The sequence below is a fragment of the Megalops cyprinoides genome, chromosome 6 (genome assembly GCF_013368585.1).
Source record: "Megalops cyprinoides isolate fMegCyp1 chromosome 6, fMegCyp1.pri, whole genome shotgun sequence".
Taxonomy (NCBI): Eukaryota; Metazoa; Chordata; class Actinopteri; order Elopiformes; family Megalopidae; genus Megalops; species Megalops cyprinoides.
The window spans coordinates 6368630-6440718 of record NC_050588.1 but is presented as its reverse complement, the minus strand read 5'-3'; the positions used below and the strand labels follow the sequence as shown (position 1 = coordinate 6440718).

The 72089-nt window shown below is 41.5% G+C and overlaps 2 protein-coding genes across 2 annotated transcripts; both read right to left on the bottom strand.

Annotated features, from left to right (window-relative positions):
• Positions 1-17011: 17011 nt before the first annotated feature.
• Positions 17012-23470, bottom strand: tspy (testis specific protein Y-linked). Its single transcript, XM_036530289.1, has 7 exons — positions 22068-23470; positions 21374-21451; positions 20739-20841; positions 19281-19441; positions 18580-18656; positions 18213-18340; positions 17012-17830 (listed from the first exon to the last, which is right to left on the bottom strand). The coding sequence occupies exons 1-7, from the start codon at positions 23115-23117 to the stop codon at positions 17631-17633; spliced, it is 1797 nt and encodes a 598-aa protein (XP_036386182.1). The 5' UTR covers positions 23118-23470; the 3' UTR covers positions 17012-17630.
• Positions 23471-26579: 3109 nt separating this feature from the next.
• Positions 26580-50555, bottom strand: foxp3a (forkhead box P3a). The gene is made up of 13 exons (XM_036530695.1): positions 50488-50555; positions 36311-36471; positions 35375-35452; positions 33601-33691; positions 32593-32806; positions 31601-31705; positions 31408-31495; positions 30213-30287; positions 28526-28673; positions 27983-28059; positions 27798-27899; positions 27163-27284; positions 26580-26667 (listed from the first exon to the last, which is right to left on the bottom strand). Exons 2-13 carry the CDS (start codon positions 36467-36469, stop codon positions 26580-26582), a joined length of 1347 nt encoding a protein of 448 aa, XP_036386588.1. The 5' UTR covers positions 36470-36471; positions 50488-50555.
• Positions 50556-72089: the final 21534 nt, after the last annotated feature.

The window sequence follows — 72089 nt, the reverse complement described above, 5'->3', positions numbered from 1 at the left end:
GTTTAAAAAAAAGGGGAACCGAACGTGTGATTAACGTTACGTAAGACGTTTGTTTATAGGTGTGAGGGCGAGCCCCGGGCCAGCACGCCCATGCTGGGGGTGAGTTCGCAGCCTGCGGGGTGTGCCGCGGTGCTCTGCTCGGCCTGTGGTCTGGCACGGCCTTTGCCCTAGCTGAGCCGTGGGAGCTTTCCCTGTTCCCGTCCGAAGGGATGACTCACGTCCGTGCCGTCCTCCACCAGGCCCACGCTCGCCGCTGCGGCGGACGGCACCAGGTTAGCTTCCTGTGTTTTATGACATCCGCGCACATCAGCGACCATACTGCTACAGTGCACTGTATGTGTGTGTGTTTGTGTGTGTGAGTGCGCACGTGTGTGTGCATTGACGTCTGCAAACTGAGTCACTTCTATAAACTGTTGTATCTACAGTTTATGTCTGATGACACCCCTACATCCTGTATGTCACAACTGCTCTTTTCTTACATATGTCAGGGTTGATTGGAATCCATGCAATAGCTGAATGAATATGCTGAAGGATTTGCCATGGAAAGGAACAACTCCCCTCCCCCACCCCCCACCCCCTGCAGGGTTGTGACTTCCTGACCAGGCCATATTCAAACTTGAGTATAAACCCTGCAGACTGATAATGCATTGGGCTGTTCCGGTGTAGATTTTAAACAGATCTATATGTCATGCATTCTGATAGTAATCAGAACACAAGTATACTTCCTCTTTCTTTCAGCTGGTCATCACGATCCCCCCCCATCTGTGAAGTTCATGGTTTACATCTGGGGAAATAAATGCCTGTGAGCTTTGGGATGTCAAAACTGACACGTGTTTATTTGTACATGCCAGTCACTGTTCTCTCCTTGTACGCTGGGCTTTGTCTCACTTGAATTGGTCCAGTTTAACGGCAGGTCCTGGAGGAGGGTATAAATAAACTCCACGTGTATCCGACGTGAAGCAGCACAATCCCTGTTGGCTCATTGATGCTCAGCTAACCAGAGTGATGGTTTCTCCATATTGCCAGAGCCAACAGTGTAGATTTTATTTTAAAGCCGGGCCTCAAAAATGTGTGAACACAAGAGCGTTGAATGTGGAATCGTTATCTATTTGTCCAGCATTATCCTCAGTTTTGTACTCTTGCTTAGTAAAGGACCAACTGAACTGCAGCAACAGATTTAATGAGTTTTCAGCAGAACAAACTTTGGCCCAGAAATGTTCCTGGCTTACAGTACTGGGTACTGCCAAACGGAAAATGTCTTTATGTTCCCATTTCCAGTACAGCGTGTTGCATTGTCTTTAAAGCATTATTCAGGATTGGGCAGGATTTAATAAGCTAAAGTTTCTGGCCAGGGACTAAATGATATTTTAAAAACTCCTGTTCCATCTCTAATATAACAGTAACATGACAGGATAAATAAACTTCCAAAACAGAACAGGGATACTACGATGTAGACTTCAAAAACACGTGTGCAGTGAGGAGATGTATAGAGAGCTCTCTGAATTATGTCACCTATTGTATGCAATACAATGTGGAGTGTTTCCTGTGCTGTTCCGTGGCAAGTATAGATGCAACAACGCTGTCAAATTCTTACCTTATCTGTGTTTTTTCTTCTTGTAGGATTGACTAATTCTCCAACTGACTGTGTAAGACTGGTTAAAAAAAAAAAACAAGTATAATAATAATATTATAAATACAAAGGCTCATTAAATCAGTGACAGTAATTCTGTGAGCCTGACACTTCCGTTGGCATTAGCACAAACGGGATTATATCACCGTGCTTGCAGTTCAGGGCTGTGTCGGACAGGTTTCCTTCTTGAGGAAATGAACAGTTTCCCATACATCCGACGGGAAGCGGGAATCGGGTGGCGGCAGTACAGGGGGTGTGGTTGCCGTGCGGCGATCAGCACTGCTGCCAACTGCCGCCACTGCCTTTGGCCTATCACTTAAGGCTGAGACTGTTCACAAGCACTGACTGAGGACCAAGTTCCCCAGGTACAATTCTGGCCTTGACCCTTGTAAGATAAGCAGAAAAACTGGATCAGCGCTCACTAACCGTTACAGAACAGGCCCTGTGTACCAGCCAAGGCTGGGCGCAGGCAGGGAGCACCCCGAATCTGGGCTGTCCTCGTGTTAACTAGGGACACATCACTCCAGCTTCTCAGAGGCACGCTGCAAGGAGAATGCTGGAGTATGATGTCTGCTGCCCATGAGACGTCATGCCTGCAGCTCCACCCCGCCCCTGATCTGAAGGACGAGAGCGATTCATGTGCCAAAAGTGGACTTTGAGGTACAGGATGATGCATTTGTGCGAAGTAATGCAGGATAGCCATCAATAATCAATACGTCATCACCATAGCTAATCCAAGTTCCAAACAAAGGTCCGGGAGGAGAATTTTCCAAACCTGTACAAACTCCATGACAAATAAAAGTCACACTTCCTATTTCCCGCTTCCTTTTCACGTCATTTCTTCACAGCATCCCTCCTCCACCCCACCTCTCCCTCTCTCTTCCCTGTTTATGATGTCAAAATGGGAGGTCAACAGCCTCGGCTGCTGGCCAGGTACAATCCCTTTGCTGGGCTCACAGCCAAATGTAACACTGTAACCACATCAATCGCAACCCCCAACGCTTTGATTCCATGGAGATTCATTACTACTAAACTAACATTATCATTTTGTGTGACTAATATTCCAAATGACCTTCTTTAAGTATAGGAGTGTGAGTAAGTAGTCTTTATTAGGAGTAATAAAGTTCTTCTTTACTAGATGCACTTCTTAAGTCACTCGTAAGGATAATAACATCTGCTAAATGACAATAACGTAATGTAAGTGTGAATGTCAGTTAATGTACAGAAGGGTGCACGTGTATTCAAGGATACATATGCTATGGATTAGTATTACAAGACACGTTAGAGCATAGGTGCTGGTAGATTTATACAGTCGAAGAGAATCGAAGAGGATATTGGCCGTGATTATGTCGACACGTTGCAGTGGGTGCTCATGTAAAGATGACCATGCATTCGCAAGTGAAGGAGCCCTCAAAATGGGGCATTGTGTTAAACAGAGTGCCACGTCTTCACAGCCATTGCCTTTCACCCCATTGCCGCCAGCAAAGAAAAACATAAATGCTATTTGCTTTCTCTGCCATAAAATCATAATGTGCAGCCCAGGGAGCGGCCAGCCGTTTAAGTGGAATTCCTTCAAAGTCAGGGAGAAAAAAAGGAAAAAGAGCAGCGAAACTACGGTAATGATAGTGAAAAAGCTCCAGGGACGGAACGCCACATCTGTCTGGAGAGATAAATCTGTCATCGCTGGGAGTAAGTGCTGGAGAAACTCCGGATAGATGAGTTCGGTAGTGCCCCGGCTCATCAAAAATGGATGCCCCATCGCGTGATGTCGGGACAGTGCGAGTCCCCGCCGTCGCATTTCTGGAAAAAAAAAGAAGAAGCAGAAAAAGAATGTGCAGAAGTGCACCTTTGCTATCCTGCGATCACTGACTGAAGTCTTTTTACCCCTCTCTTTCGCATTCTGTGGCAGCGGTAAGATGAGTGAGGCAAATACCTGAGGACAGAGGCCTATTGATGTGTAGATGCTTAGTAAGCGTTCATCCCTTCATCAGTGGCAAAAGGACACAGCTCCCCCCTCCACCCCCGGTAGCTCTTTGGACACCATGTCCTCGGCTGCTGCACACTCCGTAGTGGAACACGGGGGAAATTATGAGCAATGTCGGTCGTCGCGGGGCCAGCGCGCGACTCGAGGCCTTTCTCTGTGCAGCCAGCCCTTTATCATTTCAACATCGTAAAGTGTAAGGAAACATCTGGTCTCTCTTTCGAAAATGAATACAGTACATAAACCAAAGCTCTGGTCAGGGTTTGGAATGGGATTGGCTTACATGCTATCACACATATGGTGGCCGGCATTGTGCTGTACATTAGAATTGAATAAATTTCTTTACTTGGATTAACATGGATTAATACTGCAGAAGGGTAATCGTAATGAAAGTGCATCTCTCTTTATCTTATCAAAAGCACTAGGTGGATTTGTGGCCCATTTGTGTGTCCATATATGTGTTAAAGTGTCTATTTCTTTCTTTAATGTGCTTTGGATTCTTTGAGGAAGTCAAATACGTTTATTGAGGTGCAGTCCTACTGTAGGACCACAGACATTATATTGTGAACAGATCGTGAACAGATATCCAGGGCCTGCTTTCCTTGCATCCCCTGTTGAGGTGGTTGCAGTTGAAAACAGGAAGTTCTACTGTCTGTCTTCCTATGCTAGCTAGGGATGCTCTCTTTTGGCCATTCCCTTTCGAGAATGCTCATGATGAGCAAGGAACTCAGAACACTTGAAGATTCAGCAATGGCAGACACAGAGACTTCAGTGTGGCATGCACTATGCTGACTATCTGCTCCATACATAGAAAATCTGTGGCAGGACTGTTCAGGGCATTTATATGTGGAAAAGCAATCTTATTTGCCTTGGTTTTAACCATTCTTCACTTTTATTTATTTTTTTTCCCATCCTCCCTTTTTTAGCCTCAGACCCTTATCTTCTCATGAAAAACTTTTATAGATTTACAGAGTTTTAGGTTCCTTGGTAAAACTGTAACTAATTTACAGCAGTGTTAGAAAATATTTGACCTCAATTCAATCAATTCAGACCTTATCTACTGTTATATATATATGTGTGTGTGTCTGTGTGTGTCTGTGTATTTGTGTCTGTGTCACGTTTCACCCATTCTCCTATGTTAAATTGCGCATATCATCATGCACTGATGTGACACTATGAATAAGGTGCCCGAATCCTTGTCCTACAGCAGGGAAGCTGAAAAACTGACTGTGATGTGTTAAGACACAGTGCTTTCAAGTAGAAGACAAGATTGGCCTCTGATGATTTAGACACTGTATGAAGTCTAATCCAAAACCTCAGAATGATCTATTTCTCTCTATGTCACACACTCACACACATGCACACACACACACACACACACACACACACACACACACACACACAGACACACACCAGGTAAGAAACTCATATGAGTTTCTCTCTCTCATACACACTCACACGGACACTCATCATGTCTATTTCATTTGCGTTCTTCCACAAGCGTCAGCCCCTGGGTGAAATGTGTCTGTTGAAAAGATCTCTGTCAGGGGAAATCCTTCTGCCCCCTAATCGCGTCTGAGCATGCTCCCGGGGGAATTTATCTTCCTCAGGTGAGTTGTTTATTACGGTAGCTACATGGCAAAAAATGATGTAGTATGCAATCAATATTTAGCCGTGTTCTCAGTGAAAGATTTATCATATTTACTGACTGAAAATTTGACCTTTCTGCAGTCTTGACCCAATGCTTTGTAATCATTTACCCAAATACATCTTCTGAGGGCCTGTGAAAACTTGTATAAAGGTGGCGTCCTTTATAAATCAGGTTGTATCTAAAACTTTCCTATGGCAGCTACCATGGAGTGTACCTGTACCCTAAATCTGCCAAGAGATTCTGCAATCAGGATTACATTTGTGCAAACAAGACCCTACCAAGGACCTGGTGCAATGCTTAGAAATGTGGGAGGGTGATAGGTCACTTAACTGACATGTACCCATTGGCATTATAAGGGACAACAAATAAGTAACACTGAATATAAAAACATTCTGAACATACAGGTACTATGTCCCAACTACACCACAATTACTGTCAGTCTTACTTCAGTCTTTATAGCATAGCTCCAGGATATTATATAACCAAAACAAGTGTAAAACAAACATCATATTCATTTAATGTTGGAAATGATGCTTCCCATAATTACTGAAATCTAATCAAATCAGTCAGAATCAGAGAGATTATCGGAGGGAATATGCTCATGACTTTCACATTAGCATTACCAGCCCAGAGTGGGGACAAGTTGTGCCATTGCCCCACAATGCAATGTGCTTTCGCCATACACAACCTCAGCCTGACCCAGCACCAGCTAATCATAGAGGATAACAACAATGCTTAACAGAGCAAATGGTCCATTTCATGCAAGATCCTACCAGGTAGCTACTGCCTTCAAGGGGATGGGTGTGCTTCCGATTTAATAATTTACTAGTGATGTTATCACTAGTGTTGACCAAGTCTAGTCAGGAGAATTTTATCTGGAGAGGGTCAAAGCCATGGTGTCTTTCCCCAAGCCGTCTTTGAACCCACTTGAAACTAGTCTATCTAATCAGCCGTTTCCGACAGGTCAGAAAAGTTACAGTCTCAGGCTACACACCTGTCATCTGTATCGAGGTGATCTCAACTTTGTGTGAACCAGGTATTCAATTTTAAAGTCATGAAAACTTGCTTGGTGTCATTTTTCCCCAAAGGAAAACAGTTGAGGAAACATTTCCTTCTCATTTTCTGTTTCACAGGGTACATTTTGCAGGTTGACCACAAAAGGTCAAGTGGGCCTTGTCGATAAGACCCAGTTTGAGAGACAAAAATGATTTTTCACATTTTTCTCATAATGCAAAATAAAAAAAAAAACAGGCCTGGTGTCTCCTTTAGAACAAGGCAAGTTCAAGATGGCATTAATGCTTAATGAAAAAGACTGCCTGTGCTGTAAAAATAGGTTCCCCCCCCTCTTCCAAAGCGTTGAGCCTGCCCGAGTGAATTTCATTTGATTCCCAACAAATCTTCATCAAATAGTAATGCAAATGTCCATCCTGGTGTGGGCAGAGCCACACGCAAAGGAAAAGCTTTCGGTCATGTCAACAGCAAGTTCATTCTTCCTCTCGGGCGGTGGACACTCACTGTTTGCTCAACAGCACAAAGGGGCTCTGTGGTGCGATCTGCGTTTGCACCACTGTTATTGCATGTTTTTGGTGTTGGTTCACGGTAACTGCTTTCTGTCCAAGTGAATCCATGAGGAAAAAAGGGAGGCAAGGAGGGAGGGGGGGTGGGGGCTGATTAAGAATGTGTGGGTGTAAACGTTGCAATAGCCAAACGTGATGAGGTCATCCCTGCCCCTGAAAGTGCACAGAGGCCTCGGCAGGCCTCCCTCAGGGCGGTTTGTAAAGGGGCTCATCCATCTGCTCTCCGGAACGGTCAGACCCTGGGAGAGGAGAATAATTAGAAGAGCCATTAATCTCCTCTCTCACTTCACCTCTCCCTCCTCTTCACTTGCTCGCTCGCTCTCTCTCTCTGGCGTACTCCGGTGCGGGCCGAGAGCTGGGCCTCTCTCTCCCCTGCGCTGGCACACGAGTCGCAGCGGACCACATCTGAGCTGCGTGTGTGGCCAGAATCCCTCAAAAAACAAACAACTCAAGAAAAGACATGCTGATTTTGGTTTTTATCAGAACAATGTGATGTTGTGTTGCGTTAGAGTGATTCACTTTTCCTCTGAAACACATGTCACTTTCACCTTGTCACCTTGTCCTCTCTCTTGATCCACTGGACCCTTCTGCTGCTCTGAGTTTGTCATAGTATGACATAGACACTGCATGGCATAGTACAGATAGCATATTGCTGTGATCCACCCTGTAGACATGTGGCCAGTTTTGATGGTTTTTAGGTCTTCTTTGCTGTTGACATTGTGCCTGATTTCTGAGTGGTTGTGTCCCTCTCATATTACACCTGATACAGGCTCATGCATAACCCTCTTGTGCGTTGTGATGTCAGCGAGACCATCCCCTGTCTACAGCCTCTGTGTAGGTAACCTGACCCCACATCTCTGTGTGGGGTCATTGTTGAAAAGAAATATTTCAGCACCAAAGCTGACCTTAAAATGTTGTTGTTAATGTTAATGTTGGTATGTATCCTGTGATTCACTGTATTCCACTGAAGAAGACTCCAACTATATGCATCATTATTATAATTATTTATTTATAAATGTATTCATTGAAGTACTACATGCTGTCTGGGAATGCGTTTTAATGGCTTGGAACAAATAAAAAACATAAATTAAAGACTAAAAATTGTTAGTCAAAGTGTGTGGAAAGTTCTGAGGAGACAGGCTGCATCCATAGGTATGGCACCCCCAAGGGGATTCTCCTTCATTGAAATTAGAACCAGCCTGTGTGTATGCTGTCTTGTGTGTCTGAGTATTTTAGGCAAAATCTTCTTCATTTCAAAGCTTTGTCTGCATTTCAAAGATACAGGCTTGGCACATTCACAGAGGAGTCAGTTACGGAGCAAAGTTTTCGACATTTGACACGTTGCTGTAATCCCCCCGTTTCTTGTACTATACAATCAGAACATGCCCATCTATGGTTTTATGACTTTTCTGCTGCCAAGATGTAAATAATGTGACTGATGTTGAATTCCCTCTGAGGTCGTGACAACATTGTACTGCTTTTTTGCAAGCCCCTAATCAGGTTTACATGTCTTTCAACTATTCAGGGGGTGGGCAAAGGGCTACACTTTCAAAAGTCTGTTGAACAGTATGTTGCAGCCCTACACAAACCATTGCATTTAGTTTCAGCAGCTGTTTGTGATATATGTTTTGTTCAAAATATTTGAAAGTGTTGTTTGTTGATCTACAAAGTGGACCCAGACTGTGCAGGAAAGATCAGCTTATGAAAGTGAAAGGAAATAAGTTACAGGTAATTGTTGGATAGATAACAATTACTAGGTAGTAGTTTCTGTTTTCAAGCCAGCTAGCAAACCAATTAAGAAAGTGATTGCACTAGAAGTATATACATTTCAAGTGTTTGTGGAGTGATTATTTACATGGTGCTTTTCAATTCTAAAACATAATTCCATGAAATAACTACATTTTTCCCTGGCAAACACTAAACTACCCTTTTAACACATGCTGACAGAATTGTTCTTAAATCAGCTTGCTAAATGCCTCAGTAAAAATGTCAAAACATTATTTCAACATGGCACAACTGAGTCATAAGTTGGCTAGCTGTGCGATTAAAGCTAGTTCATCTGTTATCATACCCAGATTCACCAGTACACTGCGACCCACCCACTTCTCCTCTTACATTATCACCTTTCCAAGGCGGTTCATGGGGGCACTCTCTCAGAGCACTGAGTACATAGCTGGCTGACCAGCTGTCAAGATATCACAAATTTCTCTTGTTCTGCTGTAATGTCAGGTGAAATAAGATGGAAAGCAAATGGAAACAACATGGAGGCACCCTATCTTGTTTAAAATGTGATTAGAACTATGATTCATTGTGATTGGTTCATTAATACAAAACATAAATAAAGATTTTAAAAATTACCTGTCATTTGGAATTTTATTTTGTTTGTACTGAGATTATACACGTTCCCTTATTTTATGACAAAAAAAACGGCTAAGTGAAAATCGCTAAAACACATGTAATGTAAAAATCTATAGTAAAGTGCATATGCTCCATCTTTTTGCTGTATACTTCCACTGCTTATCCAAGAAGGCTCATCAGAGAATGTTGCAATCCAATATGATCTGCCTAGTAATAGTTCTAATCTTTTTACAAACCAGAAGCATTGGGTGGGCCAAAGGTTATGCTCTGTAAGGATTCTGTATGATAGAAAAATTGATTTTTTTTTCCCAGGTAAGTGATGGCTGAAAAGTGAGCACAAAAAGAGAGAGGGAAGTCGTTTTTTTACATACACAAGAGGAGGCACATCACATTTATTCTGTTGCGGTATAATTCCATGAACAAAATCCAAGACGGCCGTCATGAGAGGTCACGAAACCGTGGAGAAAGCTATTACTCGGCCAAAACAAACAGGAAACATTCAGACATCGAACAAAAGTGTCACCAAATTGGTGGCCAGCATCTGAACGCTGAGTATGACTTTTTCTTGAATCTATTAAAACCTCTTGGGGGTGTGACACTTTTGAGCCACGCTGTCCGTTGCAAAGCAGTTGCTGTTTGTGTTTCACTGCTCAAAATTGAAATGTTTGGAGTGCGTGGAACGATGGTCGACTTGAAAGTTAAAAGCTTGAAAAGCACAGGAACATCCTGTACTCCAACACTGTGTTGAATGGAGAACCCCTCACCCTAATTTTCTGAGTACAAGGGAGGGTCTGGACATTACCTAAACCTGACCCCGGGCCTGTGAGCTTCTGTCACAGACACGAAGACAATCGCGGGGTCCCTGGGAGGGGGGGGGGGGGGGGGCTGCTAATCAAACAATCTGAACTTCCTGCTGTGAGAGACATTGTTCTGCTGATTAGGGGAGGTCAGGCAGAGGGGCGGCCTACCCATAAGCCATTCGCGACCTGCAAAGGAGCAATGGCAGCCCCTGCTCATAGGGCAATTTGCGTTCCCGCAGCAGCTTGTCAAGCTGATTGTTGGAAACTCAAGGATGAATTGTTCAGCCAGCGTTGAGGATTCGGAGATGTACCGAAGCTGAGCACCTCCTTAGAAGCTACGTTACAACCTGCTCTGTTTCAGATAAAAACAAACACCAATGTACCCACTACAAGTACTTGAAAGGTAAGGGAAGACTTTCAGCTGTGCAGCTTCCGCCGTCTTGCACAAAGCACTCTCCCAAACACAGGTGTACACAGGTATCTGCAGTAGCCAGCTGGGACGGTGACTGAATAGTTCCAGGTATACCGTCGCGTAACATATGTGCTCTGTAAATTTCTGGCAAGGTATGCAGTGTTTCCAGCTGATGTATAAATAGGAGGCTCCCCCTCGGCTGCATGCCTCTCTGGTGCTGTATTTAAACCCGGGGCAGGTCTTTGCTGGTGGAAGATTTATAGCACGACATTAAATGTGGAATCAAGGTTTTAAGCGTGCCGTTTCAACATCGCTGCTCCTCTGTCGGGGCCTGTCAAAAATGCCTAGCCTGGGGGTTGTGTTTGGGGAACTGTAGAGTGTGTGTGTGTTTGTCTGACAGTGGGGCAACGCTACCCTTTTTTCCAAGCCTATGGCCATATGCTAACTCTGCATGCTTTGCACCTCGCCTGTATAACCCGCTAAACTTAATTACCTGCTTCCCAGCACTAACATTGGGCACATACTGTGTATCACACCATTTTATGACTGTCTGCGGTATCAGCTTCCTAATCAGGCGCAACTCGACAGACTGTGAGGTGTATGCCGAGCATGACATAAACATTATTATGCTTATGTGATTCATGTAATGATAATATTTATGTAGGTATACTATACAAATATTAAATAACATAAAGGAGCTCCTCACCATTTGTGGATTTACCAATTGTGGTGTCAAATAATCCAGCCTGGTGGCCCTCTCTGCTCATGGCCTCACTACTAGCCGCACAGCGCCACACCAACAGCTATGCTCTTACATTTGTACTTTCACAGATTACATGTTTATTTCACTATTGCTTTACTATAGATACTGATTATTTGTTTATTGCATTGGTATATCACATTAAATGTGTTTCGGGAACAAACCCCCTTTGCCTATGTATCAGTCAATACAGTCTTTCATCACCACAGTGGTTTCAAGAAGGTGTTCCTGTGAATGATGAGATGGTGGATACGGGTACATATTTTTGGCATTGTTTTGAGGACTTGTGCCTTCATGACTGGCCATGGTGTGCCAGAGTGAATTTGACTACTGAATATGTCGACACCATTAGTTACATCAAAAAAAAAAAGATGAACCACTGAGTTCCTTCCTGATATACAATATTTACCAATGGAACAGCATGTTAGTGCCACTGGTTTTTATGCCTGAGCCAAGTCAGCTCAGTGTCTATGCTCTCTGGCTGTGCACAACCAGTGATTTCTAGAGTGGAAAGACACTCTGCAGCCAATCAACGTAATTGTTAAAATCAATCAAATCAGCCAATAAATGGCCACGGTCTGGCTGCACACAGGCAGTGTAAACGTGAACTCATCGTTTGTAGGCCAGACCCTGACACAGAGTCTGTTGGCGCAGCAGAGTAAGATGGTATCAGCAACAGCAGCTGCTGATGGAGCCAGGTCCCCTGTGACGGTGAATCACAGTTCTGCGTAAGCCACTCTGATGGACGTCGTGATGGACAGGGTGTAGTACAGACAGTCCAGCCATTGCTGCATATGACAGATCAATACATTTGCGATAATTGATTTGGCACATCAATTGTCTCAAAGGTGTGATGTGATGCGATGTGATGCTATGCGTTTTTTCTGTGTTCCACTCAATAAATTCTATTTTGAATCAGCATCTGTTTCTATCCTGGAAGTGTTCTGGGTTTCGGAAAAATTTTGACACAGACTGACAGGAATGGATGATTAGTCAGACAGGTGAAACTAGGCTAACCCAAGCCCGACAGCGGAGGGGTGTGAGACAGGGATGGCGGTAAGCTTTCGCGCTCCACCTTTGACCATGAGGCCCCGTCAAACACCACTCTGGCACAGAGACCGGGAGGGGGTTGGGTCGCTGCCCCTCTTCTCTGGTTCAAGTTCACACGAGATAATGGAACCTGAGCAGCAGTGGCAGACAAAACACCAGCCCGGCGAGTCTGCGGCTGCTCCACAAACCCACATTCCCAGGGCGGTGCTCTGGGGGGCGGGGGGGGGGTTTAGCCAAGCCGTGGAACGCGGCTAAGAAGTTAATTCGTCGTAATTTTGGGGTGCACCGGTGCTGGGTTTGCCTAATTGCCTGCACAATGACGGTGGAGGTGACGTGGTTTTCTTCGGGGTTGGTGCCAGAATGAGACGTAGGGGTGTGCCATTTAAAAACCATTTAGCAAATTACAATGCAGGAGAAAATGGTATGACTGTGCTTTGATGCTCACCTTTCACTAACCCCCCCCCCCCCCCTCCCCGGCCCTTGCAGTAATCCTTGTTTAAGAGGAGTGTGAAATGCCTCGGTATGTGGTATATCAGTAAAGGTAATCTGCCTGTCAGATTATTTTAGCAATTAGGACAGTGTTGAACTCATTTTAAGCCAAACACTCACGTGTGCCAAAAAGATAAGCACTCATAAATGCATGGAGAATAACTGCAAAGCCATACAGGAACACATTTGAATAAAAGGGAAGTAAACACAGCTACTACTGGCGTTTGGCTTTTCCCATTTCCTGCTATGTGGAGGAGTCCTTTTTTCAAAAAATGCTGACATTTAAACAAAGTTAATTAAGAAACAATTTAACAACGCAGCTGAAATGAAATAGCCAGCGGTAGTCGAACAGTAATTAAAATGGCTTGGTGGTCGCTGTGCTAAATTGCATGTAATGCTATATCGCCCTCTTCTGGTTACTTACAACCAAAAGGTTCAAAACAGGAGGCATTTTGGCACAGAATACCTTTTTCTCTGATTTCAGTAGTTGCTGACTAAAGTTACTAATGGGCCAATCCTAAACCATTCCCCGGTGGACTGTGAAAATGCTATTTGTGCTAGTAACTGAAAAATGGGGGGGGGGGGGGGGGGAAAAAAAAAACATGACCACACCTTTATAATATAAGACCAGCAACTCTTTTCCAACTTGGGACATCTCCATCTTTATTTAGAAATAAAAATACAAAACAATAAAGCCTTTTACATTGTCTTTCATTTTTCAAAACTACCCATAAGTTATCAAAAGGTACAGTTTTAAATTGAACACACAAAATAGAGCATTTTTGTTTCCAATTCCAAACTCCAAATGATTATTCTTATTAATAACAAATTCAAAGTTTACATATTTTAACCCTTTTTCAAAGGCAGATTAAATATTTACAAAGCATTTGCTAAAAAAAGGCCTAGTGACATTATAAAGGAATCGATAATCTACAGTTCCTTTGCATTTCCAGACACCACAAGATATGACTGACCGAAACAGTGCTTTTGCCGTCTATAAGCCCCCTTTTGGACTGTGCTCGGTAATGGTCAGCAGGAAGAGGTGACATGGGTTAAGCCACTCATGTCTTATTGCTGGGATTTTATAATTTGTTTTTTTATGCGATGATGATTTACAGGTAAAAAAAAAGGATAATTTTTCAGCTTCTCACTCACAATGTCCATGTTCGCTGGTGACCAGTTAATCATTGTTTATATAGGGTCATAATTAGGACTTGTTGACTGCTGACCACAGCCAGGGAAAAAAACCACAAACTGACACAACACTACCATTTGGGTATGGAGAACCATTTTCCGATCGGACTACAAAAACAATTTTCTCCAATGTCTTAAATGACTTGTGGCTTTCTTGCTGTGAATGTCTGCTTGCCTTGCCTCATTGACACCCAATGCCTTCTGGAACGATTAAAACGATTCCCATGCTAGGTCCACGTGCTACATTGGTTTGCAATGAGGGAAACCGACGGAAACCGACCCCCGGAGGTCGGCAGCCTCCGTCTCCATAACCCCCTGTTAGGAGGAAAGTCCAACTATTCCTGACGCTCTATGTCAAAATCCTATGAGTACATACGAGACCACAGGCGACACACATCCCAGACATATATTTACAAAGTGGGTGGCTGAGCCTCCACGGGTGAGGGAAGCTGCTGCCGTTGGGCTCATCATGACCCCACACCCGCTTCGAGGCGACCGGCGCGTCGGCATGAAAACCACAGCTTGTGCCGCGATCGCTACGCTAGGCACTGCATAACAAACAATTCCTACAATATGAATGAACACAGAACAATGAACACAAAAAATACCCAGCTGCAGACCGCATCTGTTACTGAAATCAAAACCAGTTAGCCTGCAACTATGATGACAGATGAGTAACCCTTTCAGCCAAGATTAAACTCAGTGCTTCAACGTGCTAAATGAAATTATGGTTTAAATACATCACAATACAATTAAAGTGACTATGAAAACTATGTTGCAATTACTGATCTGTGTACTGAATAAGCCATTTCTCAGCTTCTTTTTCCATAAGGGAAATTATATATGATTTCAACCAATGGGGTTAGCACCATATCTATATTTGAATACAACTAATGGGAAGCAGATTAAAAATGAATGGAAGTTTCCAATCTTGCTATTAAATTTAATGGTATTTCTGAAACTAATGACACTTCTATTTCATTACTTCTGAAATTTGTTTTAGCAACATGTATATGCATTTCAATTAACTCAAAAGCAAGTTACAATTGGATATGCTTTGCCATCTACCTATATCATAAATACAGTGAGAATATAACCATATTGAAACAATGCTTTTTGGAAGATTGTAAAAATGCAAGTCAGGAGGTAGATATATTGTCGGTACGCTCCTAGAGACTGTATTAAACAATGAGACAAAATTCCCCTTTGGTGAGTGCTTCGCACTTTATCACAAGTTTATTATTTGTATAGGTTATATGAAAGATTGACTCAATTTTCTGATGTGCTAACATAGTCTACAATACATGTCAAAAAATTGATTTTAAGAATCTATGTATTATTATACAGACCCCCCTGAAGTAGCAGAGATACCAATTTTGAAACAATAGTATTTTTAGTAATTTTACATGCAAGTGCTGCCTTCAACACTTACAGCGTTTATGCAGATGGCTTCTGACCATCAAAGTACCCAATCTGACCTTGATTGTCATTCTCACTGTAAGAATAAGTTTAACTGAAACCAAAACACTGATTCTTCACACGGTAGAGCGACAGAAATCTCAAATGGAATCAAAGTAACTGAAAGCAAAATGGTAAAATGTTGACAAAACCGCAGTTAGGACATGAACCTCACTCGACCTCATTCGTCTGAACACCATGGGAAGGGAAATCTCAACCACTAACACGGAGATGAAGGAGGTGACCATTGCTTTTTCATCCCTGAGTGCTAAAGTGATCAGCAGAAACAAATGCATTTGAAAAGGTTTTTTTTTTTTGTTGTTTTTTTTAACACAGATGTTCCAAACCCACCTCATACACAATGCCTGTTTCAAAAGTCAGATGAGAACTTTATTTAAAAAAAAAAAAAAAAAAAAGCCTGTGGATGCTTTGTTGCCCTTGATAGCATAGCCTCAAATCCGGATACACTGCATTAGCAACTCAAGCCAGGGGTTTATGCCAAACAGTAAGTAATCAACATTTTCATTGGTCTCTTCAGTTAAACACAAACTAACTCACAAAGTGACTGTAAAATGCTTGTAAGATGTCTAAATTCGAAGTTTATTGGACCGCTTGTGCAAATTTTTCCTAGTACTCAATCTGCACACAAGAGTGGAAATATTGCAGGGCTTGTTCATTTCTGCTCCATAAACATAAAAGCTCCCGGTACTACACTGTGGGTTATTCATCAGGGGGGTCTAGTCATGTTTATCCTCACTGATAGAACCTACTATCTTAATCTACCCGTCTGCACTTGTCTCGAGTACGTCATTTCTGACTATTGGGTAGGGTTCTATAAAACTGGTGCCACTTTTCTCCAATACTCATACCATGCATTGCGTAAATAAACCAAGAAGGTGATCCCTGACTCATTACAATTGTTTTATAATTGGTCATAACCTAGTGCAAGCCTACCTCATCTATTTTTATATCAGGAAAACAATATAGTGCAAGCCTACCTCATCAAACAACAAAAGGCTTCCATACAAGATTAAATAATCAAAAGGAGAAGTTTGCCACATGGGCACTAACTGTGTGATCAAGGCTCTCTGTCCTGCCAGTATTGGTATCATCTGTTAAAGTTAACATCTGCACCGGCAATACAGGTTAACCATGTTGCAGGATCGAGACGAAAAACACTTTAAAAGGAAAGCGTTGGTTCTTCTGCCATTCAGTAAAGACCGTACACTCTTGTAGTATTTGTTGGAGTAGGACTGCAAGGGTTGCTCAGAATGAGGACTGTGCTTCCGTTGTTTGAAAAATAAACTGTGTGGTGAACTTACCGATATTGCCCATCAAAGCAACACCATCCCCCCTCCTGCTGTACCCGTAAATGCATCTGAAACTAAATGAAACAACGCCCGAGTGGAATAACTGAGGCCTATTCTTTATCTGGGTGTAAGGGGAAGGAACACAGGTTAAACCCTATAGCTTCTGTGACCTTGCATGGGTTGGACTATTGTATAAAACCAGTACAGTTAGAACTAGGCCAACTAGTCCCAACCTTCAGGCACCAAGAGAAACCTTATGTTTGAAATTGCCTCAAACTTCCCTTCCCTCCCTCACCCCAACACACACCCCAATAAATGTAAAGATCTTCAAACATTGGCAGACAACCCACTTTTGCTTTCTCATTATTAAACAGCTATTTTTATTTTCGAAAACGGTTATTTAGATCCTCCAACCAACAGTGAAATTACAATATGCTAACCGAGAGCCAGATCGCAAAGTGTGATGAAAATCCTGACGGCACCATGCTTTTTCCCATAAAATGATACCCCAAATGAAAACCTATGACATTTTTATGTAGGAGACTTTAGTCCCACATATTTGTTTTAAGAAGATGAATTTAGCCAAGCAAACCTGAGCAAATACAAAAAATAATAAAACATTGTCTGAACATTGTCATGAATGTCATGTTGAGCTAGTGTCTGTATTCAGAATGTGAATAGCAATATTATAGCAAATATTGATGGCAAGCTCCATCCCAAGCAACACCATTACAGACCCCAGATAAGGAAGTGCCGCAGAATATCGGCAAGAACACCACACAGTTCATATTTTCAGTCAGCCCTGATAAAGCTGCACCCGCAGAGGAAAGTTCTCTCTGGTGGCAGAGATTTGCATATGATCACACTTGAAGTTACCCTGATTAGGAAAGCAGTGAAAAAAATTAAGTAACAACAACCATTAACAAGTAGTATATATAAAACAGCTGGAGAGGTGACTTATTAACTGTCCTCCTCCTCCCCGTCCACCTCAATATCTTCCTCCTCCTCCTCCTCCTCCTCCTCCTCTTGATGTGTGTCCTCCTGGCTGCCAGACTGGCCCGGTTCGTCCAGTTCCTCCACGTCCAGCTCCTCATCTTCCTCCCTCTCCCTATCGGAGTGCTCTTCCTCCTCTCGCTCGCCACCCTCCTCTTCCCCTGACCCTGAAAGAAACGTGTAGCATGGATCCCTTAGCACAGCTTCCAACTGTGAGCGAATTCTTTGAGTGGGTCTAAATGCTGTGTGAATGCTTCTTTGACACTATGAACACTTCTCAGTCGAAGTTTGGCATTCCAGACAAACTCACCATCAATTAGCACTTCCTCGTCCTCCTCTTCGGAACTTTTACCTAGAGAAGAAAGGTGTTTCTTCAATCAATTTTTCAATCACAAATACATTTCTGTCTATCTGCGAAAAGCCAATGGGTTATGGTAACTGTTTTAAGTTATTACGGAGGTTAAGAGTTGACGGGCCTTTTGAACATCCATTTTGCATGTTGTTGGGTTTCCAAGCTGTCTGACACTGTGCTTGTGTCGGCTCCCTCACCTGCGTCCTCCTCGTCCTCGCCCTGGCTAACATTCTGCCTGTCCCCCTCTTCATCATCATCATCATCGTCAGAGTCCGATATTACCACACAGTCACTGCCATTGCTGTTGTCGGCCGCCCTTGGCGTGCTAGCAAAGACAGAGACCTTCCTTTGAGTCGACAGATCACCCGTTCATGTTTGTGAAAAAGGGAAACAGTATTTGTATTTGTAAGTTGTCACACTTCTATCAAAAGCAAGCCTTGGATGTGCATGGTGCTGAGCTCAAATCAGCAGGAACACGTTTCTATGTGACAAATGTGGCTTGCAGTTATTGCGTGGGTAATGTGACGTGCTGGGCTGACCCTCGTTCAACCCCCGGTGGCTCACCTGCCATTCTGCCTGGGCTCCCAGAGAGGAGTTAGGTAGTACCTCAGAGGATTGCGGAACAGGTCATTCTTGAGGATCTACAGTGGAAAAAAGAGTGGCGGATGAAACCCAATCTAACAGGCAAAAGGCTCTTGCTTAATGAACTAGTTTTGCCCAGAATTGGGGTTTTTCTGAATTCACGTAGTTCATGTTACTGCATCACAAAATACAGACAGGCAACCTTTACTGCAATTGAGAGATGTACAATGTCCAGATACTGCTGGCCCAGGCAAATGCACAAAGAGATTAAATACAAAATGCGATCTACCAAAACAATGTGATTGTTCCCAAACAAGCTTGGTAAACTCACTCCACGGAGTTGGTAACATCAGGAGCTATTTAATGGGAGCGGAAAGTACTATTGTATTACTATTACTGTATTAGTATAACTATTACTATTAGAAAAGTATTGCAAAAGCATTATTATTACATTATTGTCATCTAACTCTTATCGTTCCTCAAGAGTGACTTACATACAGTAGGTTGCAATTTTATCCATTTATACAGCTGGATATTTACTGAGGCAACTGTGGGCAGGGTACCTTGCCCAAGGGTACAAAAGCAATGTCCTAGCGAGGAATCGAACCAGTAACCTCTCGGTTACGAATTAACCTAAGTTAGTAAAACATGGCTGTGAATGATCATTTCCTCGGGCCACATACCGCTGCGATCTCATCTCTCTCAGGGTTGCTGTGGTCACTGAACCAGCAGAAGAAGCTCGGGTACGACTCGTACGCATTGGGACCCCTCACCAGTCGGCCGCGGGCCGTCAGATTCTGCCCGCGGTGCCAGAGGATGGGGTTCGAGATAGACATTGGGGTGCCTGCGAAAAGTCAAGAGGAATGCGGATAACTTCAGCCATCAAAATAATCTGAGAAATTAAACCCACATCTTTAGACCACATACATGTGTGCAGACAGAATAAACCAGAATAAGAGAGCTCACAAAAAATATAAGAGACTACAAGTTAGCCAACCAACTATTGATTGTTGTCATTTTTTAAATTTTCATTTATTTTTTACTTAACTCAGACTAAACTTAAATCTGCTTTGTACTTAACCTTGAGAGTGAATTTAGATTTTTTTTTTTTACACTACATCATGATTTCAGCCATCGGCAGAATGTAAAGAACGTTGTTACTTGTTACTCAAAAACACCTTGCCGTTTAAAATGAGTTGCTCAGAGGATCTGCCCCAAATGTGAACTAAGGAATATAAATCGAAATCTTAATTTTAAACTGTCTGCTTTGCTTTCAGCAAAAACGGTGATTTCCGTGGTGTGGCAGGGACATGCTGTCAGTCATCAAGCAGGACCCGCCTGCCCCCCCGCTCCAACCTGTCCTTAAAATCCTAAGTAGGCAGTTAGGTCAGGGTAATTGGTTGGGACAAAAACAAGCACCCAATGCAGGTCCTCCAGGAGGACCGTGGTGTAGCAGGGACCTGCTGTCAGTCATCAAGCAGGACCCGCCCCCCCACTCCAACCTGTCCTTAAAATCCTAAGTAGCCAGTTAGGTCAGGGTAATTGGTTGGGACAAAAACAAGCACCCAATGCAGGTCCTCCAGGAGTGGAGATCAGCACCTGTGCCTTAGAAACATCATCTACTGGTGCATTCAGCTCAATTTCAGCTCAGCCTTCTTCACTTCTTTCAGTTGTCCTGTTTTTTCTCTGCCTCCCCTGGGGTGGGCTACTGTAGGCACATTTTTGTAAGCATTATGCATTCCTCTTCCTCCAGTCACTGCTCTGCTCACTCCTGGTTTAATGCATTCACTGCATCCAACTTCCTCTTTTATTATTCTGTCTATGTTTTTTTCTCCCTCATTTCCAAGCTTCACAGATGCTTTAAATATTAATCCATTTTTATGTTTTTCCCCATTTTAATTTCTTCTTACCTTTTGCATTAAAGTCACCCTGGGTGAGGGTCTCAGCTAAGGGATTAAATAACCATAAACGTAATGATAACAATAATACCTGTAATATACACACAGGAAATTCACGTTTGCAGGCAGAATAGCTGGACGTGTGTGTAACTGGGAGGCACCAGACAGAGCCCTGTTATGATAAAACCTGTGGGAGTGCCCGTCCTGGACGGACATGCTGCAGTGAACAAGTGTGCTACTCACCCCCTGGCGCCAGGTGCAGCTCCTTCACAAGGACACTGTTCTGAAAGTAAGGGTTCCGTCGGAAATGGAAGCCAATCCTGTAGTTCATCCCATTATTCTCAATCTAAGGAAACAAAATGCAAGAGACTCCATTTTAATCTTGCTTGTTGTGCCTTGATTTTCGACATTCTTCACTGCCCCGCCTTATAAATTTTTTATAAAAATTTTTAAAACTAGTGAAGTAAGAAAAGTCACTGACAACATTCATGATAGGTTAAATATAGATAAAGATAAAACAAACAGATTAAAATGTAAGATTAACATTTTAACATGTTAGACTTTATGAAAATTCTTAATTTTACATTGGACTGGGGATGTTAGTAAACTGTCTCGACACGGTTAATTTGGGAATGAGCTGTAGCCTGCCTGTCTCAATATCTTCAAGAACTGTTGTTCTTTTAAGGTTAATAAATTGGAATGCATCGAAACATGTACAGCTCATTTCCAACCTAGTATGTTTACATATAAGTAATAAAAGTACTCATTTTACATGAATAAATGCACTATTTGTGTGTAGGGATTTTCAGGTCACCGTTTTCAGAAAAAAAAAAAGATACAATGGTAACATACAAACATGTGAAATGTCCAGAGCTTACCTCAAGGTTGGTCATGTAGCTGAGAGCATCTTCATCGTTCTCATCAATTTGTGCAGAGAGCTGAGGGTGATTCAGGAGCTTAGACATTCAGTCAAGGAAACTTCCACACAGGTAAACCATCGCAGTTCATCACTCACAACTTACATGCCCTTCACCTCTGTGCTGAAACACACAACCACTCTTCAGACAGAGACAGACACACAAACAAACACACACACAAACTCCTGTCCATTCAGGTGATTTCACTTAAAAATGCAAACGGTGTGTAAGCCTGTATGTCCTCCTGTGTGCCTAGTGTTTGGGACGTGGCATTTGGGCTAGTGGAAACACTGCTGCTTCAGCTAGTGCCTCGCATTCCCCACTGTCACCAGAGTGGGGTTGACAGTTACATACAAACACAAAGTGTAGGCAAGTGTAAATGTTAGGGTGTATAGGGAACTTATTCTCTGACTGTGGGGTTAAGGTCAGACGTGGTTCATGCGGACCCCCCATGTCTCTCTCACCGTTTGAAATAACATCACTAACCCCTTACTTTGTGTGACACATACAGAATGCCTAAGCAACAGTGCAACACACATACATGAACACATAAATACAGTCTCTTGAAACCTTCACCAGGACGAGGTTGATAAGTATTTGGACTAATTCATGAGGCAATACCGGTCTGGCTGGCTTTCGCCACACGTGTGGATACAGCTGTGACCCAAAACCCAGGGATGGCTTTGATGATGGTGCTGCGTTGCTCCAGGTGTGGGCGCCGCTGCTGGTTCAGCTTGAGCTCCAGACGCTCGTGCTGCCGGGCAGCTTTCCTCTCCAGCGCCTCGAGCTGCAGCTGCAAACGGGCCAGCAGGGCGACCGACTGCCGCGTCTCCGAGGCCATCTTAACAGACACGATGGCGCACTCTGTATCGTCGGCATTGTCGTCGTCCGACGCCGAGGAGAAGTCGGGCGAGGAGGAAGAACCGAGCAAAGAGTCCTCGTCGTCATCATCCTCGTCCTCATCGGTGTCCTGCAACTTTTCCGCTCGCTCCGCGTCGGCGGCATCCAGCAGAGCGCCCCCATCGGGGAATGAGGTAGAGCTGTCGGCTGCGGCTCCCCGAGTTTTCTGACCCTTTCCTGACTTGGGGCTGTCCCCTGCATCACCGGCTCTGGGGGAGTCCCGTTTACGTGACCTTTTCCCATTTTTCTTAACTTCGCCCTCTTTAGCGGAACAGGGCCTCTCCTTCCCCTCATCGTCCCCGTCCCCTCTTGTCATACTTGCGAGAGCTTCTGCGGCTACTATCGCTGCCCAGTCAGAGGGCTGCCGCGGGCTTGTGGGTCCAGGCCCTTTAAGAACCACGCAGCCGCCTCCTGACGCACTAGCGACTGCTGCCTCATCCAGCGCCTCGCTTTCCCCGTTGTCACCGGAGGTGCCTGGCCCTGAGTGCACATCGCCACTGCTAGTAGTGGGACGCGCGTCTGCGTTCTCCAAAGATCCGCTGGCGATATTTGTATCACTCTCGTTCTCCCGCTCCCCCGTGTCCGGGGAAATTTCAGGCTCCCCATCCGCTTGTTTAACCTCTACGTCAGTCGGCCCTCGGGTCTCTGCAGCGTTGCTGTTTTGATCGCTCGAGTCGAGCGCTAATTCCTCAGTGTCCTCCTGCTGTTTAGCTTCTTTATATGGCGGAGACGAGCAACCCAGCTCCGGGGATGCATGTCGCTTGTTTGACTTGGACTGCTGCTTGCAGTCCGGCAGGTCGCTCATATTTTTGCCTGGCCGATATCTTGCTGGGTTAAAAATATATTGCTAGCGATTCAAAAGTAGCTAGCTAAGCCAGTATAGCTAGCTATTTATCATGCGAACACGCTCACGAAATACAAGTCTTTCTTCCTATCCGCGTCCGAGGATCGAAAGATAGATCTGAATACATGCGGCCTACTTCTTGTGGCCTCGCCACTGCATGTCCTTAATGTTCCCTTTTCCTGAGAAATTGCAGAAGTTACAAACCCAAATCCGATCAGTTAAAGTTGTTTGGTGAAATCGTGTTTCATTTTATCCTCAACTCTCGAGCCTTTACGTTAACCCCTTCCTGGCTTAGATCACTCCATGTTGTGTTTACGTGCAGAAGGAGAAAGTCATTGGCTGGGGTACGCCGCGCCGAAACCTCTCTTCCAATCAGAGCTATGCCTTTTGTTGCGTGACCCCAGCGCGTTTTGCAGATAAATGCTGCGCAGATTCACGGATCTATATATCAATTGGACCATCTGCGCATAGAATAGATCTATTTTATTAGCCAGTCAGGTACGTTAAACATCATGGTATCTGCGCAGCCCTGCTTAAAGAAGCCCCGATGGTTGAAACCGCTTCTTTCACGGTCCTAGCAGCGTGAGTTCAGTCTATCGGAATATCATGTCCAACGGGAACAGAGCGAATCCAACAAACCATGTGTACTCTATCAATAAAAATTGGTGTTAATTTCCTCCAGCACACCCAATTCATGTGAATTCATGTTATTTACTTTATAAATATGAAAATCAAACCTATGTGTTTTTTGTCGATGATGACGGAACAGGGTATTTGCCAATAACATGTGTGGTGGGAAATTTCTGACTAAGTGTATACCCCATATGAAAACTGCAAGCATTGCCACTTTCACCCACCAGAGAAAAGCGGATCTTGACGTTGTACGATCAAGCTTGTTACATGGTGGGGATAAATTATTAACAGCAAACGTCAGCATTGCCAATAGATGTCAGTTTTTTATTTTAACTACAGTTATTGACATATTAACTGAATTTATTGCAATATCAGCCATTTACTTTATTATGCATGTGGAGGTCTGGAAGAGTATAAGGAAACCAGACGGTTTAATATGTTAGCCTTAAATATGATCTTTTAAACAATAGTGTACAGAAAATGTGTTATGAAACTGAAGGAGGGGGTCTGAGCTGAGGCTAAGTTCCAGGAGGAGCTAATAAGCATAAAAAAGGTGCATTTGGGGTGTTCTTTTCGGAATGGGGAGAGTGAATGTGTGTGTTGCTCCGCGCGGACCAGCCCGGTTTACTGTATGTGATTTGTGCACATACACAATAAACCAATATTTTCTGTACTTATTCTCTGCGATTATTTTATAACATTGTTTAATTTAGAATTGTTACAGCACAAGTGTGGAGGGAGCCTCCAGTCTATTCGGCCCAGACTGGAAGGGGTTTTTCCCACCACACACGAAAAACACAATTTTTCCCCATACATCAATCTGACTGCTACTAGCTGGCAGGAATGGCGAATCTCCTGGCTCTTATGCCTGTTCACGCGCTTTTCAGAAATTTAGCTGACGATAAAAAGTTAAAAAAAAAAAAAAAAACGCTCTTGAGTCTGAATGACCCATGTTTTGACTGGGTTTCTTGGATGCATGTCAAAGGCTGTTGTGCTGCCTATTCGGTATTCATGATGCCCAGACAGTGGGAGCACATGTTTCCAGAGCAGTTGTGGATTGAATCTGTCAACCCCCCTTTTCATCTTACGAGAGTGTTTGCGAAAGAGATTGGATTTGAGACGGTGCGGAATTTTAACTATAAGACTTTATTTCTTTCTTTTTTTTCTTTTTTCCCCCTTTTAACTGATATAAGTATTAGAGCTACAACTACTAAATACATAAGTATTTGGTTGTCTAAGTGAAAAATAAATGGATTACAGAAATAACCAGGTCATACTGAAACAAATGCATAATATGCGTAATAATATGAATAATAATCATTTTTGTTTGAATAATGTTTGTTTGTAGAATAGCCTCCCATTTGAAATCAGAAATGCCAAATCCCTGCCTGTTATTAAATCAAAATTGAAGACTCTTTTACACTTGCCTTGCTTAATCTTCCCTCTTGCTTATTTTCCATTTTCCTCTCTATTTCCACTATGCCTATACACATTCCAATGTGTTTGTGGTACATGTCTGAAATCTTGTAGTATATTTATGCATTTACCCTTTTGCTGTTATTGGTTTTAGGACTTTTTCACTTTGTAGTAGCCTTGAGACAGCATGTAGTATTTTAAGTGTTAGTATTTTTTGATGAAGTTTTGGGGGTGTGTGCCCCCAGCTTTAGCTCAGAAGTTTCCTATGAGTATGGTGGCATGATCCTGGGCTGTGTGTACATCATGAACCGCAAAGAGGAAAACAAACAAAAACCACAGGATTTGAGAACATCTAAAAATATGAAAACCCTTATATAAGGTCTATCAAAGAAAGACTTCTTTTGCATATTGTCATCAGTCTGTTTAGAATAAGATTCTTTGTGTATGATCATGCTGCTGCGTATGTAATGCTCTCCTTCCTCAGGATCTGATGTGTCTCTCTTGCTACAATGCAGAGTCACAAATCTGAACATCTTCGTAAATGAGTTACCTGAGTTAAGGCATCATTGTGACATTCAAAAGAAATAAACCTTTAAGGGTCAGACAGTCCTCCATTCGGACACACGAAAAAAACGTTCTTGTGTTTGCAAGTTTAAGAACGTCTTTCAGTAAACTTAGTTTTGAGAAATGAGTTCATCGTGATCATGCTTTTATTCAGTCTCATCTAAAACATTTAAGCACATAACACACAATGGTGTCTTGACATACAATATTTGTGAACACAAATCATTACATGTTTCCAAGTACAAACACAATGCAGGAATGGTGAGATCACATACTCTGTGCTGGAGTTCGAACACATAGTGTAAATATTTTATTATTATAGTGGAGTAATTGTGGTGGCATTACTATGCATAAGACAGTTATCGCCACTGTAAAACCATACAAAGACTGTTATTATGTTAGGCTACATTACTTAAAAAAAAAAACGTATGTATGATGTAGTATGAGTGTGTTTCCATGGTTCTGTAAAATCTAAACAAATGCTTGGTAAAATAACACATAATGCCTCAACCCCTCATAGCAAAATACTGTACCTGCAAATCTCAGATTGCATTTGAATGTTTCTTTTTCTAAAAAATGACTGTAAACTGACATTAACATCAGTCTCAACAATAAAACAACACGAACATAAAGGAAGAAGTAAAAAAGAGAACAGCCTCTCATATATTGTAATTCAACTGACAGAACCACATTATTTGACTCTCTCCATTACACAAACTGACAATGCACACAGGTATTTGGATTCTACTGCTCTATACTACCTCAGATTACTGTACGCCAACGCTCTATAAGCTCTCTGCTTTGTGCATCTCAGCGACTCCCTGTCTGACCCAAAGCTGTGGCTTCCTGGGGACACAGGAAGGTGTAGGGGGCCAGCCATGTCACATCGTGGTGGTCCCTAAAAACGCACAGCATATGTGCTAACGTTAGGTGGGCATAAGATGTGCCAAGTGCAATATACAATATATGAGAGTGTCCATTGAATTCAACATTCTGGAGCAAAGAAGCACGTCACTTTTTTGCATGGAATGAAAGGGATGAACACAATGACTCTGTTTGCCAGATAAAGAAAAGACTTGAAAAAACTTTTTTTGTGAAAGTATTCCACTGTTCAATAATAAGGTCTTTTTTTAGAAGATGCGACAGTGTCCAGACACAGTTTCTGTTGCTTTTTGGTTATCATGCTTTCATTCAACATTAAAATCATGGATGTACTAATAACCTTAAGAGATATCCAATCTCTCCTCAACCAGCACCACCCCCACAGGGTGTGGCTAAACAGCAGTTGGTCAAAAGGAAATGGGTAATGGGTGGTGTGTGTGTTTGTGTTTGTGTGTGTGTGTGTGTGTGTGTGTGTGTATGAGAGAGAGAGAGAGAGAGAGAGAGTGTTTACCGGTTAAACTTCTGTCCCTTTCTCCTCTGGAACTCAGCTTCGTCCACCGTCCACACTGCCCCCTTCCCACCCTCCACACGCACAAAGCACTTGTGGAGGCTCAGGTTGTGACGAACAGCATTCTGCAGGTGGGGGGACATGGAGGGGATGGGCAAAGGGGGCCGAAATTTAGACATTTCCACACACTTGGATAACAGAGGTGCATAAAACTGCACTTTCTGGAAATATAGAATTTGGTGAGCAGGTATGCTAATCTAGCAAGATGATATTGGCACACAGAGGTGTAAGCCTGCAGATAAGGCTCAACACTCCCTCTGAATTCAATGATGCAAAAAATGAGAATTCAATGTTGTAAAAAGCCCTTACAGCTGTCTCAACCCCCTCTGTCTGATTCTTGTGCTGGCGTCGGTTTTTCAGGGTTCTTTGTTTCTGGAGCGAGTGCTGAGCCTTTTTTTCTGCTGTCTTACCTGAGCATGAATGTGCTTTTGTGAAACTATGCTCTAGCCTCACACCCATTAGGTGTGCAGGGCTTAGTCCGACATGTCAGATGGGGTGATACTGGGCTAGACCCCATCACCATCACCGCAATTTTCCAACTGTGTGAATCGGACCGTGAGGCCAGGTGGACACCTTACCTTCCAGGTGGCCGTGTTGTGGCGGAAGTAGAAGAACATTCTGGTGAACCAGTGGTAGATCTCACTCAGGGTCAGCTGCTTCTCTGGAGACTCTAGAATTGCCTGCAAACAGAACTGACAGCTAGAGGGTGCTGTTGCAGCAGCATTCTCATTCCGGTCGCTAAAATGACTTGATCATTACGTACCCATCTGATCAAGGAGGCGTATGTATAAGGCGGTCTGATGTTATTGTATTTGTAACATTCAATGCTGGGGATGATTCCTGTGGAATACAGTAATAATTAATACCACATAATAAATCAACAGATCGATGATGCGGTACATTGAGCTGTGTGACAAATTGGTGACTATCATGCCTGATTTACAGTTCATATAGTTCTGCATCAGCAGTTTGCTTAATCTATGTCTGGTTTTTCTTGGAAATTAGCAGAAGGAAATACAAACTAACACATGAATACAAGAAACCTCCATCTGGAAAGGGTTGTGGTGGTAAAGTTTGGCCTAGTTCAGAAATATCATTCCACGGATAAAATAAACCCTGAACATCTAACATGTGACACTGCAAGCCAAACCAGAAAAGGACAGCCCCCTTCCAGACTGAGATGGGATTATGCTGTACTACTGATCTCTCTGCAGAGCAGGTTAGGTATAGACCTGAAAAAGTGGCTAAATGTCTGAATAAATGCCTGTAATGTAATCACGCCGAGTGCTGGGACGATGAGTGTCACCTGGGAGGGAATGAGACGTGGGGAGGTGCCAGTGGGCCTCTGGCACAAGCTCTACCGTTTCTTTGCCGGTCCTGTGGAGGGTGCCGTCTGCCACCCAGGACAGGGGTGAGCTGGCCGCCAGGCTGCTCTCCCCCTCCATGCCCACCTTCTGAGTGGGAGAGAAGCAGAGAAACAACAAAGTCGTCTCATCATATTTCGATTTGCCAAGGGATTACGCAGATTATCTGAAACACAATGGATTCCACTCTCAGGATGCGGGAAAGAAATAAAAATATATATCTTTTTGCTTCCTCCTCTCTTATTTCCTTTCATTCATTACTTTTTTCTCTGGAAATTCAGCTGGAGAGACACTGTGTTTGGTTTTCCAGTTATATCACATAGAGCTGACATATCCACATATGTCATGCATGTATTGTATGTAACAGTTAATATGCCACTTCCCAATGTAGAGCTGAAAACAGGCTGGAAGGAGCTGGAGTCTAACCTGGCTAACCCTGTCCAGCATGACTTTACTTTCCACTGCATTACCTGGCATCCAAAAACTGGCATCCACCCAGATTAAGACAATGGCCTGGACTTCCCTTCCTTGGTCCGTTGCCACTCTGTATAACTACTGCCTAACTCTAGTTGTTTGGTGTGATGAGCATTAGCAGTCTGTCCCTTTCTCTATATCACATTCAGTTTTAAGTGCTGATGACTGAACTGAGGCAACTCTATAGTTTGCCGGTTCTGCCTGCAGCTCACTTATAACCAGGCCTGCAGCAGTAAGGCTACAATCCGAACACAGTGCAATTTCTGCACGTCACAAGGAAGTGTACAGAAAGTGAACCTAAATCGCTATATGAGATGGCTACTGTGCTTGAGTCATGTTTTGAAATGAGTTATAGAGTGTGCCCCCACCCCTGAACACTGCAATGATTTCTGAGTCATGTGATGACACCCGCTTTGCTACCCTTGCTAGCAGTGCTACATGGAAGAAGGTTATAAAGTAAAACATATATAACTCGAGGATACACAAAATAGCCATCTATTTCTACCAAGGCACATGGCTACTTCTTTCTACTCATGGTGCTTCCAAAGTTTGTCCTAGCAGGTACCTGTGGTTGGATCAATAAAACAATCTTTTGCGCACAATTTCATCATGTTCCAAAAGTTTCACAATTTCCTTAAGTTCCTCATCTTCTGCTTCTGTCCAGTGTGTGTTCTGGACTCACCACTTTCCTTCGTTTGCCAAATCGGCTTTCTTAATCTATGGTTGTTTTGCTGCTTCTCGCCGAGGGCTGTTGGCCCTCAAGGTTCATGAAACTCAACAGACCGCACTGAACACTGCTAGAATTTTACCTTTTCCTAACACCTTAAGCTGAAGGACAATTTCAAAGTGTATGTGCCCAATTTAAACACGAATCAGCTATTGAAAGAACTAAACATAAGTAACACTAGCAAGCATTTTAAAAGAAATCTTGAAAATTCACCTAGACATTGAACCTAAAGTTAGCAGTCCTGGTTCCAGCTGCACAGTGAAAAAAGGCTACAACTTACAACACATGTATTAAGTGGCATAAATACAGACTTTAACACGCATTGGTAACCACATTCTTTCTCTCTCAATACCACAAACACACACACACGTGCACACATTAGCTCAGGGATAAAGTAGAGGGACACGTGGATTACCCTGAGGACTTACTGAGTAAGTGGATCGGTGCTCGGGCAGGTGCAGGTGCAGTTGCATTGCCAGGAGTCTCTGTTTCTCCACAGTGAGCTAAAACGACAGCACGCAGTTTTGTAGTAAATGCACACACACGGCTCACGCGGCGAGACTAATTCTTCCCTTGAAGTCCTTCGCGTTACCATGCTCCTCGCTCATTCAGCTGGAGAGAGCAGGTTCATCATGGTTCACCTCAGCATTCATTGTGATGCGAAATAAGTCAAGGGAAAGTTACCACAACAGCTGAGGCAATTTACATTCATGTACCACATCAGTGGCACACATGACAAAATAGGGACATTTTGGTCAGTGTTGCAATCTTGTATGGCAGGTGTACTCATTATATTACATGATACAAGTTTAGCAGACACTCTTATCCAGAGCATCTTCCAGCACAAGAGAATGATACATGCATGGTTAAACAACATTTCTACATTTAGCAATGTGGTAAATTTGTAAGCATGTACTGCCATAACTTGCTGAAATGCACACTTACTGTAAACGCAACTCATACCGCATAATTTTACCACTGACATCATTGTGGGTAAAAGTCTAAAATCTCATTCTATTGTCTCTGCTTGCATGTGTGGATTCCCACTAATTTAAAACATGTTGTTCAATAAAAAACAATAAATAGCCCATGTCATTTACCATTAACACATCTCTAGGACATGAACACTCTCTTCTTCGATAATCACCTCTAGCAGCCAGATGCTCTTCTTGGGATGTAAAGTCAAGATTTTTTGTTGCAATTTACAGAATTAGGCTACTTCTTTGTAATGTGTAAGGGAATCAGAAATTATGAATATGCTGCTGTCATTACATGTTTCCTTTGAGTATGTAGCAGGAACTCGCTTTTCCGTATCAGTATGATCAGCCACTCCTCAGCGCAAAGGAAGTATTTTGCATTTTCTCTACCCATTTGTAATGACATGAGCTGTTTTGGTTTTAAATTGTCCTGCTCACGTTCACACCTGCATTGTGGAATTTTCTAGATTTCGCTAACATCGCTTAATTTCATGGGAACTGCGCCTGCTTTGTTGTGCCTTCTCGGGAAACGGAGTCCGTTATGAGTGAAACCGAAAGCGAAAGACGCCCGCTGCTACGGGCGACACTCGGCCCCCGCTGCGCCTTCCGCTCCTCTCCCCTGGTAGTGCCCCACCGGCGGACGGACCTGGTTCTCCATGTGCTGCACGATGTCCCGCTGCACCCGCCACTGCGAAATGCTCTTGTCGCCAGGCCTGTGGTCAATGCACAGGTGCCTGAGGGGAAGGAGATGAAAGCTTTTAGGCTGGGTGGACGGGGGGGGTACAAACAGCCAGCCTGCACCTGGGTAAACACCAGCCCTCTCAGACACACTGACTTACTTCAGGAAGCTGGGGTACTCTTCGAAGACCTCCTCGCAACCTGGCCATCTGCAGACACCATTCATGAAGAGAGCGCTGGTGCCGTCTGGGACACGCTGCGCGGGGCTGGAGGGGAAGGGAAGGGGTGCTGTCTTTAGCCTTTTTTAATTCTTAAATGTTCACACTAGATTTTCACAGAAAGAGTCTGTTCACCCTCACCTCACCCTCACTCTCACCAACTCTTTTCTAATCTAGTCAAATCAAATAAAACTGACAGACCATGGACAAGTATGTATGTATCTATCAATACAATTGTGTGACCAGTCATTCTGAGGGAAAATGACAATAATATAATTATTCTGCTGATATGTAAAACTGTGGCTCAACTGCTAGCGGCTTATGCAAATGTTTATGTTCCAACTAAGTAACTATGACTTAAATTTGATCTACTTGTGGAATTAGCCATGTCACGTAGTCTGCTGAATTAGCAAGAGTGGTTAATAGTGATACCAAACCTCTTTAAAGAGTCACTGAACTGACTGACACCTCATTAGCATTCATGTGTACTACAGTCTGGATTCATTGTCAGATACCAGTAGCTGTTACCCCCGGATTTTCCCTTCCTGGTGACTGGTGCAGCCATGTGAGTGATGATAGAGAGGTACCCAGCTAAAGGAGGATTTCTGCACTGCAATGTGTGAGTGTGACTCATCGGCTTTTGCATGTGGGAACGAGGTCCTTTGATGAAGACATCCAAGGTGATGACAAAGTGGCAGCATTATCTGTGCTTAAGGTCACAAAAGCAGTGCCTCCACACACTGCCATCATAACCAGCCACATTCGGATGGAAAAAAGAAGTCACCGCACATGCATCAATCAGCTAATTAGTGAAGAACAAATAACTCTCAACCTAGTGAGAGCACAATAGAAAAATCAGCTGGCCAGAGTTGTCTCAAGTGCTATTTTAGGGGGCAAATATCCCCCTCTCCAGCCAACCTCCAAGCCCTGCTCACCTGTCATTATGGCCAGAGTGGGCGGAGCTCTGCTTTGGGCTGGACCTCCTGGGCCAGGTGGTGTGGCTTGTGTGCTGGGGGGAGCGGCCCGCTCGCTGGGGTGAGGTCCCCCTCAGGCCCCCGCCTGCTTCCACCTTGCACGTGGGGGTGGGGTCAGAGCTTGGCGTCGGGGTCAGGTCCGAGCGAGCAGACAAACCGGACAGAGTGGAGAGGGCTGCGGGAACGAGGCCCAGACACAGGGGGAAACTGAAGAGGCCTTTATAGAGTCGCAGCACTTTCAGCCTCTCAACTGGAAAACTGAACATTGCATTTATGGGCACACCATAACTGTCTGCACCAGTTTCTGTTGCTTCAAACAGTACTGTACTGGCAGTTGTGCAACAGTTACAACATAACAGGAGGTATGCATGGCGTGGGAACAAATGATGTGTTCAATGCCAGCGATATGTCTTTGCATGGGCCTGTATCTCTAGTGCACCTCATCAAAATGTTTTTACAACGAATGGACATCTATTTTCTTGAGTATTTTCTGTTTTAGACCTTACATTTGAGTAACCATCTCAAAAGTGTTTTAAACTTGCTATCCAAATCTTCCTAAAGTGCAGCAGCATAAAAACTTGCATCTCTGGTGCATGCCATTGAAATTGCTAAATATTTTTCTTGTAATCTATCTTTTTCATCAGCCACAGAATGTGGAAAAATGATGAAGTGATACTCACACAGTATATTACATACAATGATGTAATTACAGTGTTTATATCAAGATTCTGAATAATATAATATATCCTATAATTAATATATCCTCAAATGATGAAACTTCACACAGGCACAGACACAGGCACAGACACACACACACACACACACACACACACACACACACACACACACACACACACACACGTATACCACACTTACATGCTTACAGACTGCACACACGTATACCACACTCATGCACACCAGACACACACGCACTGAACTGAAAGCAGTGCAGAAAAGTGAGGGACGTACCCTGGGGCAGAGACCCGGTGCCTCTGCGAAGGACGGAGGGTCTGTGCTGACCGTACTGAAGGAGCTGTTTGTTCATCTCTTTGGGGCCACACTGACAACGAAAACAGCATCAGCCACATTCACCAGCCAAGGGGTAGCAGTAACAGTAGCACTTCAGCTAACAAAGCACAAAGCAGTGGTTCTGCAGAAAACACAACCAGCTAACAAAGCTGGACTAGGAGTGCTTTATTGCAACTGAATCTGTACCACACACCTCACCCAGTGACAGTAGTTTCACTAATTCCTTTCTAGTCACATTTACCAACATCAGCCATCACTTTCAAAATAGGAAGGTGGTGGCTGAAAAGTGGGTTCTCTTAGACATGTGGGAAAGATTTGAAGAGAAAAAGATTACCAGGTGTCAGGCTATGAGGATGTAGATGTTGAACCGCTTGTGAAGTAACCAACTCTACCTTACAGATGTTACAGATGTAAGCACCTTCAAAATCTTTCTGCACCATGTGTGTGACATGTAGGAGAAATGTGTTTGGGCAAAAATTTCATATGTTGTTGTCAAAACATACAGCACACTGACCTGTGCGCACTGATAGGCAATGACATACTGTACCTGTGCACATTTGAGCATGTTATGTATACTTAACCTGACCAGAGAAGCTTGGTCAGACTCTAGGTTTTGTTCATTTTACTATTGTTATTTGTAACAGCACATTGTTGCTGGCTGTAGAGGAGGGTTAAGCCGAGGACAGGCCCAGTGAACACATCTCAGTCTGCTCGCTAGTGCCGTTAATGCCCTCACTCCACAGGGCTGAGAAGACACATTTTGTTATGGCCTGTGTTCACCAGCAGATGGCGTGTCTTAACACACTGGTGCAATGAACAAGTAAATGTATATTGATATGGGAGTGCTGACAAACTCTTACTGTCATTGTTAACCGTAGATGGCTATTTTTACTGAAGCAGAAATGTTGAAAATTCCACCTTTTAAATTTAACACAATTTTAAGATTTAATTTTCAGAAACCCACTGTATGTGTAGTTTTAATTGTTTATGAATCTGTGACATGACACAGCCAGAAAATACTGTAATGAGGAATACATGGGGCAGCAGTGAAGCATGGTGGTTATGAAGCAGGACTCGTAACCGAAGGGTTGCTGGTTTGATTCCCCACTGGGGCAGTACTGCTGTACCCTTGGGCAAAGTACCTAACCTACATTTGTCTCAGTAAATATTCAGCTGTATAAATGGGTAACATTGCAAAAAAACTGTAACTTATGTAAGTTGCTCTGGATGAGAGCATGTGCTAAATACCAATAATGTAATGTAATAATGTATATGTCTCTGCCACTAGCAGAGTGGCAGTAGAAACCATTTTAATGACTTTGTTTCAGCTCTGGATTGGTCCTACGATTGTGAGATGTCAGAGGAAACACCACTAGTCAAAAGGCTACTGTACCAGTGCTATTTTGTTCAAGCCAGGAGGAAAATATTGTTGGAGATCACATTATTGAAATATATTGCCTGTGTTCTCCAGCAGGTACCTCCAGAGACCACCTCTGTGTTGCTGTGCCCTCTATGTACACCCAAGGTGAGTAACCAGACCTCCGAAGTAAGGACCTACTCCAATTTCTGGATTTGCTTTGTTTTACCCTAAACGGAAGTTCCCAATCCCATTTTTGGGCTGTCATCAGTTTACATGCGCTGTCTTGTATGAGAGGAAAATTCAGTTGTGGGGAGTGTGTGGCACTGGGCTTTGGATGGAGCCTCAGGCCCTTACCTGCTGGAGGAGAAAGACCTGGAGCTGCGATGCAGTGATGAAAGATCCTCTTTGCCCAATCACGAAAGGGAAAGGCACCTGCGGACGGTAACACTGTGCGTGACCCTAGACGTTGGAACCAGAGTTGCCCTGCGCAGCTCCAGAAAAGGTCTCAGGAGTTCATTAAGAGAACCAGACTCAAACGAGTGGCAGCTGGACAGAGGTCTCATTCTTGGTCCTGAGGTTCCAGCACCTAGGCTGTTTCACACATCACCCCAAACCACCTGTTTCTGGAGGAGTGAAACTGGTGGTTAATCACTGATAATTTACCACCCACTTGTTTCACGAGAACCAGGGTGACAGACGTCTCAATAGCACTCAGGTATTGTTGACAAGCTTCTCTAACTTAGACGACATAATAAACCACAAGGTGGTTTACTTTTCCTCCAATGACAGCTTCAAGACGATGTTAGTCTTCTGTCATATGGTACAAAACATTTTTTTTTCATTCTTTCATTCCATTTCAACCTGAAAAAATGTTGACAGGAAGCTTGTATGCAAAAAGATAAGAAACATTCCCTTATTGAGAAAGCTTTTTACACACCAACGCAACATCAACGCTGCTAAGATGCGACTAATTCGATTTAGGATCACAGGGAAAACAAACTAGGTGGTCCACATTCAGAATCAGGGTTGGAGTCCTGCAGTATAGCTGGGCAGAACTGTGCTCCTAGGAAAGCTGTGACAAATTCCTGAAAACTGGTAAAATCAAAAAACTGTTATGCAATGTACCATTTTATTTCAAAATTTGAGATGAAAATGCTTGCGAGGATGAGTCTTTAACAGTATTTTAAAGATGACTTAGCAGTGTATCTACACTCACACCTGTAAAGTACAGCATGCTTTAATGAGAGAACTCTCAAAATGCTCAGAGAGTAGTGCTGTAACTTGCTGTACCTGTGGTGTGCTGGACTGAGCAGGAGGCTGAGGAGAGCTGCGCCCGTCCAGCCAAGGAACAGTCCCCGGCCTTTCCACTCGCTCCTCCTGTGGCTGCTGATGCTGTCGCCCCCTGGTGGCCCCTCCACTGCTCTGCGTCTCGCTCTCATGGCGTGGCATTCCTGGAGTGGCAATATCAATATCAGTGTCAGCGCACCAATTCCAGTCAAGGAAACACTGACACAGGGGCCACTCACTTGCAGTTCAAGTGATGACATACCACCTTGCATGATTGGCCATGCCAGTAAACGAACATCCGCTCCTGCCCATTGCTCAAACATCCACATGCCTTTAATGATGGTTAGTTCATAGACAGACCTGTGCAACCTTCACAATTGTGACACAAGTCTCTTTTTAATGAAATACAGACACCAGGAGAAATAAATGAGGTACCAAACAGTGATTCTACATTATTTTTTGATTTAAAAAACCCATTGAAAGCTTCTTCATTCATTCTGGAGTAAGATGGCCCTGAGGAGAATGCATTGTATTGGCTGAGTGTCCACTAGTGTCTTACTCTCACACTACAGCTAAATGCAAGGCTGAAGTGACTGTCACTCTTTATAATATAAGCATGTATGCATTAAAAACACCAGAGGCTGCCGGAGAGCAACACTCACAGTGGAGTCAGCTCAGTCATCTGGTAAGGAAGTGCCCCAATAAAGTTAACAGGTGCTGACACGACTACACAGAAGTGCTATAAGTCCCACTGTGCCTCTCAGGAGGCCAGCAGGGGTCCAAAGAGTCAACCTGTTACAGCCAGGCCTGAAGGAGCTGTGAGAGACACGGATGAGCCAAAACTCTTTTTGTTTTCCCACCTGTACCTGCCTTCTCTAATAGTACCAAACCTGTCAATGTGAATGAGTCAAATGAGCTCCTCTGTTGAGTGATCATGGCTGACATTTGACTGACATTCAAACCACCAGGTCCGTTATTACTCCATGGATAAATGGCTACAAGCACACAGTGGCTACATTCACAAAAGATCCATGCTCTGTTTTAAAGGAAAGATGACGCAAATGAAATGTGAAAAGGTACTTTTCTGTCAGCCGGAGAATTTACTGTAATACAGGCTTACAAAGCACCTAGAGAGGACCTGCCAATCAGTGCCTTGAATTTCAGTTTAGGCATAAACATAAAACTTGCATTTATAATGAATGCGGCCTGTGCATTTATCTCAGCCTTCAAGTTAAACATAGTGCAGATCCTCAGTTAAGATACCTGCTTCTAGCACAGGCTGAGCCTTACAGCATGTGTTTAAACCCGTCTGACGGTGACCGGGACCCCGTAGAAGCCAAATAAAATGGCTTCGCTCCACTGATGCCATTTAAAGGCTATGTGATATCTGCTGCCATGCGCCCATCCTTCCATTGGCCCTGCCACAGTGCACTATGGGACTTGTAGTGTTGTAGTGTGGCTGTGGCCGAGTGTACTGGAGGATTGTGCTCGCCCTGCTCCATCACGAGCATATTGGGGGGGGAGGGGAAAAATTCAGGAAGGAAACACTAAAAACAGCTCAGATTTTTCATTAACACGGTTACCGATCTGCACACTGTCACAGTCTGCACACCTCCGGTTTGCACCACCATTTGTCTTGTTTCACTGAGTGCTTGTTGGAGAGGGATGCATTTTTCTAGCAATTTTCAGGCGTAGAGTATTTCCCCGCAGAGAGATAACGGAGCAGGTGCGAGCGCAGCGTACACATCGCTTGCAGTGCTTGTGGTCACGCGCAGGTAAATTCCAAGGCTGCGGTCGCAGCTTTGGCACACGGCACATGAGCGGTAAGCGGAGGCACACGCAGGTGCTAGGAGACTGTGCTCTGAGCATGGTGGGGGGGGGGGTGCAGGGAAGGAGGGGGGCGGGGGTTCACGCAGCGGTGTCAAGTTTCCCGGAAGTGTGCGGGGGGGGGTGGGGGGGGGGGGTGGGGGGATTGCCTTATCACGCCACACATGGCATCCTGTATCCCACAAGAAGCCCAGAGCATGAGAGTGTCCCTGGGAGTGCGCTGCTGAACCAAAAAAAGTCTGTCTGTCCAATCTGTCCACAACAAGCTCCCTGCCTTGGATGCGGATCGTGCAGGGATACCCTTCATATTTCAGAAGAGTGGGGCCTATGTACTGTTTAACATACACTCTTTGTGTGTGCGTTCATTTGGGTGGAACAACAAAAAGCTTGAATGGTTGCTTGAGAGACGGGTGCATGTTCGTATTTGGAACCTCTTAACTGTCCCATGTGCGGGCTGCTGTCCTATGTCATTATTAAAGCCCCCTCCCCCCTGCTACTGTCCCATGTTATTATTAAAGCCCCCCCGCCAACCCCTACCTGCCCCCCCCCCCCCCCCCCCACACACACACACACACACACTGAAAGACACTTCATGCGAAACACTCTGCACAAACAACAATCAGGAAACAGGAATTCAGAAGAAAAAGAGTACAGAATCTCTGTGGTTTTCACTCTCTTGACATTTCAAGAGAAAAAAAGAACTTCACCCTGACGAAAGAGAGAAAGTTTTCACTGAAGTGCAATAATGTTGTGACGTTTCATGATTGATGGGCTACTGCTAATTAAACGGATAAAAATAATAAATAAAAAAAAAATAATACCGTTAAATAGTCAATTACCAGCATCAGGAAATGACAGGATCCTTAAAATTTTGAGATTCACATGATGTGACAAAAATAAAGTGAGTGCTGATGCCTACAAGTGAAAATTGTGACCAAACTAGTGAACTGTAAAAAGCAGTCTGAGTCACAATATTACATAATCAGAATGCAACTTTAAACTTTTAGACAAGTGCATACTTTCAAACAAATATAGACTTTTGTTTTAATTGTTGGAATTTTGCAGCCTCAGTTGCAACTCCACCATTCACAAAATAAAGTGATTAAAACCTTGTGTTTAAATAGTCTTGAAATGTTTGAGTGGGAAGCCTGGTTCCAAATTAATATTCTTACATGTACAGATGATGTATTTTCATACCTGACGTATTTCTAAATTATATATTCTGCTGATATCATGAGGTAAATTTGTGTTCATCTCTGGTGTCACACATATATGGATATAACGCACATATATTATCCTGTGTTTTTTTCTGTGTTGACTCAAACATGTTCTACAGCTGTCTTTACAGAACACTACAGAAAGTCAAATTTGCCTGTGAGTAGACAAAGCAACTCTGTGCTGTACTACTCATCACACTCACTGTTCTCACATACTTGTACTTTTTATAGCTGTTTCTCTGGAATTACAGCGGGTTGATTTTAACAGTTGTTCACGTAAGCTGTGCGCGTTCTGTGTGCGTTGAACCGCAGTTCAATGTGAGATCTACCTAAAATAAAAAGAATAACCTGTTAAATCTAAGCTGTAAGCCGTGTACATGAATGTGTGCAATACATCTTGTTGAAGCATTTGTATTTCACAGTACTTGTACCTGACCAACAATGCGCAAGAATAAAATGATGAGTAACATATTGGCAATGTGGATTAATGGCAGCATTAGAGCATTAGCGTTGCCATCAAAACCAAAGTAGGAGAACAGATGAACTGCAGAACAGTAATGCTACACTGAACTGACTGACTCTTATCTATGAACTGGTAAAGAGTTCTGTTATAGCAAAGGCACTTAATGACACAGGTGGATTGATTGTCCCACTGAATGAATGTGTGCGATTATCATAATGAATCACCTTCATTAAGTCGTTGCATACATGTATTTATGTGATCAAGAGCTCAGACGGAACAATAACTACCAGGACTACCCAGATTCTAGCATCTTGCCTCCAGCATTATCCTCGGTTGGCGAAACAGTACTCGTAATGCGAGTTGTACATACAAAAAAAGAAAAACATTAGAGTTGCATGAAATGAAAGATCATACTCCGATAAATTGGAACTCATTCTGTTTGTTACCGTGGAGATAGAAGACATTACAATCCATGATAAAATCTCAGACAGAAAATTTTTTTGTTCGTCTCAACATTCTTACCAAGAAGCACGCACTTCCAATTTCTTCCCCAGCTATGACATTTAAAATCATAACCCACCCCCACTAACAAAATGTCACTCTCACCTTTTTCTTCAAAAGCCTGGCAAAAAAGAAAAGTTATGGAGGAAATGTTTTTTCTTGCAAGCATTTTAGTTTTTGTGGGTGTGGTGATTGTATGTGTTCTGCGCTGTAATTGGGGTCACTGTATGTGTGTGTGCACATGTATGGAAAAGAGAAGAAGAAAAGTTTCAAGAGAAAGTGATGTAGGAGAAAATGGTTCATATGTTATGATTTCTTGTTAGGTTCCTTGTAAAACACGTGGACACTAAAACACCTGTACAAATGGTTACATACAAAATACCTCAAATTTCAAATTGGAATGATGGGCATTGCTGATTTGAAGGGCACATTGTTGCAGGGCACCTGACAAAATCCTCATTACCAAAATTAACGAAGCAGTAACCCCCTCGACTAAGACACACACACACATACACACACACACACATCACAGTTGGGTTGGTCAATAGTATTGCATATCACAGAAGATTACACAAGAAGTCTACACTCCAATTAGATGAGCTGACAGCTGGAGTTGGAGCCATGAGTTTTTCACACTGTTACACTTTCTGACATTAAGCTGAAATTGTCAGAAAAATGCAGTCAATGTACAATCCTTGGAATTTGTAATAAAATAACCTAAGGAAACCTCCATAAAAATGAAATCCCTCAAACAAAAATACTAACAGAGAAATGAACATGAATTTTCATACAGTGTAATGAAATAATAAATGAAGTCCTAAAAGGATCACAGCATCACAGCCACTGAGCGCCCTTTTTCCACCTGGTAGATGGAAAATACTCAATGTTATTAAATACTTTAAAATGCTTGGTGATGGTCCCTATAAGATCTTTATTTTATAATCATTTAAAAAAAAACTTGTTTGCACAGCTGCAAACTCTCAAAATCAATCAATTGGAAAAGGTATTTGCGTTAATGTCTGTCATTGTCAGCATCAGTAAATTAAATATAGTCTTAACTGTGCAGTTACCAATTGCAAAAGGTCAGCATCACTATGATTATTATTATTTTATACAATATAGTTCAATGCCTGGTGATACTAAAAGCAATGGTATAAAAACTCTTTCTATTTTAAAACCACAACCTGAAATAAAGAAAAACTGTTGGAAGGCAAAGCTGTAATCTCTCAAATCCTCATATATATTCATTCAAATATTATATACATAGATGTTGGTTGAAATGGGAGTAGTACTGTGTTTGCATTTAATCAACAGCCATTATCACATTGTAAAATATGTAAGTCTTAGTTAATATAGTCCGGTTAGTATAATTAAATATAGTTTTTAACTATGCCAGACTCTCTAATGCGAATCCAGGTGTACTGCTGACACTAATTACATAACTTTAGATGGACCCGCCTAGTCAACTAACATTGAGACACTAGCTTTGTTCATATGACAGATTGCGCTCAAAGCAAACTCCCTACCAGAAGCACAAAGCACGATATTACTTCAGACACTAATTTCAGAACGACAGCGTGGATATCTTAATATTAGTCATAATTACAGTTCCATATCTGCAATATTACTCGGGGGAGTCCAGATCTTGGAAAATCTGAAAAACATTTCTCACTTCACAATAAGCAGGCATTTGACCTCTCATACCCAAAGTGTTTATTGCAGAGCTATGGCAGTCCAGATAAAGGCTGTCTGTGTAGCTCTACTTATTTTTCAGTGGCATCTCAACATGTTTTTGAAAAAAAAAAACACCTCTGATGGTGTTAGTCTCTAACAACCACTTTCTTTGCACCTTGTTTTTTTCTAGTTTAAATTCTGGGAATCTGTAATAGTTTGAAAAGGAGCAGCAAAGTTCAATAGCTACTTTACTGAAAAGATGCTGAAGCATGTTTCTTTCAATACAACTTTTCAAAATTTCATAGGAGGCTTGATTCTATGAATTTATGATTCTGTGATGCGTTGAGGCTTCTCGTTCTTTGTTCTATCTTCAGCAGTCTTTCCATAACAACACCAGCCTTAAACAGTCCATGTCATCTTTCCCAGGTCAATTAAATTTGAGTATCAAATTTAAGCAATTATATCTTTTGTATTTAATTTCAGGGTGTGGAGGTGGATATTAACATCATATTAACTAAATGTCAAATCAGGACTATTATAAAGCCATTTGGACATTATTTATGTCTCTTTAAATTTTACTTTTGATTTACTGTTGTTGTGACTTCCAAAGCAACATATTTTGTTGTGGAAGTCACAACAATGGTAAGTTCAAAGTAAAAAACATTCAGATAGATAAAAATGTTAAAAATGTTAAAAAACCATTTTTCTCACAACACAAATTATAATTTAGCACCAGATGCTTCCACACTAATATATGTCTGTCTGTATTCTCTATCCGTGTATAAAACATCGCTTTACTGAACACATCACAATGCTGCAAGCTAAAACTGCATTCAATATACAAAGTTACAAAACATTATATAGTGTATGTTGATCAAGATGTGCACCTACTACTATTAAATTTTCAAAGACGTGTTTCTATAAAAAATGTTTTTTTTTCTTTCAGAACTTGATGAACTCTCCAGATAGATGTATAATTTAAATGCTAATGGCAGCCTCAAGTGATTTTTCAAACAGCTACTCTGCCCTTTAAAGTAAACCACAGAGCCAGGCCACCTCTACCTGCATGTACATCATGTCATCACCTCCCACATGCTGGGGCTCTTGACTTTCTGAGGACTGGAGAAAGGTTTAACCCGATGATTTGTTCAATCAGTGGTTGCATTTAACAGGACCCAGTTCTTGGTAAATCTTAATTTGAAATGTGCGGTTTGCCTGGAAAGTAATGACATTAAAACAAAGGGAAATGGTCATGGTTCCGTGCACAGTTCTGTGCAAGCAATCAGCAAAATTATTTATTCATACACAGTTCTGTGTGAAAACCCTAAAATACGAAGACTGATGACAGTAACGTCACATGAGCACGTAAAGCACGTCCAGTTTAGGTGAATTCAATGCCAAATGTACTACCACTAATTCTTACATAAATCTAACTAACCATTGAATACTGGTAAAAAAAGTCTAGACTTGAGCTTTATTTTGTTGTGAAGTTCCAAGCAGTTGGAAGGTATTAGTCTGGCCCTTGTACCCCTAAAAAGCAAAGTGTTTTTATGTTGATTTTTATGAACAGGGCCTGGACTTGAGCGACGTCCGATTGCACATTTGCTTTCAGGAGAAGAAAAAAAGACTAAAAATCCCGTCTTTTTGCCTTATACGGTCAGTCTAACAAATCGATCACTTCACATGGAATTGATCTCTTTGATGTGAGCTGAGTCACATCCTCAGTATAGCTGCAGCATGTTTGAGCCCCTAATGCAATGAGATGTGCGGACAACATAAGAAGAGGCCGAGTCAGGAGAGACCGCAGAAAATTGTGGGAGAGGGGTGAGCATAGGAGCTTTCACATGACAAGTTAAAGTCTGCTGGTAGAAGTTCATCTGACTCACAACTTCCATTTAGCCCACTGACTCACAAACCTGTCTGCTTTCAGTCTCACATAACCTATTTTTATTTCATCTTACAGTGGATGATGTCCGTCTCCCACACTTTACACAGTTGTGGATATATTTCTACTTCATTAGGGGAACAACACAGGGCATGGTTATTGTTATTATTATCATCTAATTTGTTATAAATCTTAACTAATAAAATTTTCAGTTGTACAGCACTATTAGCTGCAATGGTAATAGCATTATGTTGAAATAATCAACAATTAATAGTCGACATGTTAGCATGATTTTTCAATGGCAGTAAGCTCTAGGCAAGACAATGAACATGGTGTGCTTTAGCTGTGTTGTGTGGCATGGATTCATGGTACATTTGCATAACAAAGGCTGGAAGTTATGCCATTTCAATAACTCTCTTTTTCTTCAGACCAAACAATTTCCCTTTGTCTGTTGTTTTTCTGATATGCAAATACAACAGTAAAAAAAGACTGCGTTCACAAAGGTCAACAATCTTTATCTCTTTCTTGTGGTAGTATGGCACCAATGCCATACATAATATATGCTCCAAAAAAAAAAAAAGACACAGCAATCTTTGTTGTGTTTTCTCACTGCTGAGCTACAAATGAACCCTCACCTGACTGAAATCATGTTTACTAAACTGCTGTAAAATAAATATCTGGCACAAAAAACAATACTTTTGTATCAACACTGCATATTTAAAGACTGCAAACATGTTTTAGCCTTGGTCAGTGTTACCATTACTATCATTTTTGCCGATAAAACTCCAAACACTTTGAATGATGATTTAGGATAAAAGTTTATTCCTTGCATTTATTTAATATAGGGGACACTCGGCTTGGTTTCACTTTCCCCAGGGCTGTGTTTGACAAAGTAGCAAAATATGACAGCAACAAGCACCAATGAACAAAGAAAGCATCAAAAACCATTTGTAAATTATTCATTTTTTATGTTCATTTCTTCATTTATGCAAATTGTTTTTACAAATAAATGGTGCATATTACTTGTAAGTTAGTCAAGAAATCCTTTTAAAATACGTGTGCATTGAAACATGTCTTCTCTAAACCAAAACTGTTATGGCAGAAAAAATTCAGTTCACAGTTCTTCTTTAGTGCAATTGTGCAGATATTAATTGTGTCTTGGGACAGTGAAATGAGTCATAAGTTAAAAAAAGTTTCCCTACTACGGCCTAAAATATTGCAATTGGGTTACAGTCAACAAATTTTTGCTTTGAGTTTTAAGAGCCACTGTATTGCCTATTTTTTGAAAAAACATTGTCAAAGTGTATATAAAGAAGGGTTATGTCTCATATTTCACTTTTCTAAAACAAAAAGCACAAAATTCTCTATTCCATTGTGAACACTGCAGTACGAATCCACAAAAATTTGCAATGTACTTCTCATTTTCATCATAATGATATTTGCTAAACCCATGAGAAAGCCTCTAATACATTTATATACTCACTGCTGTTGCTAAGGAAGACAGAATTTATTTATTAAATACTAATTTGCTCATAATTTTACAGCTTTTAATAATATGGTTTATAATAATATTATGAAAACATAGCTATAATTTTGTCATCACCAAAACTCACAATCCCCTATTTTCAGTAATGTCAATAGCTCATACTAATTTTTTAGTCACTGTAACTCATTTTGCTGGGTCAAAATTATCAATTGTAATATGGTGCCCATCCCAAGTATGTCCAGGGATGATCTATCCAACAGGATCTGTGCTACAGTCAACAAGCCTTCTCTCTGGCACAGACGGTTGCATTGGGAGAACAAAACTGGACAGGACTGACAGAAGGCAGACAACACTGGCAGCCCAGTCCAGCTTGGCATCCTGTACAAATTTGGGAAAACCAATTCAAGCTCCACATTGACTTCTAAATGAACAGCTTCAGAGGAGGTTAAGGATGACAACACTTGGCAGCGGTCAAAGGTCTATAACAACGGGAACAGTGACTCCAGGTCACAAACATTGTCATTAGAAGTGGCCCCAAACTCTCAGCAAGGAGCAGAGGCTGCAGGATGAGTAAAAATTGTTGGAGGCAACAGCAGCTCTCTGACTGATCAGCCAGAACCAACGGCTGAGTTTATGCTTGCAGACCCAGAACTGAAAGAAGTACGGGTGGTCTTCTGTTTCACAACAATCTGCTTTTCCACAATCTGTATCACATAAATGCCACCATGAATCCTTTTACAGCACAACAGCGTGCTTCACGTCAAGTGACAGTACAAATCTGAGAGATGAGAAAGAGGCTGAGGAGTCAGACAGAAAGTGAGAAAAAGCCAGCGGAAGCAGTCAAATAAAAAAAAAAAAGTCTGAAAAGGCAATATATGCAGATATGTATTGTTACCACGAGGGTCTTGTTTTTAGTTTGTTGCCTTTTTGTTACATCAGTTTCCTCTTTTCATTCAGTAAGCCCATGAGGGGGAGCTTTCATTTTGTTCTTTGTATGTGTCCACTGCCCTGTGAATGAACACCAGCAGGACAACTGTGATTTGCAGCTTTCTGTTCTGCGTGTAGTATCATTTTCAAATCCTCACAGAGTCTGGCACAATACTGAATAGTTATACCGTGCTTACATGTGCGAAGATATTCAAATATGCAAGCATTTGCTCAAATAATATCTTAACATTTTACTCAATTAAAATATTTAGTAAAAAGATATTTCTAGCCTGTATTCAGGATCACAGCCCACGACTTTTAATATTGTATCTATAATAGGACCCACAAACATTCAGAATTATTGTTTCTGGGAGTTTCCAGGAAAACACTGCACTCTTGAAATAAGAAAGGACAGCTGTACCTCCCACACCAAATGGAGTCCTGTACAGGATATACAAAAACTGCCCAAAACTGTTACACTCTCTCTGGCAAATACTTTGAGGAGAGAAGCTATACCACAGTAGCGGAGAGTTGCAAAGGGTGATGTCGACACCTAACAGGAGGGACTTAACCACTGGATCTCCCTGACGCTTATAGCTTTGTAATGCAAAAACTGGCACGAGCAACCAAGCACAGGGAGCACATTCCAGGGGAGGAGTGGAATTGCATCATAGATCGCTATAGCAACTTGAATGGGTGATTATTTGCCAGCTCGCACTACTGAGGCAACATCTGGAGGGTGAGCTCATGACAAGCTGCACCATTGCAGTAACCATCCTTGCTCTCACCACAAACGTTCTTGTACAGTCACCAGAGTTGAGACTTGGAGGTGGGATCTTGGGTACAGCAGAAACCAATTAGAATGCCTATGGATGATCTTTCTGTCACCACTGAACGATTGTCGGACACCAGGTGGATCATTCAGAGGCAGGAGACAGTGGTCATATTGGCTGGCATGAAGCTGCATCCAGCAGAATCACATTTGCAGTGCTGAGGAGGAGAAAAGCAGGGGACACCTGTTGCTTCTAGGAAGCAGAGAAACTAGCCCCTTCAATTACAATAAGGCCAGTGATGGTGATGGAGAAGGTATTCAACTGCCACAGTACAAAATTAGCAAAAAGCTTTTATATTTTTATACTTCTTCCACTTTAAGCAACCCTGTGAAATGGAAGTGGTACATTAGGCTCATCTTCACCTCAACAACCTAATCTCGCTAGGCTTATGTGCTTGAGCAGTCAGGAGAGATAAACGAAAAACAGCCAACCACTGACTACAAGCCACTGACCAACCTACCCACCCTTATCCCTGGTGGAACAAAGCCAATTAATTCTGCCACTTTGGCTTCCTGGTCATTGTTATCTGATGTCACTGCTGCAAAGATGAGTGTCTTGCAGACCAAGGCACTTGGGAGCTCCAAACTCCAAGTCACAGGGATATCTTACCTTATCTAATGTCCAAGACTAATTTCAGGAAGGACTGACAAGTGGCAGTGGATTGGACAAAGTGAAGTTGACCGACCTTACATACTACTGGTCTCAGAGTCATCAAAATAGGTTTTTATGTTGAACAGGATTGTCTGATATGTACCTAGAATTCCCTACTCGACACTACCTGACATATTTTCCTTTTTCACCACCTTACACCTGGAAATGCAAATGGTCAGAATGATCAGAATCCATTGTTTCTATCAATTAACAGCAGAAATTAGTTGAAAAGACATCCGATGGAGCTTAATTCAGATCAAGCTCAAAAGCTACTTGCTCCTTAATATTTCAAATAGCGGTATTAGTAATGGCTCTGCCCCACTGAGTAAAACACAGTTTTGCAAACTACCGTCTGATTGGCTTGCCTCTCTCTGTGGTGTCTGTTTCCATTTATCATAACTGAGTCTGTTGAACTGGGCTTCTCTAATCCTTTATCTCATTTTAAGTGAGTAACATACATTAATGGAATTTACTTCTTCTGAAGACAGAAAGTATGATATGGAAGATGTTCCTACTGGGTGGATGTTTACATCATACACGTTAACACATTTCCAAGGCTTGCAGAAACAGCAATTTCACTTTCACTATTAAGTTGATACCTATTTAATTATGTATGAGCTGCTGTCAGACATATCTACCATTCAACCAACGCAGAAACTCAAAGCTGTATAGGCCAAAGGAGTGGAAGCATTTGCGTTTGCTGCTGGAGGTCCCGCAAGTAGAGACGGTGAATGTGCTGCAGTGGAATGAAGGCTGACGGCTATGGAAGGCCATCAGCTTCTGAGACATGACCGTGGTTTACTCAGAGGTAAACCATCGGCAACACCCGAGAAACAAAAGCCTCAATGTAGCTTTGGGTGAAGCCTTACGTCCCACAGGTTTCAGCAGAGCTTGGCGCTACTCTGAAACACAACGTGAGGCCTGATCAGCCACCGTGAGTTCACCTGGCTGGTCTCAGGCTGTGACTTTGAAAGACCTGCGACACCTGTTGACATCCCCCTGGTACATGACTGATTACCCGTCCAATCAATATCATCTCGCAGATGTGTTTGACATCGGATTATTTTTTATAAGAGGCACTTGTTTTTATATTCCACTCAAAACCTGTCAGCCATGATTCATACTCAAATGTGACAAACGCAGCACCTAAGATTTCTGCTTGACTACGGTACTGAACTATGAAGTGTGAACGCTTCAGAGAATGTAACCTGCACACCATTGCACAAGAATGCAATCCATAAGATATCACACTTAGCTTTTTAAAATCCTATCAAGTGTTTCTCATTTCTACGCTTGCAGTTCAGGATGTCTGCGTTGACATCATTAATTGCATTAGGGTGTGTCAGCCACATTATGCATGTTTTGCTATGAACTGTGATATCTCGACAGGGACTGTCATAGCTGGAAATGCAAAATGATGACTCCTAAGTGGCTGTTTCTGAAAATGACCAGATAATGAATCGCACAAGAATTACGTTTACTGTTTCACTGCTTTTGCTGGGTGATTTGTTTCACTGTTGCACACAACGCCCACATGAAATGTGCAACTTGCAAAACAGAAAAAGAACAGGAAAAGGCAGCTATCGACCATTCGCACCCAACCACAAACTTGGGGTGGGAGGTTTGCTCAGTCTTTTTAAAACCACTTCATGCGGGATGACGCCTCTGGTATGTTCCATAGTCTGGATTTCAGGTACATTTTAAAATAACTGAAAATTCTTTGAAAACCACCGTCTGACAGAGCTTACAAAGGAAACATGAAACACGAATATGTCTAATCTCTTCAGAATATCTATCTATCAATCTATCAAGAATAGTTTCCTATGTCTTGTCGACTAATATATTATTCTTTGTTCTTTTTCTGTATCATTATCATCACCATCATCATCCTGGGCATACTGATTAGCCTGTTGAAAAAGGTTATAAATGTACTACTACACATTCATTAAGCATAATGCATTTTCTCTTCTTTTGATGTTCTACTTCTGATCAGGAAAGGAAAGCAAGTTTTTTTCCTATTCAAAAAACCTTCATGAAAATATCGCCTTTTAAAATAACACTTTTAATGGAATTATCAAAACATAATGTCATCAAATACAGCTATATTTTATCAGGTATGATTTTATCAGCTCTAGTATAAATAGGCCCTCAAAATAAGGTGTGCCCACAGTCATTTTCAATATTGTAGAGAGATTGTTGTCATCCTCATAATCTTACTACCACTCATCACTGGCAAGGAGATCAATTTGAAGGTGTAAATGAAATACTGTAGTTTTGACACACTTTACATGAGCCACAGCACTGAGATTCAATCAAATACCTGACCCCCTGCTCAAATCAAAAATGATAAACCAGCTCTTTCTGTCTTTTTTAAGACTAGTTTTTTTATGATCGTTTACTGGCAGGAAGTTCACAGTATGTTTAAAGATCCTTATGTCTCCCCCATTTCACACACAAGTGTTCTTGAGTGAGACAAAAACACTGCACAATCAGGGTTTTCCTAAACACATCGCTGTATCTTGAGCTACAACCTGTTGTTCACAGTATGATCAAACCTGTAACGTACACATCCTTTTTTTCCACAGGAACATATATTTTTGGTAAGTTTTTAGTAAAAAATAATTACAGCAATAGTAATGAAAACAATCAATTCCACATGGTTCATTGGCCTGATGGCTCATTCCTGATCTTTGAACTCTTTGTATATTTTACTCACCGCGTCCAAGAACCCTGTGAACCTGCAATCTCACGGATACTAGTGCAAACAAAATAAGTGCAAATAATACCGTGAATAGGAAACAATTACATGTGCTCCAGTTGCACACAGAGAGAGAGAAAAAGTGTGTCATCTTTACCTCCCACTTCTCTCCCTCTCGTTCTGCAGAAGGCTTCAATGATGGTGAAAGGCTGAGAGGAGAGGCGAGGACTCTGCAAGGGAAGGCAAAAAAGTTAGCGTGGATTTCACACCGAAGCTCCTCGGGAGAGAGAACGCCTTTGCGGCTGTCTGCCAGCACCTCTGTAATCAAGGAGATCTACTGCTGTCAGCCACAGAGCTCCATGCTACATATCAAAAGACTTTGGAGTGGCTGAGATGCAACCTGCAGGTATGTTTGGCAAACAAAACAAAGCAAAACAACGAAAAAAACACAGGTCAAAACCAGTCTGGCCCACTTGACAGAGTTTACAGTCTGTAGTTCTTACATTTGAAATCCTCCTTATTTCAGGCACACATGTTCTACATATACATCAAGAAATGATTCATTAATGTATATTAATAATCAACATGAATATGATTAGAAAGCTTATATGTAGATATACAAAATATAAAATGTAAAATATATATAAAATATAAAGAATCAAGATCATGTGATTGCACATGAATAATCTATAGCTTATTTTTGTATCTGAATAATTAATATTCTATGGACCCTCATGTACAAAGTGAAAACTGTACAAAATTCAGAATTTACACAACAGTCTTAACATAAAATGATAAATGATCTACTGTATAAGGTGGAGTCTATGCCTCATATTCAGTTGAAACTGAAATTCAGGATGCACCAACTGTTGTTCTGCAAGAAAATAAGTGAAGCTAAAATGGAAAGTGTGTGGCTGGATGCATTTATAAATCTGTCCAATAAGAAGTGTTTGCAGCTTGGGATATCCAACTTAACACTTGGGTTTGTTTTCAAATACTCAGTGAATTTATCCAGAGACTTCAGAAAATGACCAATTTCATGTTTCAATAAGATACTCAAGTGACAGAGCTGTTCTATGAAAAATGCATAGCACCTAGGTGCACTTTAGATGTTACAAACCCAAAACTTTAAGGTTTAAACATGTATTGGGAAAAGCTAATATCTGATAGAATCATTTTGCCACTAAAATAAACAAAATCTAGACTTTATTGAAGCTAATTAGAAGTTTAAATAAAAATATTCTCCTAGTTCACCTAACATTTACTCTTTGATTATTACATCAACGATTCCAGTTGTTATTCCACCAGATGGTGCACCCATTCCTTGTTAGGATAGGTATTAAAATGACTTCTATGTAGTGTTAAACACCAAACAGAAAGCATTCATTATGAACCAAACTTATGAGCCCTCAACTCACCAACCATACAGTACATGCATTCCGCTTGTTTTACGTGTGTGTGTGTGTGTGTGTGTGTGTGTGTGTGTGTGTGTGTGTGTGTGTGTGTGCATCCACGCATAGGAGATCCTCCTTAATGGAGATCTATGAACACTGTACTGTATAGGTAATAAAGAATTATGCAGCGATTTGTTCCCCCAAAACTACATTTCAGTATAAAAACTAATAATGCAATAACTTCCTCTAATAATACAATAAACATGTGAATAGTATGTTTACTTATGCAATAGTGCTCTAAAAACATGTAATAGGTGAATGAAATGTAAGAGAGGAGAGGCTGGCACGGCGCGCTGCACCCCAGGAATAGAGATTGAAGCTGGGAACAGGGAGCTCTGGCTGGTGTGAATATTCAAAACTGCAGTACATTTTTTTCACTCAGGTGACCAGATGCTAGTGTAAACCTGGTAGATTTACCTCAGCCTCTCTCTTACGGTTACATCTGTCAGTCCAGAATGGTTCACCCTTTATTTGGATTAGAAGATCAGGTTTTTTTTTTTACCTCTGACCTCATCCAACCTCTGCATCCCAAAACTCTCAGTTAAAAAACACCAAAATGGCAAATAAACAGGCACGTTGAAGGTTATGGATGGTTGTGGCTTGTGCCCTAGCATTTCATGATAACCACATACCTGACGTCTAGCACCACAACGTGTACAAAAAACCATCATGGGTGCTAACCTTTTAAAGCCTAAAACCTCATGAGACACAAATTCCAAAATGTATTCTTTCATTGGCCACGAGGAACGTCATTTGTTTTTCCTGTGCTTGTCTGCATGTTTGGCTAATAAGTCAGTTATCCAGTCCAGACCCCACCATATTTGTGTAAGAAGGCATTTTTGGTTCTTTCATTTATGGAGACACACAAGAGGACTAGTTTTGCCTTTTGGCCATATTTCATATAATATAGTATCCCATATTTTTGTAACATCCTGCCTTTCTTTCTTACCTCACCCCCTCCTCAGTCCTTGCTCACACAATATAACAAAATTGCTGGTGTATACTTACGGAAATAGTTTTCACTGCTTATTTTGTAGCTTTTTGTATCTATTACAGAATTATGTTGGACATCACCAACAGTCGAATGTAAGGATGTAATATTTCCATATATTGTGAGTTCGTAATATTGTGTTTTGTAATATTTTATTAAGTATATATTTGAAATAAGAATATAGTGCTAATTGTTAAGTATTCACACATATGCTGAATTAGCCTATGCGCTGATTTCCCTGAAGGTCTGTACTAAACTTCCAACCACTCTCTTTTACAATGTTTTGTTTTATAAAATCACGAAAATCATTCGAAGCAAAATATTTACAGCCACACTTACTTAAGGGACCATTTGTACTGTTAAAAAACCAATGACTTCGCTAGGTGTTAATTATGACCCATTTTGTAATTAGTTCCTATGGCATATAGATAATGAGCATTTAGTAAATAAATAATGACAAACTCATCCCGTTTATGAGTGTCTAACTATTTAGGAATCATTCTTTTATGAATACGCTCCTGATATATTCATATTTCTTACGTTAATGTTAAAGGATGCCATTAATTTTACAGTTGAATAAAGTGCAGTCACTTCCTGCTCAAAGAGAAATGCACCAGGAGCCAAAATGGGGATTGTATTACCTGTTACCTTTTGTGTATAACTGGTTGTTAACTGCAGGAAAATAAGAAGTTAACAAGGAGTAATACACTTGTTAAATGTTTTATAACACTATAAATAAAAACAATATAATGTTACTTTATTTACCACAGCTTGCAGTCAATGCTTTACGCATATCTTAACAAGTTGATTTGTCATGTGCCATCATTAGTAGTGAATGAGTGCGTAACTGCATATGTTTGATGATGCTTCGCTAGATAGTACCATTACTCTTCTAACTGACTCTCACCCGCTGCTCAGTAATACCACTAATACATTAAAAACCCAACATTAAAAATATAGTAGCTATAAATTTATACATGAGGAATACAAAAAATCTTACAACCAAGTCTGCACTTACAGTATCTCTTTGAAAATTATTTCTGGTATATCTGGCTTTTTCTCATATAACATGATATCTGTCTACCACTAAAATATATGTAATTTGAGTTCCTTTATATGTTCTTTTCGCTTGTAAAATATGTTATTATTTACTCCCACATGTTGGAATGGGCTACGTCAGTGAATAAGTACATAATCATTTTTGAAAGTCAAAGCTGAGTGAGTTCTTTACTTCAAATCACTGATGAATGTATCCACAAAAGCAGATATCAAAATGCAGACCCAGTCTTATAACCATACATCCAGGTGAGAGTGGAGCAGGAAAGCTGAAATGATTCCATCCAAGAGAAACACAGCAAAATTAATCTGTATTTAAGAATCGAATTTCAGACCAACAAAAGCATCAGATTAATTACTTCCAAGTCTTGACACAAGCCTTTAACTACAGCTGTTGTCTGCACAGCTTTTAATGGGAAAACCATAAGTAATACATTTCACACGCGTATGATAATTACATTTTTAAAACAAGGCATCATATGGTCCTAATTTAAACCTCAGGGATCTAATATGAGGCTTTTTAAAACTTAGTGCAGGTCTGCCAGAATCCCCTTGTAAATCAACATGACAGGGGCTTTAGGTTTATTCTAACTGCAGATATTCCAGTTTGATTGGTCTTGTCCCATAACTATACTTCATTCTGCAAGAGGCCATATTTTCTTTAGCATGTTAGAGCATCTAGCATAGTAGCATTGCTCATCTCTCTTTGCAGCATGTGGAGGTATATTTAATATTTATTAAATATTTAAAATGTCCCAAGTGTCTCTTCACAATCCACTATATAAATACAACACATGCAGTAGAAAAATTATGTCCTGCTGAGATACAGATTCTACAATAAAAGTTTAAGAAACAGCTCTACAACGGAGTCCATGTACATGTGTGGCTTACTGTTTTGTGATAATTGTGCCAATAATAATTTTACCATTACATCTCACTTTAGGTCAGCACAATCAAATTAATTTATGTTTGTACTAAAGTACAACAGCACAAACAGCTCATTATTCAGAGAAGTAGGAAACACTGGTTAAAGAGACAATGCATTGCTTATGAGGATGTTTAAACACAATGTTGAAATGCAACACTTTGAGTAACTGGCAGAGTATATCCTCATATTAGATTCCCTTATGTGTCAGTTTTAGGACATAGCCACACTTGCAGAGGGAAACTTATAGTCAACAAATAGTCAAACAGTCAACATCGATCTTTTGTAAACTGATTATGATTAAGGCAAACAAATGCTTTCCTCTGGACCACACGCTTAAATTTCACAACTATTTACACCAAACTCATGGAAAACTGATCCCAGTTCAACCATCCACGTGGCTGCCATAGAGCTGCAGCTGTTTCTCAATAACCTTGTAGCATTTGGAAGGTAATAATATCGACTGTCCATAATCCCTTTCTCCGCTAAAGCAGGCATGAATCGAGTCTCAATGCCAATACTGTATTGCTCTCTTAACACCTAATAAAATGTATTTTAACTGTTACTTTGTGCTCAGTCTTTTCAAGGAGAAAATATCTGTATTTGTGCTTCTTGCTTTTCATGAACACATGGAAGTACCATTAAAAAAAACAATTAACCCAGAAAATATATACAAGGCTCAAAAAAAGTTAAAAGGTGTGATTTGTTTGTTTCTTTAGAACACGGAAAGCACAAAACATCTTAAAAAGGGATGTTTCTTCAGCTGAAAACAGTTATTACCGAAGTATAACCATGTCATAAAGCATTATTTGTAAATCTTAATCTCCAAGTACTGAGCATAGATAATATTTCAATTACGTTATTAAGAACTCACCTGAAACTGTTTGGATGGCGATGCAGATGACGGTTCAGATTGATTGAAAGAAGTTTGTATTTATAGTGTTTGAGAGTTGGAAAAAAAGGGCAGGCTAGCAGTTTCACTTCGACATCAATTTGTAGTTTTTTTCATCTGTGTTTCCCCTCAGACGTGTAATCAGTTGTTAGCCACACAGGAGGGTTTGTCTGAAATGTTCCACTTGATTTTTTTTTTCTGAGTTAGAAGTCGTGCAAGTTTTCTTTGATGATTAGATGATTTTATTGATATTATGATTATAATAATAAAAAAAAACTGTCATAGTGATTATCCTCTCCCTCTAGGAAAAAGAGGTGGCATATATTACATTCCTTCTGTCCGGCATTACATTGTTTTTGTTCAGTTGTTCAACTGTTTTTACAGAAAGCCATCATAAGGATGCCTTTTCTCCTAATCCATCTGCATTTATTACCCAAGAGTGAAACAATTGAGCATGAGGAAAAAAACAAAGTAATCAAATCTTATGTGCCAAAGTAAATCTGTGCATAGGTACAAGGCATGAGGTAAAAGCAACATAAAAGGATGTCCACTGGAAAAAAAATGGGCAAACGGGAGGACAACAGATTAGACCGCGGCTGGATCATGGAGAGGGCAGGAAAGGGATTCAAAGAGACACGCATACGATTCAATTTATGAACTCTGAGTAAGCTCCTTCTCTGTGTTTACATTCAGTGACTTGACAGTTACCTTTATACAGAATAACCCTAACCCTTACCATTACAGCAAATATATACATTTTATATTTTATGTATATATCTAGCATTTTAGATTAGTTTAGCTTGAACTCTTTTCTATTTTTAATTGCTGTTTGTTATGTGTGAATGCACTGTCAGGATTGCTACTCAATTTCGTTGTACTCGTTGTGTTATTGTGCAATGACAATAATGACAATCTAGAATGATTTGAATGTCAGGGTACAAATGTGTATGACAAGGCCCCATGAGCAACACCACATACAGCAGATGATTGACCACTCTCTGGATGTGTGTCAATACTTCAGACAGTGCTTTAATAAGCAGTGCCACACTGAAAACAGAACTATGCTACAATAATCTTTTTGTTGCTTTTAACCATCATCAATAGTCATTCAAGGGAAATACAATGAATTACAAGTGTGTTATTGAGAACTAAGATCTATAAATTCAATCTTTTGAATTGGTGCTTTTCTCTAGCATTACCAGGAACAGGTTTACATAAAATTGTGGATTGACAGGGTTTTTTGTTTCAAACTGAGGTCTCGCAGGAGGCAGTGTGTTCAAATGGAATGGTGTGGCTCAGGATCTGAGAGTGTGTGGTGCTGTACCTTAAACCAGAACCAATTTTTGGGTATGCAGTGTCAAAGGCCGAGTGTGTTTCAGTGGCTGACACCGTTGCATCGTTCACAAGTTGTTTTTTTTTTTTGAAGTAAAACACTTCTATAAGGAACAGTCACCGTTGTGTGGGTTTTGTTTGAAATTTAAATCGGTTGAGTCACGATCTTGAATCAACTGGGCATGGGAAGATGGCGATACAGACATATCCTCAGTAGCTGGTGTCATTAATATTGCTGCACACTGAGCTCTGTTCTTTTTTAAAAAATTTTCCTCAGGCTGGAGATGACTCCGCCTGAGAAAGCGAACAGAAGATGTATGAAAAAGGTATTTCCGGCATCCATTCGAGCCAAGGTGCTGTGTGGTTTTCTCTCGCCTCTCTCACCAGGCCTGACTGTCGACCGGCACGGCCCGGACTCCTCTGTGACTAATGAGGTGATCCTGCTCTCGTGCTGCAGCCAGCGGCACCCGAGCGTGCCGTGTCAGCCACGAGCTGTTACGCTGACCAAATGGCACAGCATTCAATCAGTCTCAAAAATCTCCACACATTGTTGCTCTTAAGTCATGATCAGAGTGATTAGCTTCCTCTGATGTTTAGTATATTTAGTACCAGCCACAGAAAGACTGGGGCAGGAACTGAGAGTGCCACAGAGGGGAATGCCATCTTTATTTGGGGAAGGCAAAACCTGCTACTCGCTACCTTTTTCTACTGTACTTCCTGTTACTTCAATATTTGTTTTCCGGGGCAGGCGAATAGAATGGGGGAGGTAATAGACTAGACTCATTTCATCCTGTCTTTCACTCTGCCTCATTAACCTATTTTCAGCACAGTGTACAAACCATAGGAATGAAAAGGCTTTGTTGTTTTGATTGTGTTGACATGAGTGCCCCTGTAACAGGGTTTTGAAAATGCTTGTGCAGTTGGGCTGATCAGTTCTCACTAACGTAATTTTTGTGGCCTCATTTGAGGTGACTAATGTCTGATCAGTGTGGGGTGGGGATGAGGAGTGGGGGGGTGGGGGGTGGGGATGAATTACTGTGCTTCCACTTGTGTGGTTTTTCACGAGGTGAAGAAGTTTTCATATTCTGCTATGCGTATGTTTAGACAAAAGAACCGAGATGCTGACATCACCAAAAGTGCCATCTATGCATAATTTTCACATTTCACATTCGAAACTTGCTGACAGTATTCCAGGATGAGTATTTCTTTCACTGTACATGCACATGTGTCTAAATGTGTGAAATAATTTTCTGTATCACTATCATTCAGCGGTTCCTTGGTGAGATCGAATGCATGAGCTGGCACAAAGACGACGCCAAGCGCAGATATCAGGTATGATGTTGCAGCAGAAAACAAGCTGACACTTACGCCCTGATGGAGACGGATCTACAGCTTTCTCACGAGATTTTCATCAGTGTGTCTTTTTCACTTACCTGTGAGCCTGTGGTGTTTCCAGTTCTGATAAAGACCAAACAGCAGAAAGAGCTCCTACGCATTGCGATGCAGGTGCACCCACATGAAGCAATTCAGGTTTATTCTATCTAAAGCGTGTCAAGTTTGTATCTGCTAATTGCTTCTTAAAGGGCTAATTGTTCTCTTTGGTCAGAAAATAGATCATCAGTAGCGATTAGCCATATAGCAAGGCTCCAAGGCTTAACTGTGAATATCTAAACAACATAGTTGGCCAAACTGAAATTAGCAACCCTTTCCAGAAGTGAATATGTTATCCTCCATATATGCCTTCAGGGCAGGCTAAATGTAGGGCACCAAGAAGGGGTTCCACCCAGACTATATGGCCATATTTGAAATAAAATGACTTGTGATGCTGATTTGGATTGACAATAACAGTAAATAAAACTCTGCATTCTGAACGGGATAAGGTGCTTGATTTGTTTGAACTGGGGTACACAGTGTGACATCACAGATAATAAAAGGCAGCCCTGTATTTCATTCAGGTGGGGGCTGTGAGGGTTTGTCTACAGCATTAATGTGTTCTCATGGTCAAAAAATGGGAGTACCAGTTGTGACCAGTTGTGTTGTTTCTCTATGGAAACTACCACTGTACACATACCATGTGTATGTGCCATCTTTGCAAGTAATTTATTTACTTGCAGACTTTCCTGGCTTAGGTGGAGATGGCTTTGGTAGAGATACACTCCATGCTTCCAAAGAGACCCATTTCTTCGAAGTGGTATTGGGTGGCAGTGTAGCATAGTGGTTAAGGAGCAGAACTCATAACCGAAAGGTTGCCGGTTCAATCCCTGCTGGGACACTGCTGCTGTACCCTTGGGCAAGGTACTTAACCCACAGTTGCCTCAGTAATATCCAGCTGTATAAATGGATAACATTGTAAAGAACTGTAACCTATGTAAGTCGCTTTGGATAAAAGCACCTGCCAAATGAATAAATGTAAATGTATTGGCACTGTGATATGAGGCACTGCAATGTCAGTAGGAGATCAAGGTCACCTGCAAAATCTATTCCCCATGGCAGGTTTTCAGACTGCAGCCCTCATTGCAGTGGAGGGACACAGGAATATTAAATGCAATGTTATTTATTATTTACCTGGCCAATGATCTTATCATTCAAGTAGTGTTCAAGTATGGTGTGGCATGACACATCGAGTACATGTCACAAGAAAAACAAATGTACACACACACACACACACACACACACACACAGAGTACATTCTGCCTAGAATTATGTCCATTTGTGATGATTTGACTCTTATTAACAGTTGATTCATAGCAGGGGAGTTCCAAATGTAGGGTACAGTGAACATGTATAAATGTGAACATCATTTTCCTATTAAATGAGAAATATCCCAAGGCAGGTTCTTCAAGCATGGAATGAGATGTGTTTGTATTTTTGTACACCGCTTTATTAAATTAAACATAACATGTCTTAGATTATTTGAGAGTGAATTATTTGAGTGTCACTGTGTGAATTTCTGGTGCTGTGTGTCTCACAATGCCCTTTACACATGAAATAATAATTTGACTCTGTCCTGTGGTGTGTCGCTCACTCCTTTTCAGGATGAGAGGCCTCCTTAGCTTTATAAAATGGTATCTGCTGTAGAATGCTCAATATCTCTTTCTTTCATTGAGCCTGAGACTGTCTTAAGACTCACAAAGGCAGTGTAGACGGTGTCTGTGAAGTGTCTTTCTTGTTCTTGCCATGCCAATTGGCATTCAGGCACTCACCTAAACTGCCCAACTTTTCTCTCAACAATTTTAATATTCCAATTGCCTTGGTAATTAGTGCCATATAAGAAATTCACTCACTGAAATTCTAACAGCTTTTATCATTCATCATGTGCCATTACATACCATACCATACCTACCATATCACATATTGTGACTGAGCCCAGATTGATTATTATAAGCAGATTACTTGATTAATCCAAAGGAGGGATTCTTTTCCAATGTATTTGATGACTATATGCAGTTGATTCCTGTATCAGTATTTTGTATCCTGTGTGTATATGTATACATAAAGCAGATCTGGTGCTGATCCTGTGGAAATGCATGCATTAATATTGTCAGCTGGCTAGCTAGTCACCAGTGTATTCCATCCCCTGATGCTAGAGCTGGCTGATTTTAGGTATTGTCCATAGTAACTCCTAGTGAGTAGCCAAGGTGCATGGAGGAGTGCTCCATCTGCACGTTAGCTCCGGACCCTTTGGAAATACGTAGGAGGTCAACATTGTGAAAAGGTGTTCTATTCAAACCAACGCAGTAACGAAACAACTCGCTCAACACATCAAACGCTTACTGGGTGAGCAGAACAAGAGAGGATGTTTTGTCCAGAAATGTAAATGGCAGGCTCATGACGCCACTGGATATGACGATGCCCCCCACAATGAAATATCTGCACACCCAGATCACAAGAGGAAGTCTAATATATTGAGAGAGAAAAGAACCCGTTACGTGTTTGGAAAGTCCGTGCGCGGGGTAAAATCTGACATTTTGTTTTCTCCTGTGAGGAGCTCAATGTATGTTTAGCACATGGCATGTAACTGTAGACAGCAAGTATTTTTAGCAGAAAAAACAGCACATTTTGTGGTTGTAAAAGGTCAATCGACAACCGTTTTTGTGCAGACGAGCAATTTTTAAAAGCCTCCCCATATAGAAGCTTCCAGGTTCAGCATCTCAGTTTCCTTTTTCAAAAAAAAAAAAAAAAAAAAACAAAAACAAATAATGGTCCCCATATTTAGTTAGCATAACAGTAATCATGTTCTATCTGGCTGTAGTTTCCTGTTTTTCTCACTGACATGGTGATCGGCAAAAAAACAGTAAAACCAAAATAGAATTGCATTTAGCAGTTAAACTAGTTTCTTCCAGAGCGTGGTGATGTTTCCTCCTTATGTCTGAAGGCCCGATGGGTGCGAGTTGCTGCACTACTCTGGACTGGGAGGCCAGAGTGGCAGCTGCACCAGAGGCTGTGAAATCTTACCAAAGGCTTTAGCTACATCTCCATCAGTCATAACTTTCATTTCAAGAAAATGACTCCCCTGACACAATCATAGTCAGAAATAACAAAGAAACCGACATATAATTACAGAGAAGACAGCTCATTACTTGGAATGAATGAGACAGATGCCATCTCGACATACACCTTCTTGTAGTATTTAAACTGAGAAATTGAACTTAAATTATAGGGGCTTACAAATGATATAGATGTGCAATTTATTTTCAGTCATGTTTTCAACATCCTTTCTTGCATGTTTTTTTCCCTGTGCTTCCTTTACATTTCAGATATGTAATACCTTTGTCTTTAGATGACAGCAACAATGCTACTCAAGTCCAATGGTAAACTGCTGGTCAACTCCCAGTATAGAAAGTGGTAAACTCAATGTGTCAACTAAAATAGTAATATGTTGAAGGACCAAAAAAATAACCTTGATGTATAAAAGCTAGCCATACTTTCTTGTTAGTGTTACTTTGCTCACATTAACTAAAAATTCTTTTAGTTTAATTACATGTAGTTTAATGTAATTGAAGTAGTTTAAACTAATTACATTTACTTTAATGTGTTTGTACAGGCTGTGAGTGGGGATAACTGGAGGGGGACATTTGAGGTCAGTGTTTGACAATAAAACATTCAACCAATTTTTTGCCGATCAACTAGTCAGCTATTTCGGAAAAGTGCAAACTAACAGCTGGCTGGCCAAAACTTACGTCTTACTTAAGTTACAAAAGTCAAAAGTATCCTTAGCCAGACTGACCATTGCTAAGACATGCCACTTTTTTAAGTTTGAGCCCCTAACATCCACAAAGTCTGTGCATGACCTTGCCCAACCTATAACTACATGTACAGCACTGAGATATAGGCCATTTTTGGGGACTTCCCCGTGAAATAACTGCATTGACCCCTAAGGTCTGATGCCTTACCAACATTTGACTTCTGTACCATGCAATTTCAGCATCTGCACACAATCTCACATGGTCATTCATTAAATGCTTCAACTTTGCCTTTTTTCATGTCCATCTTCAACTTCTGTTTATTCTTTTTTCTTGTTATGTTTGCACTGTTGTAGTTAAAGGGACTACTTTATTATTACATACCTGTGTATGTGTACCCCCTGTGTTGCACCTAAAGATGTGTGCGTATTGAAACATTACTGAAATGAGTACTATTGATTGTAAGGTGAGCTCCAGCATGTCCTCTTTTTTATTATTATATTATATAGTTGCTATTATTTTATGTAGTTTATATAGTTGTGTACCAACATGACATTTCTCTGCATATTTTCCTGCTGCATTACTTCATCTACAATGCTCTGGGCTGCCAGTTAACACCACTCACTATTGGTCTCCTCCCATATTTAGCTAATTGCCACTTCTCCTCATTGTAGCCAATTGCGAGTCATTCTTCTTGGAAGAAGACACATTGTCCATTTTGGTTAAATGTACTACTACTTGGTTAGTGGTCCTGCTGAAATACAGGCACTTTCTCTTGTATTACCATACATTAATTGTTATGCATAGTAGCAAGCTATTCTGTAACATATCACATGATATCTCCACAAAAACACTCTCAGCCTACAAAAAAACTCACACGAGTTACTCACACGTGAAGTATTTATCTCGATGAGTCAGACTAACGCTTGCACAAATAGGTTTGCCCTTGAGTATATTGGTGTCAGAGCAAACCAAAGTTACACTGAACAATTTGGATGATATTACCTCTAACAAAGTAAACAAGCACTAGTCCAAAACAAATCCGGAACAAAAAAGTTTCCTATAATCTTCAGGCCCTGTGTTGTTTTTTCATCTTCCCATCTGAAGAGAATATTGTCTTTTCATGTTTTGATACTGGAATATAATGTTTGTCCCTAGTTGCCATCCATCATGATAGGAAAGATTGATGGTCAGTTGAAGAATGTACATTAAAGAAATATGCATCAGCTGTTTTACTCTTGTTTCCTGTTGGGTCATTTCAGTGTTTGCCATTAAATAGCCATTAACCAAAACCATATCATCAACATAACCATCTCTTGGCCTCAGACCACAGTGGTTTATAAATCATAAATCATACCCTAATAATGCATATCATTTCTGTTATTCTTTACAGCACCAATTTTATCATTCTTCTACCACCTCCATTAATATTAACAGAATTCAGTTCACTCCTCATTTCCGCATTTTACATTTAGATGTGACACATATTGAAAAACCTCATTCTCCTCAGATAGTAATATAAAAACAGGATCAAGATGTGCAGAATAATTAAGACAACACAGCATAGGTTTGCTTTGGAATAGTTACTGTCCAATGATTTTACATTCCAGACCAGAGATTGTGTGAGGTAATATTGCCCAAAACATTTAATGTAACTTGGCTTTATTTTATTATCAATCTGTTGAATGGCAGACCTACTTCTGCTAGTGTTAGCACTGAATCATAGAGGTGAGTGCTTCGCCTTGCATGAGTAACCGGGCGTTTTCGTTTGCTGAAAGTGTTTTTCTGAAGATAACACTTACACCATTGAAATAGTGTGCGTATTGAAGTACTGAGCTGTCTCGTCATTCTCGTTGGCTTGCTGTCAGTGTCAGTATGTTTCCATCCCAAGTTTAGATAACTTCATTATCAGCCCCAGCTTTCTGCACATCATCATCAGTGCCTTAAAGAAGTGTTTGTCAATGCATTCTGTGTGTCAGAATGTGTGAATAGAATGATTCATTCAAGCAAGGAACATTCTGTCCTAATTCTGATTATGTGGTTATTTGTGTGGAAATAGAGATTTTTGCATATACATATTTAGGTTTGTAGCATGTGAAAAAGACTGGCAGCACCGTGCTTGAGATCTGAAACAGCGGAATCGTTGAGAACCGTTGGTTCCAGCATGGCACGTCCAAATTACACCAACGTGACTTTGAACATTTCTGTCAGCAGGGATCATGAGTTGTGATGGGTTTCAGTAAGCAAGTAGGGCTAGTGACCAAGTCTAGATTTTTTGCTAAAACTACGTGAAAGGAGGTTAAAAGAAAAGAAAAGAAAAAAATGACCCGGCCACCAGCGGTGATTGATGTAAGTAAGTGTTGTATTGTTGCACAAGTAAGGAGGACAGAAAATTTCTGCTTGAAGAGATAATGGCCCTGAACCTGTTTACTGTGATTTAGAGGCTTGCAAATTTCAGAAAGGAGGATCCATCAGTAGCGGAATCCTTTCTGCCTGATTGTGTCTGATATTGCAGCATAAACCCTGTGCACTTATCAGTTAAATTTAATACATCAAATAATGCTGTTTCTAACATTCTAACAATTCAATTCCAAAATAACTTTGATAACATATATAGATGAAGGAATTTGTCTCTACCCTTAAATCCAGTTGCTTTTGGTGTCATTGTTGCTATGCCTAAAAGACATTTCTCACAAATACCTTAAACAGTGTATTTTAGATAAAAAACTGAATAAAAATGTTCCGTTGAATTATCGCTGGGCACTTCCAGAATCAGTTTTGCTAAAAATTACAATCAAATACAATGTTCAAGCAAAACGTTTATCTAAAAAATAATAATGCATGTTAATCATGACTTATTATACTGACATCACAGGATAAAACAGGCCACCTCTGAGGAAGGGAGTTATTACTGTGGAAGGTATGCAGCTCTCTACTGCTGCCTGTCTGCCTGCTCATCTGTCAGCCTGTCCACCCAGCTCAGCATACTTACCTCCCTCACAGCATACTGCTTGCTGATTGGAGGAAAGCAGTAACATTTTTAACCAGCCATTACCATTGTGTGCAAGTTGTGTTGCCATTTATTCATTCTGATGATGAAAATAGTGCACAGTGTATGAGAACTAATTATCTAACTAATTATGGGAGCAATCTCCCATGACTTCTCAGGGAAGGTTTGACACTTGGTCACTATGCATTCTCTTTCAGTGTCTTCCCAGGAGAAATATTTTCATTGACCACCGGAAAACGTTTAGTGAAAATGTGTGTTTGTTACACCGAAAGCTTCTTACCGCAATCAACCATCAGTCAGTGAGTGCACACCTGCCTCCATCCAAACTTTTTTGACTCGTGTGACCCCATTCCTGCTGTCCTCAGGTCCCCTGCATGCATGTGAAGTGAAGCCACATAGGTATAGGGGCCATGTGAGGGGTGAAGATGGCCATCCTGCAGAAGCAGAGGTTTCCTCCATTACTATAACGGCCATCTGCTCACTGATCTGCATTCTATCTCAAAAATGAACTGCTCTCAATGTGAGACTGGTCCCCTCCTTGCTATCCCTGGGAGCTAGCCCATTGCTAGAGACCACTGTTCAGACATCATTGTTCAAGCTCATTTGTGTTCTACTGGTAGTTTTTTTTTTAGAAATGCTTTTTAAATGCTGTTTTTATGCAGCCCTAGTATGGAAGTTTGACATCACCCATTGGATATGGTGACACCAAACTCAGAGTGCTCCTCTTACCGTGACAACGATAGTGCTGACACAGGAGTGCTGGGCCATGCCGAATGCAGTCTACTGATGAACTCGCATGCCAACCGCAACTATTTTTCACACCACAAGCCGCCCAGCAACCAACAAGTGAACCAATTGGAGGATGGGTGCGGCATCACTGATGTCATCCAAGCCACCTCTGGGCGCCTACTGAGTCATAGGGTTCCTGAGAGCATGAGATGAGCAACACCTGCCAGCATATCCACACCTATGCGCAGTGGAACGAAGCCAGTTTGTTCCTCCGCTGTGGGCTCCCGGTCATCGTCAACCAATAACATGGGTTGAACCCAAGGCCATATGACACAGCTTACGCTCAAAGCCAGCGCCTTAACCACTGCGCTACTCGGGAGCCTGCCATGGTTTAAAATGCATTATTTGGCACATTCCATTTTATATTTTATATTTTTTAAGATAAACATTCTGATTTTTTGAAAAATAAAATATTTCCTCCAATGAGAATATGCTGCTCATCAAGACTCAAATGCACGTTAGCTACCTGTCTATTTCTGTTGTTATCTAAACAGGGGAAAATACAGCCTACCATTACTACCTTGATGCAGTCGCACTTGCAGGAAATGAAAAAAACCTTGTATTCTTTGAACTTCGCTGAGGCCCAAAGCATTACTGCCACCCAGCTGCTGTTTCAAACAGTAGACTGCAAAAGCACCTTACGCTGACAAAACATGACATTAGTGCAGGCAAGCAAACTTCTTAAAATATCCTTCTTGGTACTATTCTAATGCATTACAAGGGGATATGTCCTTGTGAGGACATATTCAACCACATTTGAAAAAGTGTAAACATTTCAAAAATGTTCCAAATAATCTTTGCCTGTGTAGGCCCAGATTCACATATGACCAATGCAGTGATGTGCGGTGAGGTCAGTGGCTGGGTAGGCAGTGGGAATTCACAAATCCAGATTACATCCTTTTGTGCTGTTTTATAACAATCTGATTCTTCTTAACTCTTCTAACTGCCACAGAATTCTAGAATATTGTGCCCCCTGGCTGAACTACATTCCAAATGAAAACCTAAACAAAAATATTGTCAAGGTATATTGGAAGTACTTTTTTCTTGTTTTATGTGGTTTTTGATAGCTGTGAAATGACTAAGTTACACCATTGCCTTTCCTTAGACCTCCCAAACCATTGTGGATTTCACTGCCGTCACTACAAACAGCAGTTATGAGACACTATTTGTAAATACTGTTGAAACATTACCTGAAAAGAACACAAACACAACACAAAGAAACAGCATTTGTGGCTACGTGTCATTTAATATATGTGAAATATACAAATACATATATTCAAATTATGCACCATTTCATTAATTCATTTACAGTACTATGATGTATAATAAAATGACTGAATGCAGAACTCAGAGTGAATTCATGCAAATAAACTGGGTGACAGAACGTTGAGATCATATGTGTTGAGGTCACCTATGGATCAGTTAAAACAATAATTTGTGGGCAATATATGTGAAAATAGCAGTTAGTCACTTAGGGCATGCTTTTACCCAAAACGATTTAGAAGCAAACTTATAAGATACAAAGTGACATCAGCATATTAGGTGACAAATGGTGAGAGAGTAAACATATAATAGCATGTATTCATGTGCATGAATGTAAGAACAGTGGCACACCTTTGACTCTACATTTGTATAGGTTTGTAAAAATGAAAAATAAATATCAATACAAACTAGAGGTATAAAATGAACAATAAATATCAATTCAAATGTTGTATATATGTGTTAAATCCATTACCAAACACTTCAGTTCAGCTACACATACAGTTGCCAAGATAAGGTCGTTATGAATACGGTTTGATGTTCCGGAAAACACTGAGGAAACTTCAAGATGCGTCGCCAACCGCTGGTCTTTCTCCGCAAAGAGGTTTAAGAGCTCCACATAGTTTCCCCAGTGTGATGAGCCGATGCTTTCCTTGTTTCCCTTGAAGGCTAATTCCTGTTTCCCTAAGTAGCGAGTAGCACGTAACAAGTCCTTCAGAATCTCACGATTTTCCCTCACCTTCGCGTTGTGCGCGGAGGCTTGTTTGTTAGCCTCGTTTAACCCTTTCGCACGTAACTTCTTTTTGTGCTTGTAGTGCGACATGGTTCATTATGTTTTCATTAGCATTATTAAGCTTCTCATAGTTTTCAGTTAGCATTTACTACATTTTTAACGTTACATCGCTGTTTCCCCAAAGTTAAAATTAGCTAGAACTTTTCCAATCTACTACTATATTATTACTAATCGCACCAGTTTCAGCATATGCGCTAAACGGTTCATCACACCGGTGTGACCGTACACGCGAAAGGGTTAAAGCTAGGTTGATCGGAGTGCAGTTTCCAAAGGTTTTCAATGCTATTTGATGTTGAATGTATGAACTGGACCGCTCTGGACTAGCGCTGCAGGCAGGTTGTTCAGGTGACAGTAGTCGGCACCTACGCACACATTGTCCCGCTCTCTGGAAAACAGCAAACAAGGGCAGCAGCACAGCCGGCTGATAGCATCGGAGCCGCATAGCCACTCTTTCCTTGTGTACCACTCCGGCTGGAATGACTGGATGATTTTCTGCCCTTTACGCTGGTGGAGGTGAAAGAGAGCTGGTGTAGGCCTGCCTTGCTTGATGACAAGTAATTTTTGCTGGTAATCCAGTTTGTTAAAACTCTGAAGACGTACGATTATTGATTTTGAATTGAAGATTCTCAAATTCAAATGAGCTAACTTGCTTTATTGACATTGACATATTGATATATCTACGACATTATAGCAATTTAGCACCTTGATGGCTCTGATTGGCTCGCACTCCCGCCATAAGCAGTGCCTTTCCTTGTCCGTTGATTTCGCCTTAATCTACGCAATACGCAAACTCCGAAATTCACAAGGTGAATTTAGGGTAGGCAGTAGGCACTGCCTACCTTGCCTACCCTGACCGCACGTGTATGGACCAATGACAGATTCACATACAGCATGTCCTACACTTTAAATAATGAAATTAAGTGTCAACTTGTTTCGCCACAAACAGCTTGCTATAGTTGCGACAAGCTGCTGTTCGTTGTATGACTGCAACCAAATTCACATCCATTTCCATTCAAAATGTCACCTCTGCCCATGCTGCTACATGCTGTCCACCTTGTGATGTCTGTCACTGTACAGATGCCTAACAGCAAAAACCCACTGTCTGTCTGTCACTGACAATTGATTTCCCCCCCGTACGTCAGCTTTCTATGAGAGGAGCCCCAGCACCTTCCACTGCCCTACAAAAGCTCTCGTCTTCAGTTGTATTAAGGATGAGTTATTCTGAAAGTGCATTGGAATACCGAACACATACATATCGGAACCACTGCAATGACTGTGCGATTACTGTGCATTGTGTTTAATAGCATATCAGGTTTTTACCTTTTTTTGAGCACATAACATTGCAGCTTTCCTGAATGACTTCATCGATCTCACTATACTACTGCCTAGAGAAAGCATGTTGTCCTATCATTTGAGCATGGTAATTGTACTTAAAAGTAATGAAATATGTTAGAGCAGAGGTCAACTACTTTTTATATACACTTAATATGTGAGCAACGTAGACATAGTTAAACTATGTAGCAAAAACAGCACATTTGCAATTTTCAGATTAAGATTAAAGCATTACCATTATATCAGAAAAGGAAAGTCCTTATGAAACAAAATGTTTTTCATGTCCATAATTAATAATTCAAGATAAAGGAAAATGTATGTTTGGGATTGTCATACTATGGAATGAGCAACTTGTCCATCTCTGCATTTTTTTCTTTTGTAAAGTGAGTAAGAGTCAGAGTCAGTCAGTCAGAGTCAGAGAGATTTTATTGTCAGCCCATCCATACGCAGTATACAGTAGGGTTGAAATTACGTTTCCCTGGGACCCATGGTGCTACATTCAATACAACTGAATAAATACACAGGACAATAAACAGACAATAACAAGACAATAAACAGACAGGATAACAAGACAATAAATAAATAGACAAAGTAACACAACATCAGATTGTAAGGCAGAGAGTGCAAGTAAATATGTAAACAGATTTCATTTTTTAAAGTGGCTATGTGCTCAGTCCAGGGGAGAGGGCTGGGTCATGCTGTGCTCCGGGGGTGGGGGTTCTGTTCTTGTGAAAGTGCAGGAGGGGAGGAGGGGGCAGCGAGGAGTTGAGGAGCCTAACTGCCTGAGGGAAAAAACTGTTGCAGTGTCTGGCAGTGACAGGACAGATGCTCTGGTACCTTCTGCCAGACGGCAGGGGAGTGAACAGTCCACGGGAGGGGTGTGAGGGGTCTGTGGCGATGCAGGTTGCACGCCGGATGCAGTGGTTCTGGAAGAGCTCTTCCATGGTTGGAAGAGGGACCCCAATGATCCTCTCAGCTGTCCTCACTATCCGCTGTAGGGGCTTGCGGTCAGCGACGTTGCAATTCTCGAAGCAGACGGTGATGCAGCTGCAGAGGATGCTCTCTACGGTCCCTCAGTAAAAGGTGGTGAGGATGGGAGGGGGGGGGGGCTTTCTTCAGCCTCCGCAGGAAGTGGAGACGTTGCTGGGCCTCTTTGGTTATGGTGGTGGTGTTGAGTGTCCAGGTGAGGTCCCTCGCTATGTGCACTCCCAGGAACTTGACACTGTTGACTGTCTCCATGGCAGAGCCGTCGATGTTCAAGGGAGTGTAAACAGAGGGCTTTTCCTGAAGTCAACAATCATCTCTTTAGGTTAAGAGACAGACTGTTGTCTCGACACCAGTCCACCAGCCGACTGACCTCTGCTCTGTATGCAGACTTATCGTTGTTACTGTTGAGCCCCACCACTGTTGTGTCATCTGCAAACTTGATGATGTGATTTGAGCTGTGCTGGGCAACGTGGTCAGCAACGTGAATAACAGTGGGCTCAGCACACAGCCCTGGGGGGGGGGGAGGGGTGCCGGTGCTCAGCTTAACGACCCTGGAGGTGTTCTTTCCTATACTGACAGACTGAGGCCTGTCAGTCAGGAAGTCCAGGATCCAGTTACAGAAAGAGGTGTTCACGCCCAGTAGCAATAACTAAAAGCCTATAAGTTGTTGCCAGCATTGCTGCTTTCCTTCATAACAGCATGCAAGAGTGAGCTTATTTACAGCCTGTTAAAATTTCTGAGCGGCCATCGCACCTGTTCTGGATGCACCCTTTCCACTTCAAGCGCAAGAACTGTGGGAGTTTCATCCTAAATCCACCTATGCGGGCTGAAAACGACTCAACTGCACCCCCGAGTGGATATCATATGCACTACAGTATCAGCCAAATAAAAGGCGCCGTTACGTATAGACTCACTTCACTGAAAGGCAAAGGCGGCACCTTGTGGTAGTAACAGCTTACTTTTTATTCGCCAGAGAAGAATACTTTGGGGTTAGTTACGATATCGCACAAAAAATTGTTGCTTACGGAAAAAAAATTGTGGCATGTGCTGTGGCCATAAATGCTTGTCAGATGACTATTGATATTTATGTGTCCCATTTCTCAAGGGTACAGGGTAGGATGTTATCTCCACTGCTCTTTGTCATATCATCAAGGTTGGAATTAGGAGGAGGGGGGGAGGAGGTCTGACCCCCCTAATTAAGACTTGGACCACACGTAATTCAGACCCTGTATATCATTAAACATTTTTCTACAATTTGCCAGATTTTGCTAGAATCGTTAAATTATGAGTAATTAAATATCAATGAAACTGTATATAATATGAGGATATTGTTTTCATACAACACCTACCTCATCTCTTCCTGCAATTAAAAACCTTTAAACAACCTCATCTCCCTCTCTGGTCATTTGGTCAGCTGGTTCAAAATGAAAGTACTGCCTGTGAAAGGTTTCAGTTGAGGTTTCTGAGCCCAAAGCACCCCGATAATATGGTCCTAACGGGTTTTCAGATACATTTTTAAAGATAAACCACTTTAAAAAATAATAACACTCAAATATAACATCACTTTTATTGATGAGTCCTGTTTTCCCAAACACTTATTGGTTTTCAAGCTGGGA

Bases quoted from the DNA above. Each gene is read 5' to 3' on its own strand.
- tspy (XM_036530289.1), bottom strand. From the start codon at position 23,117: ATGAGCGACCTGCCGGACTGCAAGCAGCAGTCCAAGTCAAACAAGCGA. The intron at 19,442-20,738 runs GTGAGTAGCACA...GACTTTTCGCAG, and splicing joins GCTGCACCTGGCGCCAGGGG to GCACCCCAATGTCTATCTCG. The intron at 18,341-18,579 runs GTGAGCCACCGG...TGTCTTTGCTAG, and splicing joins GAGCCCAGGCAGAATGGCAG to CACGCCAAGGGCGGCCGACA.
- foxp3a (XM_036530695.1), bottom strand. From the start codon at position 36,469: ATGCCACGCCATGAGAGCGAGACGCAGAGCAGTGGAGGGGCCACCAGG. The intron at 28,674-30,212 runs GTAAGTCCTCAG...TCTCCCACTCAG, and splicing joins AGCACCGATCCACTTACTCA to AAGGTGGGCATGGAGGGGGA. The intron at 26,668-27,162 runs GTAAACACTCTC...GTGCGTTTTTAG, and splicing joins AAGGGACAGAAGTTTAACCG to GGACCACCACGATGTGACAT.